Below are 62,693 nucleotides of genomic sequence, written 5' to 3'. Positions count from 1 at the left end.
GAATGGGTTAATTAGAAGTCGTTGGTAGTCTACAAAAGAGTTATCAATAAGCTGATGTATAGTTCGCCAATACATCAGGCATAGATGACATTTGCCAATAGTGGTACGGGGGCTCTTCAAAAATAACGTAGACTTTTTCTCTAGCATTTATATACTTTCATGAAGCAAAACAAAAAATATACCATCATGATTTGCAATCTTTCCACTAACTGCACTGCACATTTGACGTGATTATGGTCATGCATTCAGGAGTTACGCCTCCTCGAAAACAGTCACTTACACGGACCCGGCGCACGGCGATCATATTTCAACGACGTTAACGACGTCGTGCCTTCATTGTGATGCTTTCATTAAGTTTGCATTAATTCATATTTGTAAATTTATTTTATAAATTTTCATGAGCAATACTTGTCATAACAAGTTGTTGGGTTAGAATTTTAAAATGTATGAGCACTTATGACACGCATCTCGGACAGGGTACTTAACGTGGGTACTTGGTCTTTATCTACGGCGTCATACATATGCGTTAACGTATATTCGCAGTTTTTCCGTTTTCTCCCTCCATATCCGCTGTTTTTAAGCAATTCTGGACCATTTGAGAATCGTTTGTACCACTTGAAGATAAAGACACAGATGACTGAACATTGTTGTGGCGTTTGCTTCTAAAGTATGATTTTCGGTTGCTGTTACAACGATATATTTCGCATCATTATTTACACAATAAGCAACATTTGACAGCAAAAGTCTACGTTATTTTTGAACAGCCTTCGTATATAGAACAGTCCGTCCACTTTGTATTGATTTTATCATAATAATTATTATTTCATTTCTTTTGAGAAGTATATTGTAACTGGTATGCAAAAAACTCCACCTGTGATGATTTCTATTTCGACCATTAGATGTAACTCATCTGGTGATATCATTTCGGATTCCAACATGCTATATTTTGCTGGTACTAATTAGCCTTATATGCTTTAAGTATAGCCAGTTATTACAATAGGTTAATGAAATATGCTTCATGTTCAGTAATATAGGCGTGAGAATAATGTGTTTTCCTGAATACACAAATTGCATGCGCTATTAGTATAAACTTACTTTCCAGAAACTGGAGGAATATCCTCGGTATATCTAGAGACATGTACTATTCACAATCTGCGGAATCACAAAAGGAGGTTTCTGTGTTGAAAATATTTTCTTTCTCCGTGCGTGTGAAACACTTTACAGCCCGCTAAAAATAAACAACAGTGACTAATGTGCAGAATAACTAATAACAAGAGATTCATAATCAGCAGGCAATTAACTGCTCTCGGGCCCTGTATCCCCCACTATACACAACATGAAGTCCTTGCCAGTATTGAATTTTCTGCATTTATATTTACAATTATTTTGCTTTAAAAAAAATGAAATGCTGAAATTGTTCGATTTTATTTCCAGTTGAAATTGACTTGTCACAGTTTGCAATACACAAATCTTAGACTAAATATTTGACACCATCATCCGCTGGTTTTTATTCACTCTCGCACTTTATTGTACCCTTGGACTAAAAATCAACAGACTGTCACTTTAAAATGGTGTGTATGATATTCTTTAGAAGACAGGCGCTAACTTTGACATTTAACACATCAAATGTATACTGACAGCACTTCAGAATAAATGGTAAGAAGCTTTGAACATTTAAAGAAATAGTTTCCTACCAAAGATTTATAGTATAAAAGTTGAAAACTTCGCTGAAATATCCTAGATAGACAGATAGACATCTTTTATTCCACCATAAGATGAGAAACATGTAATACAGACAATTGGTAACAGTTACACATATTGAAATGAACAGAGTAAACAAATACATGAAGTAAACAAATACATACATGAATGAAAGTGAACAAAAATTAAACAAACAAATTTAAGCATTACATATTTTCATAATGAGCGGATAACAGAATTCGTTCTGGTTTGAAATGACATTACTAATTTAAATAATTAATATTTACAACATAATAATATGATTATTACTGTTCTCACAGCTTAATATGTAAGCAGACTTCAAATTAATGGGCTTTAGCACTTCCCTAGTATAATTGGTAAAGCTATATATATATAATGTATTATAGCTTAACAAAACAAGAAGCGCGACATATAATAATGCATATATAACATTATGTACAGCACATATTTTAGATCACGGTTAAAGTGATTATCAACTGAGATGAAGTATATTATTTAAACAATCTAGATAATTCTATGTTATAATACAAAAGTATAGCGGTAGAGTCAGACTTTCTCAGTTTCAAACTTTATACAGGCTATATATAAATGTATAAAGATGCTTCGATGTAAGTCTGTTATGTATAATTCTTTTTTAGCTTTCCCGGTGTCGAGACCCTAATCGAAAGCGAAAGATATTAGGGAGTCAAGCTGGGAATATAGAGAGGAATGGGGAAGGGGTAATTTAAGAAATCTTACATAAAAAGATTGCCGAGTATTTTTGTTAAATGGTGTGTGTATCTCAGTATGACTTTAAAACATTGTACTCTCTGTACGTCACACATAGTCATCGAGGTGAAACCTGAATACATTTCCACTATTTGTTCTAAATAATGCATGTTACTTAGCGTAATGAAATTCTCATTTCCTAGGGTTCTATGCAGAGTAGACCACATATTTTGTCGAATGGAATCATTCGCTCTGCAAAAAAGCAGAAGGTGTTCTGCAATTGAGTCAAAAATCAGTTTACAATTTGGGCAAATTGAAGCATATCTATTACCAAATAGTTTGCTGATTGTTGCGACTACAGTTCTACAATAAGGCAAGTAATCGCGATAAAGCTGACAGAATCGCCATACGGCACACGGAAGTAACTCTCCGTGTAGGCTAAGAAAGGCATGCAAACATTCATTGTTAATTAAATTTGACCTGTACTGAAAGTTTGCGTAATCTTTGACTTTTCTTTTTACTACTGATTTCCATGTTGAAACAGTTGGAAATTTCGCGGTTTTAACAAAATCATGTATAAAGTGTCTTAAATCATATTTGCCGAGTATGCGGTAAATATCCGGCATATAACCTAGAATTTTACTGGGTTTGTTAAGAAATTGCACGAGACGGGTAGCAAATAGTGTCTGAACTTGTTTATTCCCATCTAAATTACAAAGTTGGCCTAGAAACAACAGCTTTCGTTTGTCAATCTCTTGTTCAAGAGTGAGGGCACCGACACAACCCAGCGCTATATCCGTCCGTGTATACAGCGGCATTGCCTGCATAAATTTGATGCACTGACGGTGTACTCTTTCTAACGACTGTAATTGACTGTCCGTAATACCACACCACAGTTCGCACCCGAATAAAGCCTTAGATAAAACTACTGACTGGTATAGGTGTTTGACTGTTAAGGGGTGTAGACCATTTTTATGTACACCTACATTTGCCATACTGAAGAAGGTTTTTCGTATTTTAGAACAAGATTCATTGATGTTCACGTTAACGGTCATGTACTTGTCACAATAGACACCTAAATGAATGTACGATTCGGATTCATTTACGTTTGTTTCTCCTAATTTCCATTGTCTTAAGTTTAACATTTTTTCTTTCTCATTGAAAACAATAACACTGCTTTTGCTTGCATTGTACAAATACCTTTCAGTTTTTGAGTTTTTATGACATGTATCCATTAAGTGTTGAAGGCCATGTTTACTTAATGAAAGAAGTACCATATCATCAGCATGGGTGGGACATCCGTAAGGCGTTTCATGTATATTAAAGGATGTTTTAGATAACTCTATGGCATTCATTAAATCATTTATGAGTAATAAATAGAGCCAGGGACTTAGGCATTGACCTTGGCGCGTGCCTTGTTCTATTTTGATCCAATCTGAAGTTAGACCTTGAGTCTTAACACAGCTTGAAACGTTTACAAACATGTTGGATATAATTTTGTATAGCTGGCAATTGACTATCTTGGACAGTTTTAGCATGAGTAAAGAGTGTGAGACTCTGTCAAATGCTTGACGGACGTCTAGAAAGCAGGCATATAGTTTTGACCTATTCTCTTTTGCAAAGTAGATACTCTCGCGCAGCAGGAATGATGACATTACGCAACTGTAATTTTTCTGAAACCCCCCTTGTAGAGCGTTAACCTTAAAGCTATTATTCTTGTCAATGATATCCAGAATAACCTTTTCGTATAATTTTAATATATTGGAGCATAAGGATATTGCTCGATAGCTGTTTGGATCGTTTTTCTTTTTATTACCGCCTTTAAAAAGTACAGTTATAACACCCTTTTTAAGGTCGTCTGGGATATGACAGAAATCAGACATTTTTTGGAAAAACTTTGTTATGACGATAATAATTAAATCCCCGCCATGTTTAATATGTTCGTAATTGATGCGGTCATACCCAGCGGCTTTACCATTTTTGCAGGTTGCTAACTGTTTACGGACCATGGACTCTTCTATCTTAACTTTAGTAGAATCATTGATTTTTGCATTCCGTTCAAAACATTGCAATTCCTCTTTGCGAAGTTTCATATACTCATCATCAAAGTCAGCATTTCTCGTAGGTTTATATAGTTCAGTAAAATAGTCCCTCCAGCCCCGATTTATATCAACTGGATTATTACAAATGTTATCGTTAAAATTCATTTCGAACACTGGAGAAGTCCTATTTTTCTTTCTCTCTTTATTAATTAATCTCCAAAATTCATTATTGTCTATTTCTGCGGCCGTCATACTATATGCCTTAACGTCCATTCGCAGTTTTTCCGTTTTCTCCCTCCATATCCGCTGTTTTTAAGCAATTCTGGACCATTTGAGAATCGTTTGTACCACTTGAAGATAAAGCAACAGATGACTGAACATTGTTGTGGCGTTTGCTTCTAAAGTATGATTTTCGGTTGCTGTTACAACGATATATTTCGCATCATTATTTACACAATAAGCAACATTTGACAGCAAAAGTTTACGTTATTTTTGAACAGCCTTCGTATATAGAACAGTCCGTCCACTTTGTATTGATTTTATCATAATAATTATTATTTCATTTCTTTTGAGAAGTATATTGTAACTGGTATGCAAAAAACTCCACCTGTGATGATTTCTATTTCGACCATTAGATGTAACTCATCTGGTGATATCATTTCGGATTCCAACATGCTATATTTTGCTGGTACTAATTAGCCTTATATGCTTTAAGTATAGCCAGTTATTACAATAGGTTAATGAAATATGCTTCATGTTCAGTAATATAGGCGTGAGAATAATGTGTTTTCCTGAATACACAAATTGCATGCGCTATTAGTATAAACTTACTTTCCAGAAACTGGAGGAATATCCTCGGTATATCTAGAGACATGTACTATTCACAATCTGCGGAATCACAAAAGGAGGTTTCTGTGTTGAAAATATTTTCTTTCTCCATGCGTGTGAAACACTTTACAGCCCGCTAAAAATAAACAACAGTGACTAATGTGCAGAATAACTAATAACAAGAGATTCATAATCAGCAGGCAATTAACTGCTCTCGGGCCCTGTATCCCCCACTATACACAACATGAAGTCCTTGCCAGTATTGAATTTTCTGCATTTATATTCAAGATTATTTTGCTTTAAAAAAATGAAATGCTGAAATTGTTCGATTTTATTTCCAGTTGAAATTGACTTGTCACAGTTTGCAATACACAAATCTTAGACTAAATATTTGACACCATCATCCGCTGGTTTTTATTCACTCTCGCACTTTATTGTACCCTTGGACTAAAAATCAACAGACTATCACTTTAAAATGGTGTGTATGATATTCTTTAGAAGACAGGCGCTAACTTTGACATTTAACACATCAAATGTATACTGACAGCACTTCAGAATAAATGGTAAGAAGCTTTGAACATTTAAAGAAATAGTTTCCTACCAAAGATTTATAGTATAAAAGTTGAAAACTTCGCTGAAATATCCTGTTTACGAAATGTTTTATCAAAGGCATATATTTACAGAATTTGGAATGTATGTGTTTAAATTTGTACACGACCACGTTAAAGTCACATGCTACTATACTGCCTAAACTGAGACGTCTTGTTCACTGCATCTTTTTAAGCCAGAGCACCGAGCATAATGTTTGGAAGTTAAGGTTAATGTTGCACTTTCTTTAAGTCTAAAGTAAGATTTGTAGCTTTTGAAAGTTAAACATAGATAATTAATGAGATACCGGTATCTCAGTAATATCTATTTCAGCGAAGCCGTATTAAGCTCGTTTTAATTAGCTACAACGACCTATGCCACGTGAAGTTTACAAATCATATTGCTTGATAATGTATCCTAGCTATTTTTAGCTATACGAAGAAATTATGCAACCTTGTTACTAATTTGATGAAAGGGTGTTTTTTTCACTCTGTCTTGTAAAACGCTCCGTGAAATGACAAAGCGTCCGTCATGAATGAAAAAACAACTCACACTGGTATAATTATCTTTAGCAAGTCTACTAGTATATAAAAAAAATATTACAAGTATGTCTTATAAATACAATGAAAATCCCGTTAAAACACTACGTTCAGAGTACGGTTTACATTAACAGGTGTAATTTTTAGGCGCAATTAAGTCTACTAGGTTGAGAAGGGTTTCTGGTGATGCGCGAACTTAAAAAAGAAAAAAAATCGTAATAACGAGGAAAAAAACAGATGTATCCTGGTTCGTGACAAACTATGTGAATGGTAGGATGTATGACCCTGACACAAATATCCTGAAAAATCCAAAACGACCATTCAATAACGCAGTAGTAAACGAAAACGCATATGCAATAGGATATCCATACGAGAAAGGTAAACATGGGTTTAGGTAATTAGCAATATATTTTAAAATAATCATACATATGATAACCTTCCGGTGAATGCTTGTATGTCTGAACATTACGTATTTTTAAAGTGATAAACTGAGTATGACAGTACAGTAGTCCAATATCATGGAAATGAATTACATACAATTCTATGTAAACATTTCAATTGTTGCTTTAAATCCAGTTTTAAACATGAAATCGGAGAAAGAGAGCAAAACCCATTAAACTAATATACGACTTACGACTGACCTAGGACGCGCATGATTTCAAACATTGTATTCACTAGACGCACATATCAAGCATAATCTTTTATGCAAAGATCTGCATAATACATATTTTTAATATAATCGTACAGCAAATATGTTCCTCGTGGTGGCTGCACCTGTTTTCAAATGTGTATCCTTAAAATGAGTTAATTGTTACTTTTATAGTTATTTTATATCTACATTGTTTGTAACCTTTTATGATTTAGTTGTTCGAGGAGTCTAGGGACAATGGTATAAGCTTAGATCTGTCAGTAATTTGTGCTCCGGAATCAGGGCTTCCAAGTGTAAGTAATTATGTTATTTCCCTTATACCCGTAGCAACAAGTTTGTTGTTTGATAATGAAAATATATAGCAACATTATTTCTACCATATAGGTTTGTATCATGATAAGATAAACACAGTTTACAAGGACCCGACGAAGTTACGCCAATATTTGTTACTATAAATACAATGGAAAGGAAAGTAACGATTTTAAAAATTTACCATGGAGAGAAAAAAGTGTTGAAATACTTCTGCTGTAGAATTATTTTTATGAATATTGACGTTGTTTTACAGGAATGGATTTTCAAAATAAACGTTCGGTCGGTAAATGAATTTTATCCACAGTTTATGGGATCTCCTTTCAAAGCGACAGTAGCAGAGGTATATTGTATTTTGTTTAGCATTATGCAACTATTAAACCAGACTGCAACCAGTTTCAAGTAATTCCAAACCACCGAATATTTTACCCAAACATTTTAGTGTTTGAAGAACTGAAGCGGCGTTTACATCTATTTTTAGCAAAAGTTCTTTCAAATTAAAGTTTTTGACGGTTACATCTTGCAAAGAAACTGGAATACAGCAAAGTAACAACATGATTAATGTAAATTCTTTCCAACTGCCAAATAGGAGCCAGTTTGATCTAAAATGTTGGTAAACAAGGCCAGGTATGCTACCCTTGATCTGCAATTCACTTTCTAGCTCAGTCAATTTTTCCTGAAACCTTTCGAAAATGCCAGTTTTAGATGATTATAATGGAAATTTTGTATGCCACAAATCTTAAGATAAAATTTTTGTCACCACACAATAATGTTTATATTACATTTAATTATGTTTGGATTTACTTTTTTCATGAAATGTTTGATTGAACAGGAATCTTTATTCCCACTGTCGGCAGCATTCTTCAATTCGAAGTTCTTTGCTTCTTTGCGTAAAGTTACTGCTACATCCGGCTCTATACCTTTAGAGCTCTGTGACAAGTTTTTCCGACAGTCATGAGGAAGAACCATCGCCTTTTTGCTCTGTGTTAAAGAAATTGATTTTTGAACAACTCTTCGCTCTTATAGATAGCCTCTTATAGATAAATTCTGCTATTTCCTCTTTTCTCTCAAATGACATATCCCAAACCTAGAAAACAATTAATCATATACTGTAAGTATAATTTCGGGTGTGCAAAGGTAAAGGAAAGGTAAAGTTAAGCTTTATTTAATGTCGCATATAATCCAACATACAACACGAGCTACACAAAGCACTTGTGCGACAAACGAGGTATCCAGTAACAGATACTTACCTGTGCTTATTTTACCTCCTGGCACAACACTACTTTCAATGCTGAATGCCAAGCAAGGGAGCTACCAGTACCAGTTTTCACGTCTTTGGCATGCCGCGGACGGGGATCGAACCCCGGACACTCTGCCACTAGGCTATTGAGGCGGTTACAGTCAAATGTAGTAGCATTTTCCTTCATGACGAAATGGAGAATAATAGAGACTCTGTCGGAAATATCGCCTATTTTAAGTTGTGAAAATTTCATAACAGTCCTTTAGAAAGGGCAGTGGGAATGAAGGGTGGGTAGGTGATTGTGGCTTATTCTAACTTCAGTAGTATTTTAGTACATTTGTATTTAAAATTTCTATTCTCTACGTACAACTGTACTTGATTTTATGCGCATTCGTTTTCTTTGGAAGTATGTAAATGTTCAGAATTGCTGATTTTTTTTTTCATTTTCAGTCGTCCGAAATTGGCACAGAGATATTTAACATTGGAGTGAAAGCTGCTGACCTTGACGCAGGTCAGACCAATCTGACGTTTGCGATTGCACCTTACATGATCATGCAGGTAAGTTTATTGCATATGTCACACTAAGTGGAAAACTGTGGAGCCAGCATAAACCCGGGGTCCCATTCCAATGCTTTATCAACTGACCTACCAGACCGCTGTAGTATCAAATACAACAGTCTGGGAGAAAACTTCTTACAGTGACACACAACAGTGTAAAGCTCTGGGTTCGAGACAGGCCTAGCAGAATGTAATTATGGTTTAGTTAGGTATGGTTAACAGTTATAATTATCAAATACAATGCTTCATTGTTTTACTTGAAACAATGTTGGGGGAAAACAGTCAAAGCCGTCCGTAAAAGCTAATACGGGGATATAATTTTTTCTGATAAATTATCTGAATGTCTGCTGGTATTTGTGAATAATAGAAAATGTATTCTATGTAAAAGGATCATTTGGACGTATAGAATGCAACCAGGCAAAATGATAGCATACTGAGTTTGACTGAAACTCTTTACGTAAGATAATGAATTGTGCAATCGATCCCACCCAAAAGACCGGCTTAATCCAGACTTTGATAATCAGAAATTTGACATGGTTCGATTTGTCTGTCGTTAAAACAAAGAAGGGGGTTAAGCGTTGTATATTCTGCAAGTAACAAAGACTGACGCGCAGACCGGTGAGAGAATAATTATTATGACGACAACGTTGACGTCTTTTTTCCGCATCATGTCAGTTCATACAACTGGAATAAATGAATTCCAGCATAATTTGTATCATAATTCCTCAATTAACATGTAGAAATTGAAATGAATAAGTAAGAACTTGTTTTTGTCTAATTTACCATGGTTCGTCATCAATCGCATGATTGGATATTTATCCACGCGGACTGAAACCCTCGTGGTTCAATTTCTACGCGTCTGAAACCTGAACAATTATAAATCAGACAATATCACACGCGAAAAGCCTTGGTTATTTGATAAACTTTGAATGGACTCTATCATCCCGAAGATCCGGCAAAACGCAACTTAACTACGTGCAAAAACGTAATTATTCTACGTTTATATTTCAGTTTGACGGTAGCGGGTACGTTGCTCTAGACAAGGATGGGAAAGGCAATATCTTGTTAGCAAGATCTCTAGATTTTGAATCATTCCTTAGCACAGGAAGAACTTATATGTTCGTCAACGTTACTGCAACGGTAAGGGACTTTATCTTTCAAGCACTCGCAACCAGCACATCTTCTAGGCAAATAATTGTAATCGTTCGGTACTATGTGTCACAGGGTGAGAAAAACACGACCTGTAATTGTGTCGGTGTGATATTAAATCCATCAAAACAGACAAACAACCAAACTATACAGCAAAAGAAAAAAAAAAAAAAAAAAAAAAAAAAGAAAAAAAAAACAAGTGATTTTCTTTAGCACTTATATACAGTGAGATCATATATATTCGCGGATTTCGTGATGTGTCAGTCCAAAAGATAAAATCCAGAAGAAAAACTAAAATTCACATTCACTTTGTCTGTAAAAATTCAAATCCATTAAATACCTATCCCCACTAATAAACTACGAAATGTCATGCCTACCAAATGGAATGATTTCACTGTAACCCGTAGCATATTATACGCAGTTTTCTTTTTAACTGAATGAGCTGTTCATATCAAAGTGTATGATTTCTGCCAATTTGTTCCCTCGTGCTGGCAAGTTTGAAGACCGCCTACAAACCAACACGCCCTAGGGTTAGGTAAAACTAGTGCGCAGATTCAACAAATGCCGTATTTTTGTACCGACACGCTTGTTTGTTGTTCTCGCATGTCGGTCCCCTTCAAACGCGCCAAAACGCCAGAACTAAACAGCAGAAATCAGAAAACATATATAGCTATCTGGTCTTGTTCTTTTACATTGTGAGACAGGACGACGGAGGATTTACATCAGCAACATCAATAAACGTCACAGTGACTGACTCTAATGACCAAGGGGTACATCTTGTTTACCCTGGGTGTGAAAGACCTTGCCTTCAAGCCGATTTCACTGCTCTCACCAACGAAACATTTGTGGTAAGTCAATAATCAACACTTTTTCAGTATCTTTAAATTTGTTTTAAATAGTTAAAACAATGCTTTTAATTGCAGAACGCAGTTACAATTTAACATCTGGATACACTATTAGCCTTTAGCCTGGTACATTTCTAAAATGGACTGGTCCATCATTCAGTCTTTGCAGTGCCATTTATTATTCTAAGGGGTGTTTACTGAAAATTTACTGACTGAATAGCGAACAGTGCAGACCATGATCAGCTGGTCGGCACTAGTCGCAAAGGCAGAATCACTAGCCGCCAGCAGGCTAAAGGTTAGACGGACTGTATGCATAGTATTAAAGTAAAGTTGTTTTGATTTCCTTGTACATTGTAATTAGTCCACTTGCCTCTGTGATGAAGTAGTGAAAAACGTATTTGTCTGTCTTTTTATGTTTACAAACGGTCGGATCCGTATCATTATTCCAGTTTTAGCCTTAAATTTCTTACGTGAGACCAGTTATAATGTAAATAGATCTTGTAAGAAATTCCTTTGGGAGCATAGAATGTAGCCAAGCAATACAACAGCAGATTCGTTTAGTTTTAGCCTGATCTATAAAAGTAAACCATACTTGATGAGTGCTGCTAGATTTCTGATCAGAATTCTCACTTTAGTATAAGAATGTGGAAACCGCGATTAAAATGCCACACCGGAATTCCGGCACGTAATCAGCACGCTGTAATCCTACACAGCTCCGCCCGTGCTTACATTCCTTAATAAACACATTTGTACATGCAATAATTGTATCATGTATTAATTAAACTGAATTTACACAAATTCGTTTATGCTTTCAGGGACCGTTAGATGTCAGACCAGTTGCTGTGCATGCCGAAGATTTAGATACATTGAATGAGAGTATTATTTATACCCTTGTCTCTGGTAAGTGTTGGATAGGCTTCTTAGATCAGCTTGAAACCTGTCAACCTCTAGTATCTATTTTCCATAACGCCCTATTAGGAAATGTGATCTGAATTGAACCAAGGTTATGCCTAGATATATTTAAGTTGCACGCTTTTGCCCTTTAGGTACATTGTTGTATAGCGTATAAGTCCCATAGGTATAACTGTGTAGCATAAGAGCCCCATAGATACAGTTGTGTAGCGTATGAGTCCCATAGATACAGTTGTGTAGCGTATGAGTCCCATAGATATAGATTTAAAGCCACAGATTCTTACAGATATAGTTGTGTAGCGCATCAGCCCTACAGAGTCCAGTAAATAAACGGGTGTAGCCAAAGAGTCAAATAAATGTACGGTTTGAGTGGTTGTAGCGAATGATCCCCATAGATAAAGTTAGAGCCCTCTGAATGCAGTTTTGTTGCGTTAGACTGCAGACTATACCCTTCAGCGCTAGATATTATCATGAATGGATATTATACGAATTAAAACGATAAAACCTAATTTGATTCTAGATATTGACAAAGAATTCTTTGACATCGATGAAACAACAGCCATGCTCTACAAAATATCGCCGCTCATCAATGACTCGTATGGATTCAGTATTCCAATCGAAGTGAGTACATGTATTTTCCACATTTTATACCTAATAAAAGTAACTTATGTCTACATTTTATATGAGATATAGAAGTGATATGCTTTCTTACGTTTAGTTTGACACTTTCGACATTTAATTATAAATCAATAATTTTTATTACAATTCTTCCTAAATAAATCCAGGTCCATAGTTTGTGCTATTGATCGATCTATTGTACATTACATGTTTGCTGAACTAAAGTCAAAATTCTATAACATTTAATTTTGATTTCATGTATTAGCACTCAGTCCTTCGAACCTCGGGTATTTAGTTTTCAGTATCGACCGGTTAGTTAAATTAAACAAGTGTACACCCTCAGTGACTCGTTACATAAATTGCCTGTCCACAGGTTGTGCTATATGACCTATATAGACACATGCTTGCTGAACTGAAGTCAGAACTCGGAGAGAAAAAACAATCTGTGAATATTATAACAAGTCCTTAAGTGACTATTGACCTGCAAGCCTGTATAATACAAGACTCGTTTATTACACAGGTGCGTGCGCAAGAAGCAACAGACGAGAGTCATTTCATTGACTTCAATATCACTGTGTCTATATCGGAGAGATTGCCCAGACCACGTACGTATATCTCTGTTATTGTATATTTGAGCATAAGCCAAAATTACCATTGGTTTACTTTTTATTAAATATCTCAAATGGATATACAGGTGCAATATGAACAAAAATCATGCACATTTTGTATTGAAACACGGAAATATGGAAGTCACGCCGGCATATCTTTTTGCGCCATACAGGCCCATAAACAGAGTGATAATTGATCTACTTTCATCTATAACAGAACGTAACACTTGATTCATTGATAGAATAACAGAGTACAAGTCTAAATTATTCCACGCACTGGGCGTGTTTCTTCCCGTGTTTTAATATTATTAAAATCTGGTAACATTGACGCCAGGTTGACATACTTTATTTGACACCACACATGCACCATTTATTTGTTTACAAAAAAGACATATTATAATAAAAAGATATATAAGAACCAAATATCAATACATTTAAACACACCGAATCTGTTATACACCGCGTAGTATAATTTACCCGATATGCTTACAATAAATTTAACCCCTGTTTCGTGTTTAACTACATGTATATTAAAACATGGTTCTGCTATACATTATTTTTAATGAAAATGCATAACATGTATTTAATTTTCAGGTATAACACGAGCATTTGCAAAATTCTTTGGTTTGCAGATAATCTATTACCATTATTTTGTATTTTTCATATATACATTTTAACATTATCTTCAATATCCCTTCTCATTGAAACTTAGCGCGGCTTTGTTTTATACAGACCTGTCCTCGAGGTAAGAGGTTTTATATATAATATTATATTTAACCCCCACTCTGATAAATTTCTGAAATGTACTTGTCCATCTTTCAAATTGGACAGTACCATTAACTGTTTAAAGGGGTGATTACCAAAAATTAAAATACTGAATGGATGGCGAACAGTGCAGATCATGATCAGAATGCACGGATGTGCAGACTGATCATGATCCACATCGGTCGCAAAGGCAGAAACAGTCGTGTATAGCATGATAAGGGTTGAGTAAGAGTGAAATAAAGTAAGAAATAGATTTAAGTTACAAAACACTAAGTAACAGAACATGACCTATACTACATGTATGACATACTGTTAAGTTTCTTATCTTATTTCGAAAACTCAATTATCAGTGCTTAAACACCATATATAACTGTGTTTTTAAAACAAAGAAATATGGTACTCAATTTATGTTTTCTATTCATTTTATATGTATATATTGATAAGGGTTTTGTGGCTGGAGAACAACAAAATAATGAACTCCACAGGATGATGGAAAGACTGGAAGTTTTAGAGAAACAACAGCAGTAAGTAAAATTAAAAAGAAACGTTCTTCACTAATGCGAAATTGTAAAAACCTAAAAAATTCGATATGCATAATAGGTGCTCTGTCCATCGGCAAATATACTCTTACCTTTTATCATATATAAGAAAATACATTCTTTCGGCCGATCATGCACATTTTGTTTTTCATGTACACTTATTAGTAAGCCGATAAATGAACAACTGGGTAAAAAGTGTTTTTAAAGTTTCCAAAATAACATCTTTCAGAGACAGCCTGTCAAAAATAAAAAGTTTGGAGCGCACAGTTAGATCTCAAGCCAAACAGATTGCATCACAAGCGCGTGACTTCAAAGATTTTGAATTTATAGTGCATAGGCACAGGACACGTGTACAAAAAGCCTACGAAAGGTCTCGACTAAATAAAAATCATATACGCTATTTTCGGGAGGTTTTAAAGGCCGCTGGATTATTAAAGAAAAAGAAAGTTGGTGACAAAAAATCTCCACACATAGCAGGTGATGAACATGAGAATGAAAGTCAGAATTTGCTCAGCGTCGAATCAAACCGACCACAAGCAACAGTTGCAACAAGCAATGTGAATGATCGGGAGTCGATAGAAACTGACGATAGGAGACACGGAACTAAACATCAAAGACAAGCTCGAATCTTAAGAAGGACCGTGGTAGCAAATGAAAGACTGGCTGCTGGAAAACGACAAGGTAAATAAGTGACTTAATTGATTACAATTATAGGAACTGCCAATGACCGTCAGGTCTTTATTCAATTCTTAGACGGTCATCGTGCGTTGTCGAGAACAATCCAGTTAAAATCCAGTCTTGATATGTTGACGTAAAACAGTGTATGACGTGGACATTACTCACATAAAATGTATTATCGGTAATCAGCTTTCGTTCTGGTACACATTGTTGCAAAGGAAAATACACCAAACTGAAATAAAGAGAATCATTTACTAGACATGTTTTACACATCTCATAAAAATAGTTGTTGTATATAATTCACCTTACAGATTTGATAATATTTTCTTATTTCATCAATGCCATGTACTGTTACTCATCATCTTGCATCTAACTGTGCGCAGACAGAGAATAGAAATAAACAGGATCACCGTTCAGCCCTCTGCAGTCTGAACGCATTTCTATAACTCAGGTCCTCATTGCATACTGCCTTGCTTATCTTGCTCAGGTTCTGAGGGAATAGCATTTACTGTGTATTTGGATCATGATGTTGACTTCGGAGCTCACCAAACGATTAAGTTTAATCAAGTACGATCTTTTTAATACATATTAAGTGTTTGCTTGTTTTATTCTTCTTTTGTATCAAACTCTTAATACCAGTTTGTAAACACTAAATTCGGGGCAACAGGCCAGCTGGTTTGATTACGTGTTAAAGTTTTCCTGCACATATAAAATTTTGACATTCCGACTGTAAGTTATTTTTTTATTTCGACCATTTTTATTGTTGTTGGGTTTAGATTCCCACCGACATAATTTAGGTCATAACGTAAACATTTTATTATATATTTTTGCACGAAGAAGAACGTATGCATACAATCGTGCGTTATGTATGTTACTGCTTCACTTCTTTTCAACAGATTATAACAAACGAGGGAAACGGTTACAGTCCGCATTCTGGTGTGTTCACGTGCCCTGAGGGTGGCATGTACATGTTCTCATTTTTCGTTGGTCAAAACGATGAGACTGTTCCAAGGGGAATAGTAGCTGAGTTGATGGTGAATAGCAAAAATGTTCTCGACGCCATTGTGGATTCTCATAGCCCAGGACAAGATATTACAGTGAATATTGCTATTATGTTTTAATTATAATAATTTTTAAGGTATAGAATAGAGATTACATATATTGATTTGTAAAATCAATTATGATAAATAAGCTTTAATACAATTTGTTTTTCAGCAACATCATTTCAGTATCTTTTAGCTCTATTTTGCAACAGCATATTTTTATCTAAGTAGAATAGAAATACAGCTGAGTTTAGTATCATGTTTGGTCTTTTATTTTTAACAGAACAATTTGTTTCAGGGTGGAAATGTAGCAGTGATTCGCTTGAACCAGGGTGATGTCGTTTGGGTTGATTCACGATTCGCCGGCGACCATGCAGAAGGAAGCGCGAACTTAAAACTAACTTCCTTCTCTGGTGTATATCTGTTCCCTTGAGGAACCGTGCAATGCAGAATAATAAAGTTGTGCATGATTGTATTGAATACAACTGTAACAATTGTTTTGATTGCTCATACTAAGTAAACATTTGAAATAAAAATGAACCCCCCCATCCCCACCCCCCTAAAAAAAAAAACAACAACACTACCACCACCACCAACAACAACATATGTTTCCGTGAAATAAAGAAATGTTAGATGAATTAAAATTATATGGTCTAAGGCCGGATCCATGTTCAATTATCGGTATGTAATAACAATACGGAGTTTTAAAGGGAACAGCTACAAATAGCATTTTATAATATGAATAATCAACTACATAGATAAGTCCACATTTTAATTTGAATCCTGCTACCACTTCCTATTGGTATTGGCGGACGCAGCAATTTTCAATGTGGACATGCTTTACTGTAGGCGTACATTTATTAGCGCGGCAAAAATTTAGCGCAAACGCAATTTTTGGTGAAATATCTAATTAATGCGTGGACTTGAATCAGCGAGACCGCTAATTTCTAATTTTAGCGCTGTCCGAATTAAAGCTGTCGGAGATTCATGAAGATTTTCGGAAATAAACTTAACCGTCGGCAATTTTTATGTAATGTGTTTCTGCTGTAATTTGTATACGTCATACTGATTATAAAATCAACTTTTTTCACTGTCAGCGGGCTAAAGAAATTACGATTTATTTGAAATATTTTACTTAAGTGTTATACCGTAAATCTCTCGAAAATGCGATAATTGGTCAGTGGACGTATTGTGAATACTAGTTACTACTAGTAAATATCTGATGATTGATTAAAGTGTAATAAAATTCAGTTTTCATTTGTCATTCCAATCGTAGTGTTGCGAAAGTGGCTGTTAAGTGGAAATGAAAATTCTTTAAATTTACAAGTATTATTCGTGTTGTGGTTAGACAATTCGTTCTATTCAACATGTCGCATACAAAGTACATAAACATGAAGGGTCAACGTAATGTGATGAAAAATGCACGAGTGTCTCTAAATGAAGTAAGCTGCATGCTAATAAAAGGATAATTGAAATTGTGTGCTAAAAGCAGCTAGCTAGTTTTCAATGCAAAGTGGCAATGCTTTATCAATATTAATTCATACAACAGATGCCTAATCATTCATGGTACACTTTTATAGGCTTGGGCTCAGTATTAGTTGTGCGACTTTTGCGACCAATTATGGGTTATATTTTATGGGTATTTGTACATTACACTTGAAATGAATGATCTCTTTGATTTATACAAATGTATATTATAAGCTTAAGATCAATGTGCTATGAATGAAACTTGAATGGGTTAATTAGAAGTCGTTGGTAGTCTACAAAAGAGTTATCAATAAGCTGATGTATAGTTCGCCAATACATCAGGCATAGATGACATTTGCCAATAGTGGTACGGGGGCTCTTCAAAAATAACGTAGACTTTTTCTCTAGCATTTATATACTTTCATGAAGCAAAACAAAAAATATACCGTCATGATTTGCAATCTTTCCACTAACTGCACTGCACATTTGACGTGATTATGATCATGCATTCAGGAGTTACGCCTCCTCGAAAACAGTCACTTACACGGACCCGGCGCACGGCGATCATATTTCAACGACGTTAACGACGTCGTGCCTTCATTGTGATGCTTTCATTAAGTTTGCATTAATTCATATTTGTAAATTTATTTTATAAATTTTCATGAGCAATACTTGTCATAACAAGTTATTGGTTAGAATTTTAAAATGTATGCGCACTTATGACACGCATCTCGGACAGGGTACTTAACGTGGGTACTTGGTCTTTATCTACGGCATCATACATATGCGTTAACGTCCATTCGCAGTTTTTCCGTTTTCTCCCTCCATATCCGCTGTTTTTAAGCAATTCTGGACCATTTGAGAATCGTTTGTACCACTTGAAGATAAAGACACAGATGACTGAACATTGTTGTGGCGTTTGCTTCTAAAGTATGATTTTCGGTTGCTGTTACAACGATATATTTCGCATCATTATTTACACAATAAGCAACATTTGACAGCAAAAGTCTACGTTATTTTTGAACAGCCTTCGTATATAGAACAGTCCGTCCACTTTGTATTGATTTTATCATAATAATTATTATTTCATTTCTTTTGAGTAGTATATTGTAACTGGTATGCAAAAAACTCCACCTGTGATGATTTCTATTTCGACCATTAGATGTAACTCATCTGGTGATATCATTTCGGATTCCAACATGCTATATTTTGCTGGTACTAATTAGCCTTATATGCTTTAAGTATAGTCAGTTATTACAATAGGTTAATGAAATATGCTTCATGTTCAGTAATATAGGCGTGAGAATAATGTGTTTTCCTGAATACACAGATTGCATGCGCTATTAGTATAAACTTACTTTCCAGAAGCTGGAGGAATATCCTCGGTATATCTAGAGACTTGTACTATTCACAATCTGCGGAATCACAAAAGGAGGTTTCTGTGTTGAAAATATTTTCTTTCTCCATGCGTGTGAAACACTTTACAGCCCGCTAAAAATAAACAACAGTGACTAATGTGCAGAATAACTAATAACAAGAGATTCATAATCAGCAGGCAATTAACTGCTCTCGGGCCCTGTATCTCCCACTATACACAACATGAAGTCCTTGCCAGTATTGAATTTTCTGCATTTATATTCACAACTATTTTGCTTTAAAAAAAAAGAAATGCTGAAATTGTTCGATTTTATTTCCAGTTGAAATTGACTTGTCACAGTTTGCGATACACAAATCTTAGACTAAATATTTGACACCATCATCCGCTGGTTTTTATTCACTCTCGCACATTATTGTACCCTTGGACTAAAATCAACAGACAGTCTGTCACTTTAAAATGGTGTGTATGATATTCTTTAGAAGACAGGCGCTAACTTTGACATTTAACACATCAAATGTATACTGACAGCACTTCAGAATAAATGGTAAGAAGCTTTGAACATTTAAAGGAATAGTTTCCTACCAAAGATTTATAGTATAAAAGTTGAAAACTTCGCTGAAATATCCTGTTTACGAAATGTTTTATCAAAGGCATATATTTACAGAATTTTGAATGTATGTGTTTAAATTTGTACACGACCACGTTAAAGTCACATGCTACTATACTGCCTAAACTGAGACGTCTTGTTCACTGCATCTTTTTAAGCCAGAGCACCGAGCATAATGTTTGGAAGTTAAGGTTAATGTTGCACTTTCTTTAAGTCTAAAGTAAGATTTGTAGCTTTTGAAAGTTAAACATAGATAATTAATGAGATACCGGTATCTCAGTAATATCTATTTCAGCGAAGCCGTATTAAGCTCGTTTTAATTAGCTACAACGACCTATGCCACATCAGATTGCTTGATAATGTATCCTAGCTATTTTTAGCTATACGAAAAAATTATACTAATTTGATGAAAGGGTGTTTTTTTCACTCTGTCTTGTAAAACGCTCCGTGAAATGACAAAGCGTCCATCATGAATGAAAAAACAACTCACACTGGTATAATTATCTTTAGCAAGTCTACTAGTACATGTATATCAAAAAAATATTACAAGTATGTCTTATAAATACAATGAAAATCCCGTTAAAACACTAAGTTCTGTGTACGGTTTACATAAACAGGTGTAATATTTTGGCGCAATTAAGTCTACTAGGTTGAGAAGGGTTTCTGGTGATGCGCGAACTTAAAAAAGAAAAAAAAATCATAATAACGAGGAAAAAAAAAGACGTATCCTGGTTCGTGACAAACTTTATATGAATGACAATGAAAATCCCGTTAAAACACTAAGTTCTGTGTACGGTTTACATAAACAGGTGTAATATTTTGGCGCAATTAAGTCTACTAGGTTGAGAAGGGTTTCTGGTGATGCGCGAACTTAAAAAAGAAAAAAATCATAATAACGAGGAAAAAAAAAACAGACGTATCCTGGTTCGTGACAAACTTTATATGAATGGTAGGATGTATGACCCTGACACAAATACCCTGAAAAATCCAAAACGACCATTCAATAACGCAGTAGTAAACGAAAACGCATATGCAATAGGATATCCATACGAGAATCGTGACACACGGAACAATTCAAATCGTGCAAACGCATATGACCCCCCGCATTACACGAGAAAACAGTTCCCAAATCGAGCAGAAATGCCTCCCCGCGGACGTGAGCAACAGAGACAACCCATTGATTTCAGGACCCCCAATAGATTTAGCGCGTTCAATAGAGAACGCTCTGAATCTGCACAAAGAAACAAGCAAAAAGCTTGATCTCCACTAGAGGAAACTTACGTCAAAAGACTTCATGTCGAAAAAGAGCACGAAAGTGATAATTGCTTAATTATGGGTGCCTCAAATCCACCATCTGATCAAACTGCACTGAAATTGTTGTCACCCCAGACGGGGCCTCAATCGAGCATACAAACTCGACCTGAAAATTGTACGGATGAAAGCATAAATGCAAATTCCAATGCACCTGGTCACTAGGCCAGGCAGGGAGAACGCGGTATTGAGAACAATAGGATTAGTGGAAGTAGACAGAGTAATTTTGAAGAAAATAACTTCTCTCGATTAAACTCCGAAAATGTAGGCCAAACAAAATACTTTTCTGTTTTATCATTAAACGTCTGTGGTTTAGTATCCAGACAAAATACTCCAGAATTTAATTCTTTGATACAAAAATATGATGTTATTGGGCTTCAAGAAACAAAGACTGATTCGCTCGATACTGTTAATCTGGAAAACTTTAACTTATATTTTAAACATAGGAAAACGATTGCCAGTAGAAAATCAGATGGTATTTGTGTAGCTTATAAAAGTAACCTAGAATCGCTTATTTCTTTTGTTGACACCAGCTGTCCTTTTGTGCAGTGGTTCGTGATTCCTAATAAACTAACTAAAAAAAGAGATATAATGTATGGTGTGGTATACGTGCCACCCGAAAACTCTATATTCGCTGTCGATGATCCGTTTAACGAAATACAGGCAGAATTAGATACATTTGCAAACAGGTACGAACATATCTGTTTATTCGGCGACTGGAATTCCAGAACAAAACGTCTCCAAGAATATGTTGAACCAGATTATGATATTTTTCACGAGAATGACATGACTGATTTATTTAATGAACTATCACATGAAGCAAATGTATTTATTGGTACAAATGTATACCAAGAAAGAAATAACGAAGACAAGTCTGTGAATAATTACGGCAATAAACGTATGGATTTTCTTAAATACAATAACATGTATATACTCAATGGACGGACTAATGGTGACCGCACTGGGTGTGTAACAAGCAAAAATGTTAGTACCATAGATTTTGTCAGTACAACTAGTATGTTTAAGTTGATCTCCAAGTTAAATGTGTTGGATTTTTGTCCATTATATTCCAATGCTCATAATCCTGTTGAAATTATTTTTGAGTATGGAGATGCTATAATCCGAAATATACAGGAGAGTACAAATCAAAAACCTAAGTTATGGGATGGAAACCAAAAACAAGATTTTATTTCTAATATTGAAGTTGGTAGTGTAAACAAAATATATGAAGAATTATGTCAGATTGAAAATGATAATACATGTACTCAGGAAATTGTTAACAAAATAGTAACAGATATATGTTGTGTATTTGGTAATAGTGTTGAAAATAGCTTTGTTAGAAACAGTGTTAATGATAAGCCAAGTGGTACTAGAAGGAAAACTAATTCTATGCCAAGGTGGTTCAATGCTGACTGTAAAACAGCACGGCGTAATTTTCACCGAGCAAAATATCTGTATAAATTACGGAAAAATGAATTAAATAAGCAAAATTTGAAATCTTGCAGTAGATTATATAAAAAATCTATGAATGAAAATCATAAAAAATTCAAAAGGTCAAATGTAGAAAAACTAAAAAAATTGAAAAAATCAAGCCCTAGAGAGTATTGGAAATTTTGAATGGTGGTAAGAAAAATGTTGTTGCCGCACAGTTAAAATATATGTATGATTTTTTTCAAAACTGTTAACAGTAGTAGTAATGGTGACGATATGCCACCAGATAATGACATGCCAAATATACATCCTATTAATAATGATATGCTTAACAGAGAAATATCAATTGAAGAAATTGAATTTGCTGTGAAAGCGCTAAAAATAATAAAGCATGTGGGTTAGATGAAGTTTTGAATGAACATATAAAACACTGTATACCTATTTTGAAACACGCATACCATAAGCTTTTCAATATTGTTTTTAACCATGGTATTGTACCTGATTGTTGGACAGTTGGTATAATTAACCCGATATTTAAAAACAAGGGTGATGTTACTGAACCCAGCAATTATAGACCAATAACGATACTTAGTTGCTTTGGGGTAAATTGTTTACGTCTATATTAAATATACGCTTACAAAAATTTGCAGAGGAAAATGAGCTTATAAATCAGTACCAAGCAGGATTTAGAAAGGGATATTCCACCGTTGATAAGATGTACGTACTTAAGATGCTTATCGATTTACTGCATAATTTTAGAAAGAAGCTTTTTTGTGCATTCATAGATTTGATTTATAATAATGCTAAGACGTGTGTGTGTGTAAATGGTGAAAAATCGGATTTTTTTCCCATGCATCATTGGTGTAAGACAGGGTGAAAATCTGTCACCTCTTTTGTTTTCATTCTATCTCAACGATCTACACGAATATTTTGAAAGCAGAAATAGTGCCCAAGGAGTTACTCTAAATAATGAACTGATTGGTTTAGTTAAATTATTTGTTATTCTGTATGCAGACGACACTGTTATAGTATCAGAGTCGGCTACTGATTTACAAAATGCTATTAATTTATATGAATGTTATTGTTATAATTGGAAATTAACGGTCAATACATCCAAAACGAGAGTTATTGTATTTTCTAAAGGAAGATCCTTACAGTATAATTTTACTTATAAGAATGAGATTTTAGAAATTGTTGACGAATACAAATATTTGGGTATATCATTTAGTAGAAGTGGTTGTTTTTCTAAGGCGAAACAGCATATTGCAAACCAAGCTACCAAAGCTATGTATTGTCTATTAAAAAAAGCAAAAAACCTACAATTACCTATAGATACGCAGATTGATTTATTTGATAAACTTGTTAAACCTATTTTATTGTATGGTTGTGAATGTTGGGGTTATTGTAATAATAATGTTCTTGAAAAAATACAATTGAAATATCTTAAACATATACTGGGTCTGAAATCAAGTACACCCAATTGCATTGTATATGGTGAAACTGGTGTTAAACCATTAAGTATTGATATAGATACCAGGATGGTTAGCTTTTGGTCTAAACTTGTTGTCCCTTATGCTTTTAAGTTGTCTTGTTCCCTATACGTTATAGTACTTAGCAATTTTAATAAACGTGTAAATGTTAATAGGCAGACATTTCAATGGATCAAACATATCTGTGATATATTTGTTAAATGTGGTTTACTTAATGTGTGGACTAATCAAGAATTTCCAAACCACAAATGGTTGATTGCATGCGTCAAACAGAAGTTGTCCGATCTATTTTTGAATGAATGGTATTCCACCATCAATAATTCAAGCAAATGTAAAAATTATCGATTGTTTAAAGAAAAATTCCAGTTTGAACCTTACTTAGTTAATACACCCCACAACTTACTTAGATATGTAATTAAATTTAGAACGCGTAATAACAGACTCCCGGTTGAAACGGGAAGCTGGAATGGAACAGAACTTCACTTACGTAAATGTACACTGTGTAATTGTATAGGAAGTATAGGTGATGAATATTACTATTTGTTAGAATGTAAAGAACTGTCTGTATTAAGAAGAAGATTACTAGAACGACAAAATTTAAGACGCCCAAATATTATGCTGTTTAAATCTATTATGAACATTAACACAAAGCATTTTGATAAATACAGACATTTTTGTATGTTTGTAAAGGAAATTATTATTTAATTTCATAACAGGTAAATTTCAGGAACTATTTGTATTATGCAAAGTTTGAACTGTTTTCAATGCACTAACTGGTTTTATTAATTCGTCTCTGTTAGAAACGCCACCTATTATCTATCGGGCCATTTTGTATTTGATATTTCTATGTAGAAGTAATATACATTGAAGTTTATGATTGCATGTTGACTACTATTGAAAACGTATCTCCCTTCTTTGTACAAAACGAGACACGTATATGTTTACATGTCTTTTATATATTATAATTTGTATATATGTTATAGCTCATATTGTCATGTACTACATGAATTGAGTATGAATAAACTTGTAAACTTGGTGACATCCTTTTCTCTAATGTGTTATAACCTACAGCCATTTTCGTGTAAGATCTCTTTTTCTCGTTTTATGTTCAGCGGTAGAAAGGAACCATTTTAGATGATTGTAATCCCAAATAAAGTATTCTAGGAGTAGACGGTTGATTTATATGAATGGTTTAGTTTACATTAACTGTCTTATTTACATGAAACATGGCCGCGTTTTTGCCATTGCTTCATTGTGGATAGATAGATTATCAAAACCAAGATAGTCTGTGCTAGTCACAATGGCAATGATAAAATCAAGCAATAAATCACAGACGGTTACCACTTGTTTTGATATCGTTTCATTCAGTTTAGGTGTAGGATTCAGAAAGTATTTTATTTTTACCAGTGTTTTGTATGTCCCTGGAATCAAATGATCTTGGGGCATATTTCTTTTGCTCTGTTTGTCAATCACCAAGTTAAACCTACATTTTCCTGATGAATCGTTTTGGAACTAACACACATTAATGTTAGTCACAAGTCATTCACACTGATATATAAATATTTCACCTTGACCTTCCAACACTCATTTTCTATATTTGGACATAACTTTTTCATTCCTTTATTGAGAGGCACACATTAACCATATTTAAAAAAATACAATTCAACAGGAACTTGTAACTGAGATGGATCACTTAAAATCAAATGTAAGATCGCAAAGGTCTAGCCACAGGTAGCCCACACTGAGTAAGTTTACAATGGTTCGCGAAGGGTATTACATATTATTACATGGGCTTTTTGCATTAAACTGTGAACACAGCGGGTAATAAACAATTATGTTTATAGATACAGCAAACACAGTGGTGAATCCAGAAGATTGCGTATATATGTCACATCTTTTATTGGTCGTCATCAAGATGTACACAACAGCAGACTTGATGGTTAACAGTAAAACCGCTGTAGATGTATTTCATTCAACACAACATCTTCAGGTGCCAGGTGATTAATATATAGTGTGTTGTCATGTACAGAGTAAAGCAAACGAAAAGGTTTTCGAACAAAAAGCTAAGCTGGTATGCCAATTTTGTCTCTATGTTTAAGTATAAAGCATCTCGCGCTTTGTTTTGGGTCTGGTCAAAATAATGAATGGCTACCTGTTCTTAATACCTTTCGTTTTTAACAGTTGACTACTACCTTCATTCTTCTGCGTTTCGATTTATTTATATTGATAATGCACCGCAAAAATGCAAACAAAGTTCAGTAAGATGTCTTACTATATATGAAAATATTTTTGGTGGTATTAGATAGCGTATAGGTCTATGTTCGAAGTATGGATGGACAATAGAGACAAAACTCGAGTAATATATTATTATCTTATATGCAATGTTTATTTATCTTTCAATTCAAATATGAGGTTTGCAATATTGTTGTCAAACGCCGAAAGAAAGGTGACCAGGTCTGCGTGAATTCCTGCAATGCTGAAAACCACACGGAGGGAAGTTTTGGTCTTCGGCTTACATTACTCTGTAGTGTTTACTTTTATCCGTTATCACTGCGGCCTACAACTCGTTTAAATGGGTCAACCATGTTGTTGTACTTATAAAATAGACTGACCCGGGTTAGAGGTTGGTCAGGGCTACGGATATGTATTGTATTTGTCATCGAAATATTTCTATAAAATGCTTCTTCCCCTTCCGTTTGGATCAGTCCATGTTTACAAACACTTTTGTATCTTCCAAAATATTTTGTTGTGCATTTTCTTTTAAAACAAAACAACAATAACATATTTTCAGGGTTTTTTTTTGCCCTTTTATTTATACCATACTGCTTATATAAAAACGAGTCTCTGTAACAAGTATTTCCAAGCGTTTTTTGTTTTGTTTCAACATAACTTGTAAACTACTGTATGCTTTATTTGCACTACACTCTTTCAAGTCACGTGATCTAAAAATCAAGCGGGTTAAAAGATACGACTGAAACAGTGTTGTAATAAAGGTGTCAATGTCCATGCAAATAACCTACCAAACCAACGAACTTCAGATGCCAGACTGCAATGCTAATGTCCCAATTGCAGACAGTGATTCTTTTTTGATCGGCTACGTTTAAGGAACATAGCCCTTACATCAGTGTACACAAAGATGCGTACAGAGAAGATGAATGCACAGATGTATACAAAGTAAAACAAAAACAAAATTATGAGGACAAAATGCACGGTCAGAAAGACACAGTTGGGTACGGACTTTAAGAGCGGTCTGTAGAAAACACCACTGGGGAGTTATAACCTGTGTATTGTGTAAAAAAACCATATTCGTTATCCCCGCAATTTTCCAAAATTAAAAGACAGGGTAAATAATAGCTTTCACCATCAAGCGAATCCCTAACTTTCGAACTGGTTAGTATACAAAAGCAAAGTGTGTAGTACTATCCACATGAAGATCCTTTGGAATCTCGGATCACAATAAAGCAAAGCAATAGCGGACTTGGTTTGACTGAGTCTGTACATAAGAGTTGATAAAATGGGCAATACCTACAGCACCCACATAAAACTGGCATAAGCGAGACTACATTATAGAAGTATTGAATTGACCTCGTGATCCGAAAGGATCAAAATATATAACAACACCGAACAAAAGAAATGCTCACGTCACTAGCTTTAAAGACGCAATGACTGAAACAATTTAACCACTTTTAATTCAGGGACAGAGAAACAAGCATAAAAGCAGCCCATTCCTTGTAAGTTTTGAGTACTGCCTGTTGAAGAGTTATCTACCTTTATATTCACATCATCTTGTTAAGTGTAATTTCTGGTTGTTAAATATTAATCAACGGCTTTCAAAAAATGAAAATTGAAATATTTAACATGCGTGTCCCTACTGCATGTTATATCAAATAGTTGCTTTTCACTCTTACAATTGTTTTTATAACTGAACATGTATACGCATCATCGTACATTTAAAAATAACAGTGTGCGCAAGTTTTGCTTTTGTTCTTGTAAATCAGCTGAACCTTAACAGTGTATCATTATGGAAGCGGAAGTCATTAAATTAAAACAAATGCCACATACTGCATGTCTCTTGGTCCAGAAAACCTGTAAATACAGTCTACACCTTGCACTATCAGCCTCTTGTCAGTCAAGCCACCTGTGGAAATATCATCAAATCTATCTTGGTCTTCTCATGTAAAAACAATTTCTAATGAAGCTTGTCCGAGCTTCTAAGGTTTTTTAAACGTGATTTACATTCTTCTAAAAGATCTACCAATGCAGCTGCTTATTGTAAGACCAACTTTAGAATACTGTTCTAGTGTATGGGATCATTACTATCAGAAGTTTATATATAAAACATTTAAAGACAAGCTGCAAGATTTGTAGCAAACAATTATAGCAAGACCCTGGCTGGACACAGGCTCAAATATCATAAAAGACTTAAATTGAAATACATTGCAATTTAGAAGATAATATAGTACACTAATTCTATTTCACAAAATGGATTATTATCATGTAGATATTGATCCAAAGCAATACATTACACCTTACACAAGACAGCCAAGACACTACAATCATCTGGCATTTTAGATACAAGAAGAAGAAATATTTTAATAATATAGGCAAAAGATGACATCTGAGCAACTGCCCATTGTTAGAACGGTCGTTATTTTATGCTAGATGTACGGGTACGCGCATTTCCACGATGATTAAGCATTTTCCACACAACTCGTAAATTCTTCTCTGATGGCGCAACAGATTTCGTCACGTACATACACAGCCATTGAAGTCGTCATTTTGCAAACCTCAGAATAGGATTAACTATATGAATGTACGAGACCGATGATATCGTGGAATAATAAGTTCATGTATAAGTATACTTAGTAGCTTTACTATCATATCAGACCTAACATTCTTATCTCTATACATTTACAATATGTTTAAAACTTTGTCAAAATGAGGACGTTAATGTTAATTTTAATTCTGGTATTTTGGATAATCACCAGAAGTTTTGCCATTTACCAGGATGAAGATTTTGTAACACTCGTGAAACGAATAGAAAAGTTGGAACAACAACACAGGTGCGTAATATGTCTCTTATTTCAATAAAAATTACTTTTATTTTGCTATCCGAACATTTTCGAAGAACATATTGTCACTGCTTTGCCTATCTGTGCATGCACTCATTCCACAATTCTTGTCAGCAAGATTTCTCAGAAAAATGATATGCCACAAATCAAGAAACTTCAATAGAACCATTACGACTTAATTACTTAAGATGTCATATTTTCAGTACATTTCTTTTTTTTCGGATTTAATAAATTTTAGTGAGAAATGATGAATGATATTGTCTGCCCTACTTCTCCTGAACTATTGACCAGATTTAAATGAAACTTCTTAGGAATGGCTTGCATGTAAAAAGGTCAGACATCCAATAGGAAAAGTGACGTTCTAAGAATGTGCGCCCTCCCTCAACTCCACCCTTCCTTGAATCGTCAACATATAAATCTTTTGTCCGGATTTATTTGGATGACTCACACTAACAGGAGTGTGCATATATCCGGCCAATTCTTAGTTCATTTTAACGGAGTTATGGCCCTTTGATTATGCTTCATATAGCAGAATATAGCATCATTATTAACCAGAACATCACTAAAATAAGATACAAGAGAATCTTCAAATAAACAAGAAATACTGAGAGGGATATCAATGAAAAAATGCAGCTCCTAAGAAATGTGCCTTTACCTACACTAGTAAGGTCTTTGAATAATGTCACCTTTTATATTTAATGTTTCAAATACTTTGTATTTGTAATAAATTTGAAAGTGTTGGAGAGTGAGCTAAAGACCAATAATCTTTCCCAAAGTAATTGCAGAATTATTTTTTTGCGGTAGAAACGGGGGACGGGGGAACGAGGGGGAGGGGGGGGGGGGGGGGGCAAACATTCAAAGAGTACGTTGAAACTTACAGCCAATATAAAGCCTCATTTCAATGAAGTACAGACCACTAGAACTACATTTCTGTTACAACTTTTCTAAATCTAGCTACACGGCGCGATGCCTATAATTTTTTGACCAAACACCAACGGTGAACATTAGTCGCATTGCTTTTTTCTATCAGTGAAAATATAAAGTAGAAAACAGATGTTCAAACATGTATTATATGTATATATTTATGCATAATGCTCGATATCAAAGCTACTCAATTGCAGATGAAAAAAAAAGGTCAGGTTTCTATAACAACTTACAATTCTTACAACAAACTGTATGAAATAAAAAAGACATACCTAAAATGTTCTCCATCTTATTTTGCTCAAAAGCCTATCGGCGCGTTCGGTAAAAGGGTTTTGATTTACACGATGATGAAATCTAAGTTTTGTTCGTATGCTATTATAATAATTTCTTTCAGGATAATTTCATTTTCTTTAAGGTTCATTTGATTTAAGGAAAAGGTCAGGCAGTGTTTTTCTCCCCTGAAGTGACTTTGTATTTTGTAATATCTTTCATTAGATACCACATTTATTTCGACAAACTTACATACATGTATGAAAGGTGGATGTGAACATCTGAATATCTAGAAGGAATGTTGGGAATAAACAAATAAATATTCTGCCTTTTATATTGTCTGTTTTGTAGAAGACAATAGGTAAGGGTAGATTTCTCGGAAGCACAATACACCAAAAATACAGCCTCAGAGCCATGCATTTACAAAAAAGGCCCACAACAAAAAGAATCTGTAACGAAAAACATTTTAGACCTGTTGCTTAAAAAAATCCAACAAATTATCAAACTTAATTTTCAAACATTATTTTCAACGAAGCTTCTTATAAATAATTCTGACTCTAGTTATTCCAGAAAACGTGCAATAAGTTAAATGTTTACTTAGAAATTAATCTTGTATTACAAGAGTGTAGGTGAAGTAAATACTTCAAAACACAGTAAGCTTTGAAGAAAGTAACAGTTTACTTAAGGGAAAGTAACCAAACACAGTACATTAAATTATAACGATAAATGATAATTGGTAGGGTAATGTTGTTTACATTTCAGTGATAGTCATTCGAAAATTGAACGTCTTGAACGACAAGTTATTTACCAATCTAAGATAATCGAATCGCAGACAGAGGAAATAAAATATCTCAAAGATGTTGCACGAAAAGACAGAGCACTGCTGCAGCAGACCAATCGCACGGCAGTTTATAACAAGCGCAGGGTAATGAAGCTGTGGAACATTTTGTTGAACTCTAGAGCAATTACACCTAAGGATACAGCTGATCCCCTAAAGGCTGAAAGCTATATATCTAATTCTACATCAAATATACCGTATGGAAATATCGTAGGCAAACCGCAACACCCTGAAAACCTGCTCCGCAAAACCAAGGGACGTTCCGTTCATATACGCCAAGGTAAAAGTATTTCTTGCCATTATTCAATCGGTAATTCATAAAGGTTGCATACTGGTGTTAATGATTAAGGTAGAAGTCACATTTAGTTTGTCATAGTTTTCAATATTCCCCTGATATTCCCGAGGTAAACTGGCATCCACAGTAGACATCTGGTAAGCTACCAGCTGGAGGTACTGTTACTCTGTTGTAAAGATAGAAGTTAGTGGACCTATAAAGAGAACTGGCAGTTCCTGTGCGATTAAGTACTCTCAGTTTTATGCACTGAAAATTCTTCTTTCATAACAATTAAATAACGCCGACATCAGATACGTAAATACACAGAAATTGTCAGTTGTCATTACCAAAGATCTGATTTCATTTAGTTTGTAACATTTTGGTCGTACATTTATTTTATTTAATATCACATACATGTAATGCAGTTTTAATTGTGGTTAAGTGCTCTCCTCAGTATAATATTATAGCCGAAAGAAAGCGATTTCAGTAATATTTAGTAATACATTAATTTATCAGTAATTATCAATGACTTATTTAACGTTTTTAGAACGGACAGGAGTAGCGTTTTCTACCTACCTTGATCATGATGTAGATTTAGGACTTCACCAGACCATTAGATTTAACCAGGTACTTATGTTGAAATGTTTATATTGAAAGTTTTTTGGTTTAAATAATATTTTATTCATATAAATACATTTACAACATGAAACGCTACTTAAGTAAAGCATAAAAGATTGAGTAGAAAGCCAAGCTTATTTGAAAATCTCTCCTGAAAGATATTTACATCTTTGCTTTAAGAATCTGAGAGCCAATCTGCTCAGTGTATTCAGTAAAATGTAAAATTTGACCTAAACAAACAACGAAATCAATTTCCTAAAAAATATTTGACTTTTTACTTTATAAGTACACTTATCATCAGAACATGTTTTTACAACATGGAAAATGTAAGTAATGGATATTGTTTAAGACCTGGCATTTTTTCGACACATGTTACATGCTTAATGAAATGTATGAAGTCAGTTTAAGTTTTGAAGGACTCATTAAACGCACATTTTTAATCAAAAGGAAGTCGTGCTGAGATGAATTTGCCTGCATATGTTTTAGGTTATTACCAACGAAGGCAATGGTTACAACCCATATTCAGGTATATTTACCTGTCCTGAAGCCGGTATGTATTTGTTATCGTTTTTCATTGGAGAAAGAGCTGACCCAGCAGATGTTAAAGAAATGGCTGCAGAGCTAATGATAAATAATGTCAACATTGTGAATGCTGTTGTAGATTCGTTCCATAGAACGCAGGATCTTCAGGTAAATAAAATGATCCAGGTTTGTCTAACGGACTGGACTGTTGACGATCATATAATATGGAACCGCACGCAAAACCAAAAGACTGCATTAAGTTTTCTTTACCAAAATTTCATTTACCAGACAAAGACACTATACGACATCTGCATTTAAAAATTATTTTTGCTTATTTTCTTAATTTTATGATCGTAACTGTTAAATTCAAGTGTCGTAAATGATAAACTCTGCTATTGTAGCCTTATGGTAGAGCGCCTGTTTCGAGTGAGGAAGATCATGGGTTCGCTCCCTGGCCGCGTCATAATAATAATAGAAAAATAAATATCCAATAGGGAAAGCCACGTTCCAAAAACCACAGCCTCCACAAACGTTAACCCAGCACGAGGACGCACTTTCACACAAAACAAACACATCAACAAACACACACGCACACACGTACGCACGCACGCACGCACACGCACTCAATTCAAACATTCAAGGACAAAGCGAAGAAATAAAGAAACACAGTGGGGGTCTTAAACTGGTTTGAGGTGCATTTAACATTTGCATGAGAAATGGCGTCAGTAGCTTCCTCGCTTGGCGCTAAACATTAAGAGGATAGCTGAAGGACTGGTCAGCCTAGCGTCAGTATAATATGTCTTGTTTAGACGTGATATTCTAATGAGGTAGTACATTAATGCTTGGCATTGCGCTCACTTCTTCCAGTAGGCACCGTCGTTTTTATGATTGAAACAATTGTTGAAAAGACGCTAAAACCATGCACACACTCTTATCTGATTTACAACATCAGAGCAACACAATTCATGATAAAGCGCAGTAATGAAATTTACTGTGTAAATATTTTGTATATAACTCATGACTGTGATACCTATTATACACCGCAGGCATGTTTTAATTACATCATTCATCTCCTTTAGGGTGGGAACACGGTCGTTATTCGCTTAAAACAAGGTGATGTTGTATGGGTAAGCGCTGTTGCGTCAGGAATACATGTTGAAGGGAGCTCCGGATTGAGAATATCTACATTTTCAGGGGTGTTTTTGTACGCATGAATATGTTCGTCATCTTAATTTACGGAATAAAGATAAATGAGAACACTATACTTGCCTTTGTCTTATCTATTGTCTCTTGAAAAATCATCACAGTATTTCTCAGAAATATTTATTTTTGTCAAGAGGTTTCATTTTACCAACAGTAAGGGTCATATTGTGACATTCCAAACCAAAGTATATGTTGAAGGTACACCGTTTTGACCTTTAGGGTATACGCGCAATTGTGTTTTACCTGATGGGTTGCCATTGATATTTATCTAAATATGCCCCACCTACTTTAACTAATCGATATCCAGATGAAAACTCAAGAAGGTTGGACATGACCACCAGAAGACCTCTATTGAATTCGAGGTCGTTAGGTCAAACGTCAAGGCCACAGTGTCCCTAAACAGTTAAACGGTTTTCGGACGATAACTTAAGAACGGTTGGGCCTAGGATCGCGAAAGTTAATTGGGAAGTTGATCATGCCTTTTTATTTTGAGATTAGTAGGTCAAATATAAATGTCACAGTAACCCTAAACAGTTTAACCACTTGGAAAGCTTAGGCCTAGGATCACGAATCTTAATAGAGATGTTGATTCATGACGAGCATATGACTCCTAATTATTTTGAAATCAGTAGGTCAAAGTTCAAGGAGATAGTGATCCGGAACAGTTAAACCGTTTTCGGATGATAACTAGAGAACGCTTGGGCCACGAAACTTAATAGGGAGATTAGTCATGACCGGCAAAGGTCAAGGTCACATTGACCCAAAACAGTAGAACATTTTCGTCAAATAACTAAAGAATGTTTTGGTCTAAGATCACATTTGACACGGTGGTCACTGACTGTTAAATGGCCCATAATTATTGATCTGAGGTCAGTACGACAAACGTCCAGCGAACAGTGACCAAACCAAAATAGCTACAGTCACACATACGGATATGTCCGTGCGTTGAGGTACGGTGCGGATAGATAGTTTAATAATATTTTATTGTATTTGTTATTAGGCATATGTACAATAGTATGAACACAAAAGTAACATATACAAATGGATTGGGCCACGAGTTATATCAACATCAGCAAACGGCCCGTTCCACATGAAGTCAAATTAACAGCTCTGTAAACAAAGTAATAGATTATATGTCTATGATAACTTTTTAACTATGGATGAAAAAAAGAATATGCTTTAAAAATTATTAATTGGTCTGTGGGTGTATAACTACGGAGCAGTACGTCTTAGTACGGGAAATATGGTGAGAAACAGGAAACAAACAAAACAATATAGGACCCGGATAGGTACGAGTTACGAGTTGAATTACGTTTTACTGCGCCTGGCAACTTGCCCAGCGCACGGACGGGTCGGCGGTGAACTACGTTGAACTACGCTTAAGTACAAGCAGCCTTGGAGAACTACGTTCAGCTACGGCGAGGTACGTAACAGCACAAATAACTACGTTTTAGTACGTTTAACTACGGATGAATACGTTTCAGCCAAGTTGGACTAAAGTCACGCTCAAATGGCTACGGTTCGCTCAAACTTTTGTGCATGTTCAAAAGTTGGAGAAACTTGCAAGTTTGGAATAAGTTTGGATTACGTTTTGACCAAGTTTTGGTACGGATTGATACGGATGACTACTCTGAGGTACGACTCTGGTACGGAACGATACCGATAACTACGTTTCTATCCGTAGCTAGACGTAGCTATCCGCGCCGTATGTGCGACTGGGGTATAAATGAAGTGTCAATTGCTTGTGGACTGTATAGTACAGTACATCATTTGGGGAAAATACCAGTTACTCACGAACTGTAGAATAATACCTCATTAAGAGAAAACGCCAAAACCATGCAGACTAATACTTCATGATTATGGGAAAAATGCCAATTACTCCCGGGTGCTGGATAATACCTGATTTAGGGACAGTGTCAATTTGTTTTGGGAGCAGGATTATATCTCGTTCAAAGAAAGTACCAATTACTTGCAGACAGTGTCAGTGAATTGCAAACTGTAAGATAATACCTCATTTAGAGAAAGTGCCAATCACCCACAGGCAGTTGGATAATTCCTCTTTTTGGGAAAGTGCCAGTGAATTGCAGAAAGTAGAACAATACCTCATTACAGAAAGTGGCAATTACTTAAAGACTATAGGATAATACCTCATTACGAGAAAATACTAATTAATTGTGGACTTTAAGATAATACTTTACGTGGGAATATATCAATTACTTGCATGGAATAGAATGATACTGAAAACGTAGCAAAGAGCAAAGAAAACGGGCAAATATCCCTTGAGGGTCAAATTTGATACCCGCCGAGGAGAAAACAAGTGTTTTCCCGAGGTGACCGATAAGCCGCGTACGCCAGCATACACGCATTCAATTCCGAAAGTAGGACATATTCCCGCCCTCGACAATCCCCCCTCCAACATACACGCTGCTGAGTTTGATCAAGGCGGACAATCCCCACTCTCCCTTTGACATTGTTGATTAAAAATGTTAGAACTAAACCAGCCTATCGAGGCTAGTGAGTGCATTTGGAGTGCTAAAGTTTAAGAAACGTAGGAATACACTCAGATAACCTACATGCAATTATAAAATTAAAGAGTTTTGTCCGTAATATTGCCAAAGGGTGAACATAAGTGCAGCGGCTAATGCGACTATTTAGGTATGTTAAATGAGTGGTTGCATAGGTGTTGCAAGCTAAACATTTCGAACGCGCGTGGCTAGCGCAGACAATATCGCATGAATCGGTATTTCCCTCTCCTTTGAGCCTCGTACTCCCGGCGCCGGAATACCAGCAGGGCCAAGCCTGTACGAACATGCCAGCAAACAGTATCTTCTAGAGAAACGCCGCAACGGTATCAAGACATACACTGATGTAACAAACACCGTGCTATAGTTTTCGAACCGTGCTTTGTCCTCTAACTGTCACTTCCACAATGCTAAATTTATATAATATCCACTTTTGCATGCATTGTGTGCACAAAATTGAATCGAACCATTCATCTTAGGCATGCTAGCTGCTTAAACTTGCTCATAGCAGGTACAGAGTTACAATTCCTTTTGTGAATTTGATTCTGACGATCAGGAGTAAACATTAACATAGTTTGTTTACAATTGAAATAACATTCAAACATCAGAGTTCGTACCCCTAATAAGGCCCATTAGAGATTACTAAGAAAACTGTACAAATAAGTACATTGTAAGTTTTCACTAACAACAATGTTAAATGTACTAGTTTCTCTAACTAAACGTCCTAAAATGACATTGTGTGATAAGAGAGTGAAGACCTAGTTTACAAATAGAGGAAATTCAATCTTATAGAAATATTTTCATATAAGTATGTATACTGCGCAGATGACTGCACTGAAATATATCATTTTGTTTTGTATGTTTTGTGGAAGTTTCGGAATAGAGAAACATGACAGCTACACCAAATTACTTAATCGGATAGAAGCTTTGGAGCAAGAGCAAAGGTTTGTAACAGCACATTATCGTATCATCAATCCTTAGAGTGGGAAATATCTATAGCACAGTATCTTTTCCAACTTACATGTTAGACGTTTTTCGGTCACACTTCCCAACAAAAACCCATTTATTTCCAACTTTCTGATTGAAGTCTTTAACAAATATCCACAAATCTGTTCTTTCTGTGCAATAACTATGATAAAAGCTAGAAAAAAGACAGTTAATAATGCGACCATACATAAAGTGTCAAATGGCGTAATATGGTATTTTCCTGCAACCTTGAGTGAGCATGTCAACATTTAAACATAACTCTGATAACCTATTTGTTGTCTGCCTGTCAGTTTGTGAATGTACACCCCTGAACATTAATTAATCATTATTCTAATATGACTAGCACATTACTTAATCAAATCCCAATGGTATGTTCAACAGTTGTCGTCACGTCGACTTGATATTTAGCGTCATGTATGCATAAGGAAATAACAAATAGTTTACTTAATAGCATGACTGTTTAAACGAAACATCACATATCTGCACGGGTGTTAAATGCGCAATCTAGGTCCCACTGGGAATACGCGCGACGTCAGTGCTGGTGTTGCGCGTAAAAATGAAGACGAGATTGAGTTTTGTGACACAAATATGAAAATACATCATATGTGTAAAATATCTGGTTTGTAATTTATTATATGGCTCTATTATCACAAAATATGCGACATGAAGCTAGAAAAAAGTATGAAATCAACAAAAGTGGCAGTTTCTGACCTCAAATGCCTAATCCGAGGACATCTCATCCTTTTTATGATAACTCAACTGTTATAAAGTAACGAATACCACAATTATTTGCTTCAGATCGTGCTTTTACGGGGACTTAATTGGCAAAAAAAAAAAAAAAAAAAAATACATCGGAAATGTGGTTGCGCCCGGGAATGGATTTGCTTATATACATCATAATGTCACATATTTGACTGCACAACAAGTTTGCGTATAACTATATGGTTTCAGTGGAAATAATTGCATGAAGTGTTTCAAGAGGAATGGGACCATGATTTGGATTCTATTGGAGATAAAGATAGTCACGTATTTTATCATTCTACGTACCAATGGTGCATTGTAGTGCTGCAAATCTATAGAGGTTTAGAGCACCGAACTGGTCTACGTGTTGCAACAGAAAGTTTTATATACCAAAATGTTTGGCAGGGTCTCTAGTTTCAGGAACTGCTATTCATTTGGTTTGATCTGGACGCAAAAGTTGAGAAATCCAAGATGGCCGCCAAACACAAATATTTATTGAATATTCATATTCACTAATTTCCCTTACTACTTTTGAGTTTCAAATTATTTACATCATCTTAAAAGTAAGAAGACCTTAGAAATGTTAGTGTAATTATAATGGGAACATAGTCATGAGGAAAACTTGCATAATAAATATATTTCAAACCGCGCTATTATCATTATCTATATCATTTGCATAATTATATGACAATTAATGGGCAACGTTTGCTAACATTGCCGAAATGCCGCTGACTGCATTTACACAAATGTAATATTCCATGTTTAAGGAGTGCTGCTAGTGAAGTTTCTCTGTATTGCTGGACACTATTCAGTCAGAGTATTGTTATTGCAAGATGAAATATGGCTACACAGGTCGCACGTTTAATACGTAACAGCAATAATTAGGGAAAGAGCAGATCTACGTATCGCAGGGTTATGAGTTCGAAACCCGAGTGAGGCGTATGGTCTCCGCTATGATAAAAGACATTGAGTCTAAAATCATTTGTCCCCCGACTTTGGTTCATGTGGAGAAGTTGGCACATACGGAAAACAAGCTACTAAGGGTACCGAATCTCTGGCTAGATTAACTTAACTGAAACAACGCTGAAAGCGGGCGCTGAACCCAAAAAGCCAACATCATGTTTTCTAATGCTGATTAAGAACATTCGAAATCAAATTCTTTGAGGCAAATGGTACATATGTTTTAACCACAATATGAACAGCAAATACTTAGTGTCTGCGTTGACTTATCTTTTTGCAAACATTCTAATGGGTGAGCTTAATGCGTACTTTCAGCATAGTGTTGGTCGTAAACTGCTAAGGACACTGGCTACAAAGGAGTTTTCTTGCCAAAAACTAAACAAATGTCATAATGGAAGCCTATGAGAAAACAATTAGTGGTCTCTAACCCATTTATTATTTCTGGCTAACATTATGCGTCCTTAACTCTTATTTTCAAAAGGATTAATACTCTATACTAAACTAAGCTTTATAAAAGTGTTTTATTTCGTTTTTGAGTTGTAATACAGTCTTTGGTAATTTAAGGTAATCCTTCGTATAAGGTTCATTTTAAAGTATATTCAGATGCTCAAAACGTGTGTGTCAAAAATGCATCAATATGATAACTCAGTTTATTATATACCTATATGAATTCCTTCAAAAGTTTGACTGTGTTGCAAAGTCAATATGACTAGGCAGAAAAAAATCCGTATTGTACCTTTTGTAAAGTATGTTGCCGGACTACATTTATTGATACGCATAAGCTGACACAGTTATATAAATAGCGCACACAAAAAACATCGCTCATTTGATTTTGACATAAACAAACATTTAAGATTTCGTTGGATTACAAATAAACAAACAAATAGGTGGAGGTAAATATTAAAAAGGGTCATAACAACAGCAGCTAGATCTGGGATTTTGTATTCGGCTCTCGTGGATTTTGCAAGGACTGATCACACACGGTACATGTGCGCCTCGTGAGATCCGATATGACAAAATCCACTCTAGCCAGATCGAGCTTCTGTTATAATAACCGTATTGTATATACATATTACAACCATTAAGATATGCCAATGATATAGTTTTTACATCCAGGGACAGTCGCTTGAAAGTTGAACGTCTTGAGCATTCGGTGAACTTCCAGTCTAAGGTTATACAATCACAGGCAAGGCAAATAAAGTTGATCAATGAAGAACTTTTCAAAACCAACAAATTATTACAACAGTCAAACCGCATGTCAACATCAAACAATAGGAAAATAACAATACTGAGACAACTTTTGTTTCAAGAAGCTCAGAGTAAACACAATCAGAAGACTGATGGTTCAGTATCAGGCATGGGATCTTTACCAAAACAAAAGGAGCAGAAGACTCAGGGTGAAGATTTTGTAGACGTGCAACGTCCGAGAAGTCAAGCCTGGTTAAAGAAACGGGGAGCTCCAACCGGTGACAGTTCACTTATAAAGAGACAAGGTTAAATACTAAAACTTTAAAATGAATTATATCTTTTTGTGTCTTTGTCTAGAACAATTGCTTATATTTAATTATACATGGCTTGTTACTTGTTACTGTGCATAATAACTGTTCCTTAATAAAACAATCATTTTCATGTTGTTTTGAAGACATTTCGTTATTTAAATTGAATTAAAACTATCTAAGAAGAGGACATTTTACCATTTTTCAGAACGGGCTGGAATTTCATTTTCTGTTTACCTCGACCATGACCTTACCTTAGGACCCCACCAGACCGTGAAGTTCAATCAGGTAAATATGTACAGATATTGTAAATAAATTAATTGAACTTTTACCTTCAAGGAATGCCTGGTTAATAATTCAAATTTTGGTATCATTTAATTTCTGTACTCTTTGTCAAACCTATCTTTAAGTATCATTCAGAACACTGCAAGCTATTAACAAAATATAGTGTTGAATGTACAACTGCACGTGGAAAAGAAAACTTGCGAAAATTTACCTACAGTGGTTGATTTCTGCCATTTTGCTCTGTTTCAAGAGCAGAAACACGTTAACACGCCAGCACGACAAATAAATGTGCCGATACGACAAACAAGGTATCACTGAAATAGTCTTCATAAGTGGTTGATTAAATTTATTGCTCAATTAAAGTAGTCACCTATTGATACTTTAATAATGATAATAACTATTATTATAATGCAACGTAACCTTTCTGATAATGTTGTTCTAAACCCGATAAGGAGTTGAGCAATGTATTTTGTGAAATGAGAGTATGTCTGTTTATTACAGAATCGTGCATTTATATTGTAGGTTATTATTAATGATGGCAATGGATATAACACTAACACAGGTGTTTTCACCTGTCTAGAAGCAGGGGTGTATATGTTCTCTTTCTTTATTGGCCAAAGAAGTGAAACAGACGGTGTTACAGCGGCATATGCAGAGCTAGTGATAAATAGCCAAAATATGGTAGATGCTGTTGTTGAAACATATCACCAGTACCAAGACCTTCAGGTAATTCTAGAAGCATTAAAACAGTATATGTTTCTAGGCTCTCAATTTGAATCAAGGAAATTAAAGTATATATAAAGGTGGTGTGTTCGGATCAATTAGAAACAAATGTGAAATTCTAGAAGATAAATGCTGCTTTACGATATTTTGTTCCAAAATACCTAAGCAGCAAAAACCTAAAAGCTTCGGTAATTAATAGTTCAGATTTAATTTGGGGCGTGACTCAGACTTAGCATTGCATAGTAATAGTCTGAATAACAGAGGACAGTATCAGCTTTATCCTTATTCGGACTATGGCAAAATGCAGTAAATTAAGCAATTAGCATCTACAATAAGAGCAAAATATGTAAGCACGGGGTACTGGAAAGTGCAGCAATGTGGAACTTCTGGGTAGAAGCCAAAGCATGACATATATTTTTATTACCGCAACTGTTTATCACTTGTTTTCCAGTCAATAATAACAGAAGGTTAAAAGGAAATTTTGCTTGATTGCATTCTATGCTTCTAAAGGATCTTCTTAATAGTATATTTTTTTTTTTTGTAAAATACACTTATGCAATATAAAACATATATTTTATAGGGTGGAAACACGGTCATCCAACGTTTGAAACAAGGAGATGTTGTATGGGTTGGTTTAATGTTAAGTGGACATGCACATATCGAAGGGAGTGGAAGCTTGAGAATTTCTACTTTTTCTGGAGTTTACCTGTATCAATAAACTTCGCGTTTCAATAACCTGTAGTTTACTTGCTATATGTTATATTTTCTTTCATTTCATTCTGCCAAATATAAATTATTTAATTTACTAATATTTATAGTAAACGGGAAAATACATAAAACAAACGGCCGAATAGGAGTGGCGAAACGGGCAGTAGTTTTATTTCATTTTTCATTCATACTCAAACACACCGTGGTTCCAAACAAAAAAGAAAAAATGATTGCCATTTTATAACATGGCTTATTAGAGTGTCTAAGGACTTATAACACCGATAAATTGAAAACACTGATTGCAACTGAAGAAAAAGAAACTAGTGTTGCAATATTAAATGTCTTTGGAACCAACATCTCACATCCATGAATACAGAACACTTTCTGAATTTTTACATTGTTAATCGGCGGATAACGACAGAAAATCGTTACTATCTGAAACATATAACAAAGTTAGACACTGGAAAACTAACACAGAGTGAAAACTTTTTTGTTATAACATACGAGTCGTATAATTTCTATATATAGGAACGTTTCCTAATGAGGAAACTATATCAAAAAGTAACATGTAACAGAAACGAAAATAAATAGATATATATAGACGTTGGTATACATACGACAACATTCTTGGACATGAATGTAAATCAAGATATCGTATCTTGAAATACTGTTAAGTGTCCAATGGTATGCTTGAAAACGTTTAGGTAAGGGATTTAAACATCATGGAAATTACTTGTGATGTTTTTTTTTCTGATTCAATCAGGAGTCATGCTTTTGCACATAGTACGACATGCCGTATGTATAATTGTAAGTGCATTATCATTATCTTATAAACTATAAAATACTTACACTTAACAGTAGTAAAGTATTCGGTTTGATGCCAACCTCCAGAACTAGCCCTATGTTCCTTCTGTGGAAAACAATTTGCGTGTCTCTGTGATTAAAACTGTACAGATGCCTGTTCAAATGTCGAAAAGCGAAAGAAAACTTAGATGGTTAAATATATTTTTGTAGGGACAGCTGACATCTCTCAGGAGTGGGTTAAATCACGAAAAATTTGTTTAAAGGTCTTTGTAAAAGTTGTGTGTATATATGTAGCGTTTGCAACAGGGAGTTTGCACATGCCTTTCAACAAGTCAAGAACAAAGGTACAGTAAAATATATTCCTGGTTTCTCTATTAAAACCTTGTCCTGGGCATGAAAAGCTTTGAGGTTTTGGACATAAATGATGAACGTGGAAGGAAGACGGGCAAGTGTAAAAATGTGTCAGTATATCTGTCAGCAAACACTAGCTATCATTTTTCTATTTTGTACCTGTACAAAAGTCGCACTTCCCATATGAATATAGAACTTTATTGATACATATCTTCTGTCTAAAGACGTACTTACATAAAATGCATGTTAAATTTTCTTGATCAATAGAAGATGAAAATAAAGCCATAGAGGAAGTATTTAACTAATACATTTTTATTAATTCATGCTAATAGCATTGGTCGATGAAAAATAAGAAATTGCAACAAATATTGGAAGAATAATATGAGATCTTTTAAAGCCACATGTAATACTAGTATGCAGAATATGGTACAAAAATAAAAACAAATCAAAATTATTTTCAGATACAGGTTAGACTTCTTTGGTTTTTTTTTGCATTTATAATCAACGGAAATAAAAACGAATCAAAGAAAATAAGTTAGTCGGTGAAATGATATCGGAGAATTCGATTGTTATGACACAGCTAATACGGTGGTATATAAGATATTGTTTTATCAAGTAGTTTAATATAGCAAAACGACGTGTTTTTAAAACTGCATTGACCAAATCGCCAAAGCACATAGGGAATATGATACGCACACTTATGTGAGAATAGTTCCCTTGGTATTGAAGATTTCTTGAAACATAGGGTTCGTTGGATCAGGAGCAGGGAGGGCAGTTGTCTTGTTCTGTAATATACTTTTGACCTCATCCAATCAGTTTATTTATCCGCGAAGTCTGATCAGGATCCATACTGTTCGCTTTCAAAGCCTATTGCAATTAAAGAAACCATTAGCGAACAGCATGGAACCTGACCAGACTGCGCGGATGCGCAGCCTGGTCTGAATCCATGCTAGTCGCACACCCAATATGTTGGTTTTCCCATGGCGTGGCTCATTTGTTATTGCCGTATGCCATTCCTGAATCAAGTCATTAGTTTGAGCATGACCCTGTGACGTCTACTAGTAAATGACTAGCACCACAATGTAAGGCCCAGATCATGATTTGAAACGAGACTCGCTCATTCCACATTAGAAAAGCTACACTGGACCAACGCTTTAATCCACTGCATCACGGTGTATTATTTATCCCGTGTAACCCTTTTTTTGGCGAAATATTTCTATGCACCATGCATAAACCGCGTTTGTAACCAGGATAGTATTTTTTATTTCAAACAGTTCGCCTGGAACATCTGGTATCGACCCTGACGCAATAGCGCCATTTATTTTACGCCAGGATAGTGCTCCGACGGCTTATTACATTTTGTTTATAATAAAACCAATTCTATACAATTAAAGAAAGACCATTACATATAATAACATATTTATTTTATATTTCTATTTTGCTGTCGGCAAAGAAGAACACAAAATTAAAATGCCATACCTTTGTTTTAATTATTGTACACGTTTTTCGTCCGAGGAACAGAACAAAATGCAATGAAGAATTGCAATAACGGTAAGAAATAGTTTTCTTTCTTTTATATTTTTCATAAAAATCAGAAATTATGTGAAAAATGTTATATATATTTCATGATTGAAACGAACACACTAGTACTAACTGTAATTTCCTAATTATTATTGATTGTTTCCTTTTGTTTGTTTGCAAATTTCAGTTCCAAAACGAAGGCAGACCAATCTTCTCATAACAACCAACGTATGAGCGGAAACCATAAAACGATCAGCGATATTATCTTTCATTTTTATTCTTTTTGTCATAAAGTTCGAAAATTATCTGAAAATGATAATTATTCTGACTTAACCTACAACAATCAATCAATCAATCAGAATTTTATTTTTGTAATAATTATTTGTCTATGCTTTAAAGCAAGACCAGTCAATGTTTTATCAGTGCTAAAGTATAATCTCACGGTTCATCTGCACTCTCAAGCACAGTACAGCATAAATGCTGTGTAGGGTACAGATTGCGAACATTATAATGGTATGTTGCCGAATAGGGATAAAGAATGACTATCTGCAGTTCCAAAATAACTTTTTGTGTGGTTCCGTATGTGTTGCAAGCTAAACATACCGGAACAGACACACCTATTTAGCGTTGACAATACAACATGAGTCTGTTTTCTCCATTTTCCGATGCTTCGTAAATCCAACGCCGGAGTCCTAGCAGGGCCATACTCCCACGAACATGCCAGCAAATCGCACCCCCAGTGAAACGCCGCAACCGCATCAGGAACAACACAATTACGCCGCCGCCGAGCCATAGTGCTCGGACTGTGCTGTGTCTTCTGTCACTCTAACAAAGCTACTTTATATACATTATCAATTATTGCAGGTACCATGTGTTCAAATCCCGACAGAACCATTAGCTTTTCGCATACTAGCTGTGTTGCTTCTTCATATTTAGTACATTTTACATTTGCTGTTGTTTCTTATTTGATTCTGAAGAGAAGTGATAAACATTTATATATTTTCTAAACTACTGAAACAACATTCTAATGTTAAAATTCGTATCCTTACTATATCTTCAAGTATATTATTATTGGAAATTTATTTTGTCAATCTAATAGCAATATTTTTCGTTTAAACATGTGTAGTGTCCAGATGACAGCACTGAAATATATCATTTTGTTTGGAATTTTTCGTGGAAGTTTCGGAATAGAGAAACATTACAACAAAGCTAAACTGCTTAATCGGATAGAAGCGTTGGAACAAGAGCAAAAGTTTGTTACAGCAAATTGTCATAAATAGGAGAAATCCTTAATAGGCGTTGGAAAATATATACAGTACAAGTTTTTCTCGACCGATATTTTAACCATTATTAGGTCAAATTTCCAATTGAAAAGAAATTCATTTCGCAAAAATACATTTCTGACAGATATTCTCAAATGGTGCCTGTAACAATTATTGGAAAAACTTTCTTTTTCAGCTACAGTACGATGAAATTAAGACAGAAGACTACGAAAACATGACCCTAAATAGTGCGACATAAAACGCCCAATGACTAAACATTTTTACCGGCGGTGTCCCGGTATTATTTAGCCATAACAGTCTGTTGAATTTCAACGGAAACTTTAGGGACAAGATGACTACGTACACTTATGATGACTGCCATGTTTCATATCAGTATAAATAATAATATATTTTTCGATTTTGTTAAATATTTGTAAGAAATTCATCACTCATTAACAGTAAAACAGTTTCCTACTGTAATGTCGTTTCATTTAAAGTATTTCCGTGTATTCAGTAACAAGCTATCGTGCAGTTTAGCCCATCTTGTCTTTCAGGGAATAACCAACACATTCACTTCAGGTGAAAATTAATTTCTCTCAAAAATTCATAAAAAATGAGTACCCTTAAAGTTACTAGTGGTACAAAGTTATTAACATTAAATGTTAGCAAAATATTATAATAAATAATCAAACATATTGTTCAGAAGGTTGTAAACGGTCGCATAGCGTTTGAAATAATCCAGAAACTTGTAATTTACATTCTTCGTGCATATATACCAATATCTAACTTTTATTTTCACCAAATTTATCATTTATCAGTGTCACATACAAATGCTATGCCAAAATTACTGGAAATGAACATGGTAAAAACTTAAAACAAACTGGATGAGTAGCTTTAATCTGTGTGCTAAAACGTCTATATAGTGGTACTTTGAATTTTGCCTTGTTTTGTTCGATTTCAGAAAAATCAATAATGATTCTTTATTTTGATTTTTATACTGAGACTGTTCGCTTCCAAGGATAGTACTATAGATTTTTCATTAAATATCGTGACAGCAGTCCTTAAGTGTTGCGTGTCTGTAAAGGTCTCCCCGTGCTATATTTTCTGGTCTTTTAGGTCAATTCAATTTTGCTAAAGTAGAATTCCGTTTCAGCCTGTCAGCTAGGGGGTGAGCTGTGTTGCACATTTCATTACCTCTTAATAACATACTCAACCAAACCTGTTCATGATTCATATTGAAGAATAATGTATCGTAAACCACTATAACTTTTATTAAAGTATCTTTTTTCGTTTTTTGAGATGCTCTTAAAGTCTCAGAAATTCTAGATCATCTCTCGTTTAAGTTCCAACTTTATGTATTTAGATACTCGAAAATGCCGAATATGATATTTCAGTGTATGTATATTGCAAACTTTATATTATGTCGATATTATAGTTAGGGTTTACATACAAGCACAGCCGCTCGAAAATTGAACGTCTTGAGAATACGCTGAACTCGCAGTCAGAGGTTGTAAATTCACAGGCAGAGCAAATAAAGTTTATCAACAACGAGCTCTTTAAAACCAAGAAATTACTGCAACAGTCGAACCGCTTGTCAACGTCAAACAACAGGAAAATAACAATACTGCGCCAACTCTTGTTTGAAGCAGGTCGGGGTATACACAGTCAGAAGACTGAGGGTTTAATGCCAGACAAAGGGTATTTTCCAAAACAAAAACAGCAGACGACTTCGGTTGAAGAGAATTACCCAAGAAATCAAGCCTGGCTGGAGAAAAGGAGAGCTCTGTCCAGTGGAAGTTCTTTCATGAAGCGGCAATGTTAAATACTTCAATATATCTCAAGTCTTGCTTTACTGCTTTCAATTAATTTATACGTTGTTGCTTTAAGTGTGCATAATAACGAACTGTTTCTAGGAAGAAAACATTTATTATCATGTTTGTCTTAAGACTTTACCATTTTCAGTTAAAGAAAACTACTAAGCGGAAGGTACCTTACTCTTTTTCAGAACGGACTGGAATATCATTTTCTGTTTACGTTAATCATGAACTTGATCACCTAGAAAACTGAAGTTAATATGAAACAATAGCTAAATGAATATAGATAACTAAGTCGTTTGCAATGGTCTTCAAGGGCAAATAAGAATCTATTTATTCTTTGTTAAACAGAAGAAATTTCAGTAAATTATCCATATTTTACTATATATCTAATTGTAGATAGACAGACATAAAGTATACGCAAAATAGACCATTTTCTATTTAATCGATTTTGAAAATAAAATATTCATAAGAAAAACAAAGCATTGAATATTATCACATCATTTGCAAAGCTAATATACCTATAATACTTTTCCCATAAATTTGATTAAAGTAAAGGGCTCCTTCTTTGCGCTATATAAAATATTATCACTCGTAGTAGTATTGGCATTGGTTTGGGGCCAGGAATGCGCATGATCAAGAATGCGGCGGGAATTTTGAATACTAGTTTTAGAATGACATCACCTTTCTATGTTAAGAATGACCTCACTCTGCTATCTATATCTCCCTGAAGTATATAGAGCCGACTTATATACCCATCTAGGGCGTGTTCGCGCACATTGAGGGTCAGCCCTACACGGGGAGATAACACGAAAACAAAAGCTATACGCATGCGTATAAAAGATTCCTCGTATAAAAAACCATTCGAAAGAAAATGTATTATAATGAGATAATTACGTACTGTCTACGACTTGACCAATAATTAAAATAAAAACTATATGAGAATAACTATTTATAAAATGAAATTATGAGACAAAATAGTAGAAATGTTAATTATAAAAATACAGTAACTCATTTCTATATAAGTACTTATAACGAGGCGGCATAATGGGTGTTTTTCTTTAAAAATAGTAACCAAATTCATCTAACGCTACATCTTATACATAAAGTTTTTTTAGCGTTACTGCCTATCAAAAACTATTTTCAATAGAAACGTAGTTTATCAATCACATAAATGTCTAACTCAAGTACCAAATAAAGTATGCTTATGCCGATGAAGTGCAATTCGTACCAAAATCATGTACTACCCGTGATGTTTTTCTATCATTGATTCAAGTTTGGAGGATAGTAAATATTTTATTAGATCCACAGAATTTCAAAATCTAAATATAACTGTCAACGATTTTAATTCAAACTAACAATTTTTGATTGTAAAAACAATACTGTCAGCATAAACATAAATGCTAAAAATTGTAAATGTATAGAACAAATGCACGAATTCTCGCACATGCTCACCGGTCCCCTAGAAAGAGACCATAATTTGACATTTCATTCAACTTTCGATGCTCTTTTGACCCATTTTTTACAAAACCAAGAAATACCATTTTTAGACAAAAACATTCTAAATTTATTTCAAATAGCAACAGTGAAAAAATGACCTACCTGTAGAAATTATCATATCTATTGCAAAATCCACAAGAAATAACTATATCATTATCTATTTTCCGTCTTTTTTGAAAAAAAAGAAATGTTGATATTTTTACACCAGGAAGTGATAATTCCCTGGAGCGTTATTTTACCTATAACGTAATAAGGGCATACCAATATAATTAATAAATTTACGTATACTGTATAAGTATACTAGTTTGACCAATATACAGATGAAATGCGTAATTTTATATATGTTTCATAAAACTTTTTGTACATGAAATTTATTTGTAATATTATTTGAAACTGTGAATACTATATATATATTACTATAAAATCGTAATTCCTTGATACCTCTTGCATTAACCTTTGACAAGGGGATAAAATATAAATGTTACCATTATCTCAAGCGGTGTTGAATAATATTATATTATGTTATTGTTGTTGTGTATTGCTACATGATCTTTGTACTTCTCCGCTTTTTCATGTTTATACTAAAGTCTTGTATTATATGTTGCATACTTTTCTGAAACTTACATAATGTTTGTTTCATGTACACTATTGTAAAATATGTTAAAAGTTTTTTTCAATTTTGAATGCCACACATTTTACATGTTATAGTTGCTCACTTTATTAATAAATATTGCTCATATCATTATTTATCGTTTATAACCCCCTTGAATCTGTAAATGAACTATAAATGACTCCTTACTTAAACCAATTTTAATTACACGCATCACTATATCTGACGCCTTTATAGCCCTTTTACTTTATTCTTAATGGGTCAGTCATACCTCTGCGGGCAAGTCTGGACTAGTACAGCAGTAATAAAAGTCATGTAGCCCGTTCCAGTTAGTAAGCCCTATTTTAAACCTATATAAATGTCAATTTAAAACACTATTTACTTCAAGAGGCGTTTTTCGAACCTATATAATAGTAACAAACTTCAAATTGTAATTACGAATCCATCCTTAACACATACTAGCCCTAATATAAAACGATTATAAATGTCAGCGCCTTAGTTTAATATTCAACCTGGAATTTTAATGGCATTTTTGTACGGTATATAAAGGCGTTACATTAGAGTCCGAGTCATTGCTCACATTTTGAGCCCGCCCGCTTAGCTCAGTAGGTAGAGCGTTGGTCTACGATCGGATCGTGGGGTCGTGAGTTCGATCCTCGGGCGGGGCGTATGTTCTCCGTGACTATTTGATAAACGACATTGTGTCTGAAATCATTAGTCCTCCACCTCTGATGATTCACGTGGGGAAGTTGGCAGTTACTTGCGGAGAACAGGTTTGTACTGGTACAGAATCCAGGAACACTGGTTAGGTTAACTGCCCGCCGTTACATGACTGAAATACTGTTGAAAAACGGCGTTAAACCCAAAACAAACAAACAGAAAATCACTTTTTGAATTCAAGAATTCATTTTTGAATGAGGTAAGGAAACTTTTGTTTTCTATTGGTAGATAGAAAAATAACTGGCAGTCTCGTGTTGATAATTTAAACTACCTAGTTTGCAAAGTTTGCACCATTTCATTTTTATAACGTCATCATTTGGCGCTAAATTCAAATTTCGCAACCAAAATTTTCAAAATGTAATATCTCCTCTATTTGTGGACCGATTTTAATGATCTTGGTGTCAAACGTAAGCGCTTAACAAGAACTAACCATTACATATCACTCGTGCGTAAAATATCGAGTATCTCCTTAATTACTCACCGAATATACCCGTGTTTGGTATCCCACGAAAGGTTTTGACTTGTACTATCTCATTGTTTGCACTTAAAGAATATGGGATTACTCACGCGTAAAATGCGTCAAAGTAAGCTTACACTTTGATATTCAAGACGACAGTGAACGAATTTACAGGGCGAAGTATAATAAATAGAGCTAAAGCAACGTTCTGATTAGTCAGTATAACTTATAGCATTGCTTTGATTTGCTAGCGATATGGCGCATTTTGATTGGTTTAATTCTCAAAGGAAGGCTAGCTTACATGTTAAAACTTGTCATTTTTGCGATAGTTTGGTTCAAAGCTGTTCCAAACTGGAATATTATTTTATCAATTTGTGAAACCATGTTGAAGAAATAGAATACAATAAAGAAATATGTCGTTTTATTTGTGTACACCTACCGACGCCTCATCTTTTCCGTTAAATCAAATTCGAACGTATAGGTTATAAATAACAAAGACATATTATTCTTTCAATCTTTATTGTCAAAGCTTGTATTACTATAAAACAGACTACATGTATCAACTAAAATGAGACAAAATAAAGTCATCATTCGACTTCTGGCGATACATATCAAACGGTTTTAAAATGTCCTTCATTTTTCGTCCGGAACATCGGTTCATTATGTAATATACGCAATACAGCCCGCATATGTTTGAATCCGTACCCTGTATTTGACTGAAGTTCATCCAATACCGCTTCTTTAACGCTTGCTCAAAATGAACTTTGTAGTCCTCTGGTCTATTACCTAGTGAATCGAAAAATTCGTCGGGCCCTCTTTTTGGAAAATAAAAGGCCACCCAATGTTTTCCTGATCCCTGGCTCGTGTCTGTATTCGAAATGACGTATTGTCCTCTACGTACATTTTTTGTATTTGAAGTTGGTCCGCGGCGCATATTGTCACAGGGTACTCTTTTAACATTTCCTCGAGTTCGTAGTTATTCATTTTAAAATGTATAGGTGTTCCAATCTATAGTATCTTGGGTCATGCTTTCGCGATATTTCTTACGTCTTGGGCTGTCTAAATCACGACTCAAAGGTGTGTCCATTTTATCCCATTGTCGCTTCAGATCACTATGCTTTCGTGCCTATCTTATTTCCGACCTAGCAATATCAACCGCTTGGGCTACGGGTGTCACGAGTTTTACTACGGGGAGATCTTCCTCTTTTTGTTCTTGTTTCATTGCTTCCCTTTCTCGTTCCTCTTTCATTTCGGCCATTTTCCTAAAATGAGCACCGCTACCAACGATGTAACGGCCCATATGATCAGGCCGTACGTATCCGTCCCTCAGGTCTTTGAAATGCAGTATCCATTTCTCCGGGGCCGGTTTATCCGGTACCCATTTTTCTTGTTTATAATCGTATACCTCTATGGAGCCCATTTTGACACGGTGAAAGTTAAAGCACGCCAATCCTTCTTACAACGTTCATTCATCATCATCCGATTCTTGATCGTCATCACTTTCTTTATTATCCACCATTGAATATTCTTCTTTGCTTTCATGATCGGGCCACAACTCAACAAAAAGGTCTTTTCTAAGCGCAATGGCTTGTCGAATCGATTCTTTGACAGTCATCCCGTGCTGACTTTTAAGTTTCTTAGCCGACTGTAGAATCTGCTGCTGAGTAGGATCGTTTTGTAGCTCATAAAAGTCGATTAGAAATCGGGCATAATTTTGTCTCAGTCTCTTTCTTAGTTCAGGAAGCACGTCATTAGCGGTGCGACAGTAAGCTTCTTCAAGAGAGAGCCCTTGTTCCGTATAATTGTTAACTTTAGCTCTGAATTGTGGTGGTGTGGTGGTGGTGTGGTAGTGGTGGTGGTGTGGTGGTGGTGGTGGTGGTGGAGGTGGTGGTGGTGGAAGTGGTGGTGGTGTGGTGGTGGTGGTGGAGGTGGAGGTGGTGGTGTGGTGGTGGTGGTGTGGTGGTGTTGGTGGTGGAGGTGGTGGTGGTGGAGGTGTGGTGGTGGTGGTGGTGTAGTGGTGGTGGAGGTGGTGGTGGTGTTGGTGGTGGTGGTGGTGGTGGTGGAGGTGTGGTGGTGGTGGTGGTGTGGTGGAGGTGGTGGTGGTGGTGGTGGTGGTGTGGAGGTGGTGGTGGTGGTGGTGTGGTGGTGGTGGAAGTGGTGGTGGTGGTGTTGTGGTGGTGCAGGTGGTGATGGTGGTGGTGTGGTGGTGGTGGTGGTGGTGTGGTGGTGGTGGAAGTGGTGGTGGTGGTGTGGTGGTGGAGGTGGTGGTGTGGTGGTGGTGGAAGTGGTGGTGGTGGTGTTGTGGTGGTGGAGGTGGAGGTGTGGTGGTGGTGGTGTTGTGGTGGTGCAGGTGGTGGTGGTGGTGGTGTGGTGGTGGTGGTGGTAGTGGTGTGGTGGTGGTGGAAGTGGTGGTGGTGGTGTGGTGGTGGTGCAGGTGGTAGTGGTGGTGGTGGAAGTGGTGGTGATGGTGGTGGTGGAGGTGGTGGTGTGGTGGTGGTGGTGGAGGTGGAGATGGTGGTGGTGGTGGTGGTGAAAGTGGAGGAAGTGGTGGTGGTGGTGGTGGTGGTGTAGTGGTGGTGGTGGTGGTGGTGGTAGTGGTGGTGGTGGTGGGGGTGGTGTGGTGGTGGTGGTGGTGGTGGATGTGGTGCAATGATTATTGTTATTTTTATAGTATTTCTAGTGTTTGTGTCAATATTCTGAATGTTTTGTGCTTCAATTATGACTGCGTCGATTTTAGGAAGACGTTGTATGATCGATTTCCACTGCTTAAGTTAAAGTTGTATTCCGATGATACTTGCGGTGTGATTTATGAAACGTCTCAAATCCGCCAGGATTTCACTATCTCTGTTGCAGACAGTAATTTAAACGTTTTGCTGTATCTCGAACTGTTTCATATAGTGGCAGGCAGTCTGGTTTTAATTCAATTTAATTTCATAGTCTACGTATATAGTTGAATTCGTAGTCGCAAAGGCTAAAGCGAAAGACAAGGAGAATATAACGATAAGTATAATCGTGCATATGATGATTGCTTTTTATCGTTTGATGATGGCATTTGACTGGCGAGAGTTTTCCATACTGTAAGCTTTGACTAACTAAAGCGTGTTCTAATATACACGTTTCGAAGGGCTTCGTCTTCAAAGCAAGACTTATGTAAACAGGGAGTGATTTCATTGTGGTATGAATTCTAAAGTAAGAATGATTTATCTGACTCGAGCGCGTTCTTATATACAATTCGCGTTCTGAATTCGCGATGTCATTCGTCAATAATATTGAGCGTTGATTGGTTAACATTTCGAGGTTTTCATTGGCCAAAACGACTTTATTGGAGATGTTTCATTGGTTCGTTTTTCCTGCCTTCTGATTGGCTATTTTATGTTTAGAAACGACGGTATTAATCTGTATTCTAAAAGTGTTGGTTCATTTTAGCGTGGGACATCGACGAGTTACATCTGTTGACTAGGTAATATTTTGTCTTATAATTTCATTTTATAAATAGTTAATATTCTCATATAGTTTTATTTTAATGTTTGGTTAAGTATGGTTTTTATACGATAGGTTCTTTTTTACGCATGCGTATAGCTTTTGTTTTCGTGTTATCTCCCCGTGTAGGGCTGACCCTCAATGTGCGCGAACACGCCCTAGATAGGTATATAAGTCGGCTCTATATACTTCAGGGAGATATAGATAGCAGAGTGAGGTCACTCTTAACATAGAAAGGTGATGTCATTCTAAAACTAGAATTCAAAATTCCCGCCGCATTCTTGATCATGCGCATTCCTGGCCCCAAACCAATGCCAATACTACTACTCGTGCGAAAAATCAATGGGTCTAATTTTCCCATATGGTAAAGGAACGGGAGGTCGAACTCACTACACTTGTTTTCGTAGTCAAATATTTCTGCAACTTTGTGCCCAAACTAAGAGATGGCTGAACGAGCGTCCCCGCTTCGAAGCTTCATGTATCTTTTTTCATATCAAATTCTTACACGGCATATCTTATGACCTTGACCTGATGTACATACCAATCACAACTGGGGTCATTTACTGACAATAGGTCATTATCCAATGAATTTTGAAGGTACTTGAGCTAAAGGGTACCTGCGTTTGTGAGTAGACACAATTTGCAGCCTCGACGTTACTCTGTCCTTGAACTTTGACCTATTGAGCTTCCAAAAGATAGAGATCATTGGCTGACCATAGAAAATCGAATTTATAAAGTTTGACTATTAACCAGAAATGTATTGATCTACCAACCGACAGACACATCTACATGGGGTTAAACCATTTACTGCATCCCTTCTTCTTCGAGGGCGTGTGTGGTCGGTTGGGGCGGGGCGTAGGGGAGGGGGAGTGTATAAAAGTGAACGTGAAATATGCGACTCAAAATGATATATAAATACATAGGGAAGGCCAGAGAAAGAAAGTACTTGTTTGAGGCTACGAGTACTGTATGTTGTTGATAGACGATCAAAACAATTAACCGATTTATCTACAAAACGAAACAAACCAACAGTGTATATTCCTATCATAACAAAAATTATCAGGTAATAAGGGCCCTTGTGGCCATATACACACAAATGTAGATCGAAATGCGGCATGTTTCCTGAACAACGTTTTCAAGCGCTAATTTTAAAATAAATAACTTCTAGCTACACAGAACAGGCAGAAAAACAAATTCGGAAGGGATTGCAATGCACAAAGTCAAACCAAAATGTCGCATGTTTCAAACAAAACAATATTTAATGCTTGCAACAGAGTATACATCAACGTTTGAAACCTGAAACTATGGTGACTGTTTTAGAACTTTTCATTATTTTATCAGCAGGACATGAATATAAGAAGCGACAGACTCGCCCACACTCTGAGTGACATGTTGTTTTAACCATGACGAGAATTGGCCTAGATTTAAACGATATATTGGTAAGAGCAGCCTGTCGCTTCTGACTATTGACAATAAATAACAAATACTGATTGAATGGGATAAGGTCGTGACTTTTATTATTATAATATTATTACAGAAATTAATGAAATATCATGGTATATTGTATGAGATGAAAGTATCATAAAAATTGAAAAAGCATGAAATGATAGATTTCTAGCCAAAATGCATAGAAACAAAATAGGCAACGCTATGATGCTGAAGCTCTATTTATGATAAGCACACATATGCTAGACAATAGAGGGAAAAGAATGCGAATTGTGCTAGCAAATGCAGCTACCGAAAATCCGAGGCCAAGATGTTCAACGAATTCTCAACATCATGATAATGTATTAAAACAATAAAAATATGAATCCATCGCAAGTGCAAGAGAATACATTATTATAACACTATTATACATTGTACGCAACAGACACGGATGCAAGGTGAGGATCGGGCAACTTGTGCCGCGCAATAGTTAACCCTCCAAGCAATCAACTGCACTAAGCGGCACTCAAGAACATAAACAGGGGGGTGATGTCTGTTTCAACATACCCAAGCGTTAGAGGTTTGTAGCAAAGTGATCCACAAATATATAAATATACAATGTGTACCGACGTACAAGTACACATTTATAAACAACTTTCGACGGATCTAAGATCAATTGGCCGAAGAGTTGTAATCCCTGTTTAATATAAGATACATTCAATTCGAGGAATTTGGTTGAACGGCCGACCATGTAGTCAAGGCCCCCTCTAACGGTTAAGAAGCGCACGCCCTTAACACCAATAATAAGAGAAGGCCAGTCGAACGCCAAACTTAAGATGCTGATCTAGTGGCCAACCTAGGAAGTGAGCTTGGATTTTTGCGATACAGCCGTTGTATCAAAAGCCATTCAAAGGCAAGCCAATTTTGTGGATCATAATTTTTATTTATAAGCTCACATGTAACGGACGGACATCAGTTACTGTAAAAATTTGAATAAAATTGCCAAAAAGATATTACTACTCCTGCACCTGTTTGTCGGACCATATTTTGCAATGTTTATGCAGCAATGTATCGGCCATGATAAGAACAAAAGTCACGACTAACAATTAAAACTTAAGTCTTTAAAATGATATTTTATGGCTCTTAAGAAGATGATACTTTGCAGCAAAATAAACAAGACCGCTGCTTCCCGCGTGTTTACTTGATACTACAAAATTATCATACTTTTCAAAATATAATATTTTCTTAACTGAATAAAATTGAACAGTTTCTTTTGTTACACAACCTTAAAAATTTCACAGAGTCTATTTCATTTAAATGACAGGGCTTTTTAAACGGGAATTCGTGAAACTGCGAGCCGGCTGCCTAACCCCTAACTCCTATTTATATATCTTTTTATTTTTTTTTCACCCTCGTTTTTTAGTATTTTTCTTTTGGAGGGGGAGGGGGGAGGTAGTGATATCCAATGCTGCAAACAGAAAGGTGTCTCCATCCCCCGACTTCCTTGACCAATTCCATTCATTTTTCTGGTATTAAATGAAAAAATTGAACATCATACAGGTCGTAACATTTAGACAAATCAAATATTCAAATAAATACTAAATTAAAATGAAAAAAAAATACACAGTGAGCTGCGTTCAATAAACGCTTGATACCCCCGGTGACATCCCTGCCGTTACAAAGCAACCCAAGCCCAAAACAAGGTCAAGCTCAAGGTCAAGGTCAAACCGAGGTCGGGCGACGTCTGAAGACGAGGAACGGCCACAGGCCACATCCGCATTAGTATCAAGTCATTCTAGTTAGAGGTATTGATGCTAGACGAAACGGTCCCACCTGGTTAACCTCATACGGACGGACGGACGAACGAACGGACGGACGGACAGGACAATCACAGTATGCCTCCCGCATCAGTAGATGCTTGGGGCATAAAAAACGATGAATTACGTAAATGAAACACTTTCATATCCATAAGCAAATTTTAAAACAATCCGTAATGAAGCTTTCATATACTTGGTGGCGAACTATTTACTTCTTGGAAGAATGATTGTCTCCATAAAAGGCACTATACACTGGCGTGGCAGTATATGGCATGACCTGGTGTATTGGCGCTGAAAATACATAAAACAGCAGCAGAATTTTTCTTCAAAATTGTTAGGGTGAGGAGGGTGGGTATTTTTGTACACGAACTATCGACTTGTCTGCTGAATTATTTGTGAAGGAATAAACCGGTTTGAAATATAAAATGATAAAATTGACCACACCCATGACCTGCTCGTGCGTGAAATTGATTAATCGAGGCATGTTATATTGTATGGACTAGATTAGAGTAATAGAAGCAGAAATTATAGCTCTTGTGTACCTACTGAAAAATAACATAGATTTATTTCTCAAGAGAACATAAATTCCTTTATTTTATCAGCAGGACATGAATATAAGAAGCGACAGACTCGCCCACACTCTGAGAGACATGTTGTTTTAACCATGACGAGAATTGGCCTAGATTTAAACGATATATTAGTAAGAGCAGCCTGTCGCTTCTGACTATTGACAATAAATAACAAATACTGATTGAATGGGATAAGCCCATGACTTTTATTATTATAATATTATTACAGAAATTAATGAAATATCATGGCATATTGTATGAGATGGAAGTATCATAAAAATTGAAAAAGCATGAAATGATAGATTTCTAGCCAAAATGCATAGAAACAAAATAGTCAACGCTATGATGCTGAAGCTCTATTTATGATAAGCACACATATACTAGACAATGGAGGGGAAAGAATGCGAACTGTGCTAGCAAATGCAGCTACCGAAAATCCGAGGCCAAGGTGTTCAACGAATTCTCAACATCATGACAATGGCTTTTGCTCTGATTGCCTAAAGTAAGCTGATAGACGTGTATACACTATGCCATTACGAAATGCACAAAGTGTGTTGAGGGCCACCAAATATTTTATGAAATAAAAGTTGCCCATTAAGAGGTACATTGAATAATGTATTTAAATACTGAACAGCCACGTGCAAACATTCATTTCTTTAATAACATCAGATCTTCTGGATTATTCACTTTCAAAGATGGCATTATAAGCTATAATCAACTCTATTTGATAATATTTCTCTTGATTTTACCTAATCAACACTATAAAGCAGTTACTTTTTCCTCGCAAATTTTTTGGATCTAATCCGAAATATATCAGGCGATAATCTTTATAAGACACGTACTTTTTAATTCAGCCATTATTCAAGTATGTAATTACGTATATTTGAATAGATCAATACTTTTACTTAATAGTTGTTTTTGCTTACCCTACTAGCAAAGTTTCCGTTTGTTTTCACCAGTCCAAGGTGAAAGAACTCTACCGAGGTCATGCCACCATGCCACTCCCAGTGTATATTTAGATTTAGCAAAGTCTCTAATTCAATCCGACAAATGGTTCGACAGTGCTCTCATGCAACCCTTCTATTCTTAGTGTACTGTTTGAATCGACAGTTCTTCTTTCTTGGCTCCGATATGATAACATATATCGACAGCACAACGCCAATGACAAGAGAATGTAGAAGCTGCATGCACAAGGAACTAATAAAAGTAAATATAATATCAAAATTATTTTTTCTATTTAAATGGGTTTAATGTCGCCAATTCAAATCTTTAAATAACAGAAATACTATACAGTTTGTTTTTTTGTTTTTTTTTGTTTGTTTTTTTTTAAATTATTGATGAATGATTCATTATAACGATAATGACACAAGGCGTACAACCCTAGATTTGGCACTGTGAACGAAAATAGTTAGTTAGATGGCGGCAGTAAGATATCATTCTGACGCAATGTTCAAGAATCATTGTTATTGCAATTTCTTACGACTAAATCATTGGCAGTATAATACGAAATATTCTCATACGTAATACATACATGCACAAAAAGCATCTAGCATCGAATAAGCAAAGTCGCATTTCAAAAGCAAAATTTGTATGACATATGCCGTTCAAATCACTTCGATCAATTTAACCTACATAGACAACCTGTTTTACAAAAGCCGCAGGAAAACAGTTTAATAACAAGCATTAACATAGATATTATGAAGACAAACCTATGTGTAGTCTGTATCACATACGGTAGAACAAAACGGACTAATAACAACGTTTCAATAACAACGAAATTTATCCTCTGCTTCTACAACAACCACATCAAAACAGTTTTTGATAACAAGCGTTTAAATAGATAATTTGGTCACTTACGGATTTAGATGGCAGAGCAAAACAGACCAAAGACGACGGTTTAATAACATATAGCTTTTACCTGACTACTTACCTTCAGGCATTGCTACCAAGAACATATTTTAACAACTTTACCAAATAACAGTATAAATTTCTATTGTCCACCTGTATGTTTCCTTTACCCATCACCCAAATTTCCTTTCAATACCTGCTTAGAAATAAAACAAAGCAAAAGATTGTACTGATGTATATACTGAATGCATGATTACTTTTTTAAACTATTTGCAGTTTCGGAAGGTCAATATAGTACTGATGTTATTATATTATATATATTAATATTATATTTCTTCAACTAGAGATGCTTTTGAGAAAAGCGCATGTCTCCCACAACAGTCTTATCAGATTTTCAGTGCTTTGATAATAACTTACTGCCTTATCAGACTTTCAGTGCTTTGATTATAAAAACAAGTTTCAAGGGCCAAAATTCCAAAGTGCATGGGCCGATTTGGCAGGTTATCGAACTTTGCCGAGGTCTTATGGTCGAACACATTTTGTTTAAGTTTGGTGAAGATTGTTACGCTTTCAAAGTATTCAACTGCTATTGGCAATGCGTTCATTCATTCCCAAGTTTGCAATCATATATATATATTTTTTTATATATATATCGTAAATAACCAATGTTTGTTGGACATTAATAAATAACACATGGAAATATTTAGAATTACATTGTATTCAAGAGCTTTAGTGGCCAATTATTGTAACTTTTCATTCATCTTTAATTTAATGAAATACGTTATAAATAAAAAATACAATTTGTTCAAAAACTTATCTGCATTTTTCTTGTATCCTCCTCTTTGTGGCAATTTTACTGGAAAACGCCAGCTCTTCAAACATGTGATGAAGGTATTTTTTTTGTACACGAACTATCGACTTGTCTGCTTAATTATTTGTGAAGGAATAAACCGGTTTGAAATATAAAATGATAAAATTGACCACACCCGTGACCTGCTCGTGCGTGAAATTGATTAATCGAGGCATGTTATATTGTATGGACTGGATTAGAGTAATAGAAGCAGAAATTATAGCTCTTATGTACCTACTGAAAAATAACATAGATTTATTTCTCAAGAGAACATAAATTCCTTTAATGTTGCATTGGCTCGGGCACGGTTTATTTTGCTCATTTTGTTTTGTCGTCCTTGCGCGCGCGCCAACACCATAACGAAAAGTTAAAAGTTTTGTGTGTCGTTTTGTCTCGTTGGCGCGCACGCCAAACTGCCGTAAGCGCCGAGTGTAATCTGACCTGGCAAAATCCGTAAGAGCCGAATACTTGTAAAATCCCAGATACCGCTTCTGTAATAATGACCCTTTCATTATATGCCTCCCCTTTCTTTGTCGTTTTTGTATTGATTGAAATCCTCACTGTTTTACCAGTATAGAATTAAGTGTACTTTTTTGTTATTGCTATTTGTAGAACTGTGTCAGACCATGCTTATGTAATGGAAGTAGTGCGGCAACAAAAATACAAAGGGTATACTACGTATTTTTTTGCTGCCAGTTCGTATTTACTTGTAAAGTACAGGCTGTATTTTTACAGATTTTATATAGGTTTATAATAAACTTTAGTGTTGTACACAACGGATACAGGACAGCTTTTTTAAAAAGAAAATATGGCTGTTCAACATAACCGAGACCGAATTATACCCATTTGTAAAATGAATTTTGGTTTTGATTTAGATATCTTTCTTCAACAAATAAAATCTGTGAACAGATCCTTTAAAGGCATAGAACGCAACAAAGCAAGGTAAGAGAAACTCGGATTGATTCTGTCTGTTCATGAGATGTAATGAAATTTGCAAAATATCTCACGTCCCTACCGCACCGAAAAGCAAGAATCAAAACGCTTAAAGAATTCGTAAAATGCAGCCGATCTCACTGCTATAGAAATTCAAAATACGACATATTATAATATGTTTAAAGATGCTTAACGTCGATGTCTTGTGTTGTTATACATTCTGGTCCTTTTGGATCATACAAGATACAAGATACAAGAAGATTTATTTAACGTCGGATAAGTATAAAACATATAACACTAGCTTAAAGCTATTTTCCGACAAACACATGTAAATAAGCCAAACATAAGTAAAACAGCTGTAATAAAAAGCATACATGTTAAGCACATTAAGACAAATAAAGCAACTGATAAACAAATCACAAATTATCACATACATGTTACAGTATATTAAAACAAAAAGCACATAGGTACTAGCAACTAAAAGGAAAAAGAAAGCAATTTACCACATACAGATTAAAACACATTTAAAGCAACATAAAAAAGATTAGCTGACACTACACAAAAA

The 62,693-nt window shown here is 35.3% G+C and overlaps 3 protein-coding genes across 3 annotated transcripts; all 3 read left to right on the top strand.

Moving 5' to 3' along the window:
* Nucleotides 1–14,338: 14,338 nt before the first annotated feature.
* Nucleotides 14,339–16,836, top strand: LOC123526174 (uncharacterized). Its single transcript, XM_053522731.1, has 5 exons — nt 14,339–14,604; nt 14,849–15,300; nt 15,785–15,864; nt 16,194–16,394; nt 16,639–16,836. Exons 1-5 carry the CDS (start codon nt 14,474–14,476, stop codon nt 16,771–16,773), a joined length of 999 nt encoding a protein of 332 aa, XP_053378706.1. The 5' UTR covers nt 14,339–14,473; the 3' UTR covers nt 16,774–16,836.
* Nucleotides 16,837–28,911: 12,075 nt separating this feature from the next.
* On the top strand, nt 28,912–33,804 carry LOC123528207 (uncharacterized). Its single transcript, XM_045307936.2, has 5 exons — nt 28,912–29,087; nt 31,053–31,408; nt 31,950–32,029; nt 32,507–32,710; nt 33,622–33,804. Exons 1-5 carry the CDS (start codon nt 28,963–28,965, stop codon nt 33,754–33,756), a joined length of 900 nt encoding a protein of 299 aa, XP_045163871.2. The 5' UTR covers nt 28,912–28,962; the 3' UTR covers nt 33,757–33,804.
* Nucleotides 33,805–37,004: 3,200 nt separating this feature from the next.
* Nucleotides 37,005–42,194, top strand: LOC123528090 (uncharacterized). The gene is made up of 5 exons (XM_045307840.2): nt 37,005–37,211; nt 40,072–40,448; nt 40,660–40,739; nt 41,259–41,462; nt 42,040–42,194. Exons 1-5 carry the CDS (start codon nt 37,078–37,080, stop codon nt 42,175–42,177), a joined length of 933 nt encoding a protein of 310 aa, XP_045163775.2. The 5' UTR covers nt 37,005–37,077; the 3' UTR covers nt 42,178–42,194.
* Nucleotides 42,195–62,693: the final 20,499 nt, after the last annotated feature.

This window comes from Mercenaria mercenaria, chromosome 14 (assembly GCF_021730395.1).
Source record: "Mercenaria mercenaria strain notata chromosome 14, MADL_Memer_1, whole genome shotgun sequence".
In the NCBI taxonomy this organism is placed as follows: domain Eukaryota; kingdom Metazoa; phylum Mollusca; class Bivalvia; order Venerida; family Veneridae; genus Mercenaria; species Mercenaria mercenaria.
The sequence above is the reverse complement of the archived record's forward strand: the minus strand, read 5'-3'. Positions and strand labels throughout refer to the sequence as shown.

Excerpts from the sequence above, each read along its gene's own strand:
- LOC123526174 (XM_053522731.1), top strand. The coding sequence starts at position 14,474 with ATGGTACTCAATTTATGTTTTCTATTCATTTTATATGTATATATTGAT. Across the intron at positions 15,301-15,784 it reads GGCTGCTGGAAAACGACAAG|GTTCTGAGGGAATAGCATTT; the intron begins GTAAATAAGTGA and ends TATCTTGCTCAG. Across the intron at positions 16,395-16,638 it reads GCCCAGGACAAGATATTACA|GGTGGAAATGTAGCAGTGAT; the intron begins GTGAATATTGCT and ends AATTTGTTTCAG.
- LOC123528207 (XM_045307936.2), top strand. The coding sequence starts at position 28,963 with ATGAGGACGTTAATGTTAATTTTAATTCTGGTATTTTGGATAATCACC. Across the intron at positions 31,409-31,949 it reads TTCCGTTCATATACGCCAAG|AACGGACAGGAGTAGCGTTT; the intron begins GTAAAAGTATTT and ends TAACGTTTTTAG. Across the intron at positions 32,030-32,506 it reads AGACCATTAGATTTAACCAG|GTTATTACCAACGAAGGCAA; the intron begins GTACTTATGTTG and ends CATATGTTTTAG.
- LOC123528090 (XM_045307840.2), top strand. The coding sequence starts at position 37,078 with ATGTATACTGCGCAGATGACTGCACTGAAATATATCATTTTGTTTTGT. Across the intron at positions 40,449-40,659 it reads TTCACTTATAAAGAGACAAG|AACGGGCTGGAATTTCATTT; the intron begins GTTAAATACTAA and ends ACCATTTTTCAG. Across the intron at positions 40,740-41,258 it reads AGACCGTGAAGTTCAATCAG|GTTATTATTAATGATGGCAA; the intron begins GTAAATATGTAC and ends TTTATATTGTAG.